Below are 62,932 nucleotides of genomic sequence, written 5' to 3'. Positions count from 1 at the left end.
AGGAGCAGAAACAAGGAAGTAAATAGCCCTGTAATATCAAAACCTTGTCCAAGAGGCTAGCCCTTCCACACGGTCATCACGCCTGACGCCTTCCCTTCCTAGACCCCGGTCCCCCCGGCCTGGCGGAGACTGCTTTCGCCCCTGCCTGTTATCTGGACTCCTCAAAGTCTAGACGGGAGACGGAGAATGGTCCTCCTTGGGCCTGGTGCCTGTACTCTCAGGTCTGGCCTTCTGTGTCCTAACTCACCTCTCCTCTGAGTAATTGGAAGTGATTGACTTTCTCCTCCGGACTTTAATTTCTTTATGGCCTTTCAAAGAACACCACGGCTCCCTCGTCTGAAATCAAGTCTGGACGCTGCCATGAATTAACGGCATAAATTCCATCCAGGAATTTAACCTTTGTGAGCGTCTGTTTTTCTGTTGGCAAAATTAAGGGTTGAAATTAGTGGTTAGCTCAGTCCCATTTCTGGTCTCCCTATGAGTCGAAGGCCCTCTATGGGCATGACTCAAGCTGCTCGTAGCATATGTTTTTCCTCAGCAGTAATACATTAAGGGAAATTTCTTGAACCTGAAAGGTCAGGATCTATGAGGAGGACTCATGTCCCTAAGCTCAAGGTCCCTTTGCTTTTAAGGAACGAGCCTGGGTGAGTAGAAACTGGGCTACTGGATTCTGTCCTCCATATACACAGTATTTAAAGTACATTAGGACTAAAGAAATCCAGGAGCCCTTTCTGTCTCTGGCAAGCTCAGCTGCATGTAAAAATAGCATGGCTGGTAGAAACCCCAAAGGCCCAGTCATCAACTTCTCCCTCAGGCCCCAGCATCCAGTCTCTGAGCCATCAGAAATGGCAGGCAGGATTCAAGCACTCTCCCCGGAGCTACAGACCATGGCCGGGTCACACCCATGGGCCACCAGCACGGGTACACGAACAGCTCTTAGCCAACCACTGGTTCTTACAAGTTCCTCTTGGTACATGAGGATATGCAGTTTTTTAATGTGATGGTGACAATGATAAGGCTTGCTCAGAGAGGAAAAGAAACCCCACTGGAAATAACAAAATGGCTCCAGGTGACCCTGCTGACATCAAGAATACCCATGATTGTGCTGAAGGTCACACTGCTGGCTGGAGGCTTTTCAACAGTAAGGGGCCTAGAACATTAGATGCTTCTCCTTTGGCGGGTGGTCTGGGAGAATCAGACCTGGAAGACGTAGGTATAGAAGAACCAAGATGGAGATGTCTCTCAATAAAAGTACAGGAGGAATAAAAACTAGGAACCCTGCTGCAGTGGGGAATCAAATTTAAGAGATCAAAGGGCGTTCAGACTTGGGTATAGAACCAAGGAATCCAAAGGCAGAGAAAGAGGAGAACTGGGACCATTGAATGGGATGGATGAGCAGAAGGTTGTTCTGAACAAATGCTAGAAAAAAAACTCTACTGTTTGAGGTTGGATATTAAAGTGGCCTTTTAATATCCCAGTGATATGGTACATGGGGCTCATTAAAGGTTTTGTAAGTCAGTTTCACCCACCAAAAAAAGGCAATGAGTGTGTGTCCTCCGGGCCTCATGATATCTTGGCTTCCAACTGAATTTGCTTTCTATTACTTAAGTTTATGGAATATTATTACATATTCCTGAGTAACAATTTACAAGAAACTTAGCAATTTAAAGCAACATGCATCTATCATATCACAGTTTCTGTGGATCAGGAGTCCAGGTCTTGCTTTGCTGGTTTCTCCACTTTAGAGTCTCATCTGAAAGCTGCAGTCAAGGTATTGGCCAGGGCTGCAGTCTCGCTTCAAGTTTCAACTGGGGCAGGTTCCTCTTCTAGGGCCACGTGACTGTTGACAGCATCCATTTCTCTTGCAAGCTGTATGGCAGAAGACCTCAGTTTCCTGCTGGCTGTCAGTTAGAATCTATTCTCAGTTCCTTGCCACATGGCTTCCTCCACAGAACAGCTAACAACATACATGCTTCTTCATAGCCAGCAAGGGACAGTCTCCTAGAAAGACAGTGTTATAATCTCATGTAATATAATTGTGTACATGCGGCCACGTATATCCCAATACCTTTGCCATATTCTAGCTGTTTGAATGAAGTCAGAGGACACATGCACACTCAAGCAGAGGGAATTATGCAAAGGCATGACTCCTACGAGTTGGAGATCATGGGAGCCACTTGGAGTCTGTCACACATAAATAGAGCTGCTTGTTGGTGCTGGATCTCAATATTCTTCCATTCTCCTTGAGAAATTCAGCAAGGACACCACAGGATTGGCAATGAACTCTATCACATAGTTACATACAGTCTGCTGGATCAGACCATGGGACTCTCTAATCATGCCGGAGTTAAAGAGATAAAGTTGTTTCTCCTTTTTATTGGCTAGTAGCTGAGCTCCCATTTCTAGAAGTCAAAGTTTTCCCTTTCCCAGGTAGGCAGAAACCATGAGCCAGATGAAACGAGGAAGAGAACTCAACAAGGATCTACATTTGGATCCCCTAAATCTACTTCACAAGTTGGGGCAGAGCTTGGTAATAAAGACTTGTGAATAAAGCTTAAGGGATCGGTTGACTCAAAATGAGTCAGAAGTGTGATGTGGCTGCCAAGAACAGCAAAGGCTGTCTTAGACTCAGTGCAATTAGTCCTAATGGAGGATTCGTCCAGAGGAGATAACCCTTTCTCACTTTGTGCCGCTCTGAGGGGCTGATGCTAATTCCGGATCTCACATTCTGGAGGGGACATGGGTAAATCTGTGCAAGTACAAAGGAGAGCCCCAAGGCAGTTGAGAAGGTTGAAGGCATGGACGATAACAAAAAGGAAGAGGACTGGGGATATTTAATCTGCAAAGGCGAACCCCTGAAGTGGAGACTGGCACTGCTTTCAGACAACAGAGAGCTGTCTTTTGGAGGAGGTATTCGTTGGTTTTCTGTGAGCCCAAGGGATAGAGCCAATGCCCTTAGTGGAAGTCCTGGACGGTCAGATTTCTGCTCCGGGTGAGAAACATTTTCCAAAAGGCACAGCTGGCATAGAAGAGAGTAGATGCTTATGGCTGGAGGTCTTCCTTGAGTCATTCAGTTATTCAACAAGCTTTTATTGGTTCCTACTGACAGCCAAGCACCAAACTACACAGACACCCAACAACGAAGATGCATTCTCTGTCTTCAAGGAACGCCCTTGAATGAGACCAGTAAATACAGAATCTCAATGACTGGAGGTAACTAACAACCTCCAAGCCTCGGACGTTTATTTCTTGCCCGTGTCCCATGGAGGAGGCTACAACTGGGTTCCTGGGACTCCATGTGCCCCCTCACTCTGGAAGCAGGACGCAGGAACTTGGGAGAGGAGAACAAGAGCGTTGTGATGCCTGCAAAAGCTTCCCCTCAGATGAGGCTGCTCTGCTTGCTTCTCATTGGCTGAAGCATGTCACACTGCCAATGCCAACGTTCATGGACGGAGAAGCACCGTCTTGCCACAGGGGGCGCTGTAAGACAGCAACAGGTGGTGTGTGTTTAACCCTCCACAGGGTCACAGGGGCAAATATCGGGAAAAATAACAGAGTTGACTACAGTGCCCTTGGAGACATTCTGTGGGAGTTGAGAGGACAAGGTTTTGTGGAAGACACAACTCCTTAGAAGGGACTTCAAGAGTAGACACGAGTGTTTTCTTGACAGTCTTGGACCAATAACTCTGCCTTTCCAAAATCACTGTATATTCACACATATACTTATGATGTAGGATGACACATTTCAGTGTGAATGTTCATAAATGAACGTTTGACCTAAGCGGGATGGTTTTCTTGTCTGGGGTGAGAAGTAAAAAAATAAATAAATAAATAAATAAACAAACTTTCCACGTGGGAAAGAAATCTCCAGAAATTTAAATGAGTTAAATGAAATTTAACAGTCGAGAAACTTCAACTAAGAAGAACTAGGTTAATCCAGGAATGAAAGGGAGCGAATCAAGAAAAAAAAAATAAAATATGAGAAGCCGAATTTAATTAAGGGACCTAGAAGGAAGATATTAGTAGCTCTTCTCCGTGAGGAATAATAAATGAAAGATTGTCTGTCATTTTTGGTTGTAAAGTTTGGTCTAAATTATGGCCCTCCACATATTTCTCTCCTTGAAGAAGAATTTATTTAATCTACCTGTGAACATTTCACAGATGGAGGAAGCAAAGGTGGGCTGATTACAATTTGTTTATTTGTTTGTTTATAAGAAATTCTTATTGCCTTGGACACTGGGAGCAAAGTAATTCCCAATAGGGTGGAAAATAAAAATTGTCCCTTTTTTCCTTAGAGTGGCTGCTGAACCAAGGGGAGTTGGATGAGGCAGGAAGAAGCACTTGGCCTAAAATACTTCATTGCTCACTTTGCATGTCCTTCAATTTTTAATACCTTTAATTCTTGTGTTTGAGGAAGGTTTGTTTGTTTGTTTGTTTTTAACCTCCTGGTGCAAAATCCTTGCCGCTGAAACTTTGAGATCAACATGCCAAAAGCCAATTGTACCATGCAGTGGCTGTGGGATTGATGTTTCTTCAATAATTTTCAATTAAAAAACTACCTTGTTCTCAGAGGGAAAGCACAATGTAAATACTTTTCAGAGTATATGGTGACCATAATAAAATGCAACAGCATTCCCCACTAAAGCTCCACTGGGGCCCTGGGTGGGCACAGTTCAGGGTGAATATGGTGGTTTCCAGTCTTTCTGGATGCATACACTTGCGGTTTGCAAGGCAATGTCTGGCGAATGGAAGTTAGAAGGACTCTTTGGAGTTTCGTGTCCACAATCTGCCAGCCCCGTGAACCTGGCTAATAACAAGAGTCAACATTTATGGCACACTGGCTATGTGCCACATAGGGTTCTAAGTTTTACAGGTATTAACTCATATACTCCTTGCAACAGCATCATGTGAGGTAGGTATTATTATTATTCCCATTTTGTAGACAAAAAAAACAGAAGCACAGTAACTTGCCCCAAACATGTAAAGATTTTCTATAAATCAATAATAAAAAGACAAAAACACAATAGAAAAAGGGGTAAAAGACAGGACTAGGCACTTCATAAAAGAAGCTATCCAACTAGTCATTAAACATAGAAAAAGTGCTCAGCTTCATTTGCAATCACACAAGTCCAAATTAAAAGCAAAATGGCTCAGCACTCCATACTCCACAGAGTGCCTGAGAGTAGACAGACTGGTGGTACCAAGTACTGGAGAGGAAGCTGAGCAATGGAAACCCACATGCATGCTCCTGGTGGGGAGTCAGCCCACCTTCCTTGGAAAACAGGGTGTTAACCACTCGAGTTGGGCTTTTGCAAGCCCTGCAATGCGGCAATCCCACCCCCAAGTGTGAAGCCGACATAAAGGCTTGCACTGATGCACCCAGAAAACATGCACTGGAAAGTTCACATATGCATGATTTGGGAAAGTCCTAAGCTGGAAACGACCTGAATACCATCTACAACAGGACTAGAAACATTCAGGATACTCTTACCACACGCTACTGTTCAACAGTAACGATGAACTTCATCTCCAAGCAATGGCATAAGTAAATTTCGTAAATAATGTTGAATGAGAGGACTGAGACACAGAAGAATACTGGATGATTCCATGTACATAACATTCCAGTTTGCAAATGTAATCTCTAATTTTATAAAGTCAGGAGACTGGGTGACTTTGGGGAAGGAGGGAGGGTGTTGTGATGAGGAAGATGCATAGGAGTCTAGTGGAGCTAAACAAAGACCTACCCCTTCCTCTCAAACCCACGTCTTCATTCCTGGTTCAAGAACTGGGTGGAAGCGCAGGCTGTTTGACTACTGGCCCTTCTTCAGATTCTCATGCCTCATCGGACAAGAATGCATTTGTTCTTTTTCTATATAAAGTAAATATTGAAGTATTATATACTAATTGATATTTTTTAGGTCAAAGATCCAGCCCCTGCTTGTCCCTGTTCTTAGGAAATTAGAAACCCAAGCATATAGTATGTGCTATGTTTAATAAAGTTAAACAACTTTATGTGCTACGGATTTAGAAATACTCTGTACGACAAACTGGCAATTTCTATTTTTTTTTTTTTTTTTTAATTTCAGCTATTATCTACACAGTCTTATTTGGGGAATTGCCTTCGGGTAGTGGAATTACTGTCTTTTTTTTTTCCTCTTTCTAATTTTCTGTGATTTTCCAAACTAGCTATCATGAACAAGTATGACTCTATAATAAAACAAATGCAAAAGTAAACTTTAAAATTTAGCTTAGCCCTTAATACTGAGATGCGGAAGTTTAAAAGTAACACATCGCCCTTGCTCTTGCATCACCTGGGGCCGGTAAACGCTTCCTTCTCCGCCTGCGTTTTCAGTAAATTCAGTGGAGAACTTTGCCATTTGAAACTCCTCTGTGGAATCCACGATTTAAGGAAATAACATCTTGTTTACACCGACTTTAAGATTTGTTTTTTACATTTTAATATTTCTGAATCTGGGATTATCCCACAATTGGAGGCATCTTACCATTGTGGTTGACCAAGCATTAGGTCGATGTCGCTGCCTCCTCATGGATGGACTTGCTTGTTGGCACAGGCAGCTTCTAAACTTGCCAAAATCCCTGCCTTCCAGGCTTCACACTTTCCAGTAACCTCGTTCCCTAGAATATGGCTGGACCGAGTGACTTGTTTGTAACAAGCTGCATGCAACACACATGACGGGCTGTCACTTTTGAGGTTGGGTTATAAAAGACTCTGCCTTCCATGTGGGATGAACTTTTGATGTCTCACTGGCTCACTCAGTGGAAGCCCACTGCACTATGGAGCTAGGCCCTCAGTCTGACAACTTGCAGAGAACTAAATCCTGCCAACAGTAGAGTGAGTGAGTTTGGAAGCAGACCCTCTTCCACTGAGCCTTGACAGGACTGCAGTCCAGGCAGACGCCTTGATTAGAACTGGAGCTACTCTGAGGCAGAGGGCCCAGCTTAGCCATGCTTAGATTCCTGATTGACAGAAACTGAAATAGTAAATGTGTGTTATGGGAAGACACTAACTTTAGGATTACTTTGTTACACAGATGTATATAACTAATACACCCAACTGCCATCACTTCAACTGAGATACCAGCATTATTGGAAGTCCATGTGGTGAGTATAATTGTTCTAAAATGTCTTTAAAAAATATAGTAAGAAAAAAAGGATGCAGATGAGCTTTTTACAAAACAGAAACAGCCTCACAGACACCGAAAATAAACTTATGGTTACTAGGGAGGAAAGAGGATGGGGAGGGGTAAATTGGGAGTTCAGGATTAGCAGATACTAATTATTATATATAAAATAGATAAACAGCAAGGTCCTACTGTAGAGCACAGGGAACTATATTCAGTATCTTGTAATTACCTATATTGAAAAAGAATACATATGTATATACATATAGGTACAACTGAATCACTATGTTGTACATCAGAAACTAACACAACATTGAAAACTAACTACCCTTTAATGAAAAAATACACTAAGAATTTTCATTGGAATGAAAAGATAGAAAAGAAGCAAAGAAAACAGAAACAGAGCACTGTGGTATAAACAGAACTTCACGAAGTCAGCACGTTTATTTAGAGTAATAATCAGGAATTCCATATGCTCTTGCAAACCAACAACCGGATATTTATGGGGCTGTATTCATTTTTCAGGGCTGCCATAATTCAATACCACACACTGGATGGCTTAAACAATAGAAACTTGTTTCCTCACAGTTCTGGAGCATAGAAGTCTGGGAACCAGGACTGGAAGGGCTGGAAGGGCCTCTCTCCTGGGCTCAAAGATGATCACCTTCTTCCTGTGACCTCATGTGGCTGCCTCTGTGCGTGACTGTGTCTAGTCTCCACTTCAGATAAAGACACCAGTAATGTGAGACTAGGGCACACTCTAATGACCACATTTTCACTTAATTCCCCCTGGAAAGGCCTGATCTCCAAATGTAGCCACATTCTGAAGTCCTGGGAGCTAGGACTTCAACGTATGAATTTGAGGACGAGACACAATTCAACTCATAACATGATGTAAGATAATGTACTCACAGGTTCTGGTATTGAGATGTGGACCTCTTTGGGGACCATTACTCTGCCAAGATCAAGGATGGATGATGAAGAAGGAAGAATGGAAGGTTTCCTTCATGCTCCAGCATGTCATGCCTGGCAGTAGAGTAGAGCTGGCAAACTTAGAGAGTGACGTGCTCTGTACGAGAATCACCTCCCATCCTCAGTAACGGGGAAGATAGTGGCTCAGCTGTTTCATTTTCCATGGGGCCAAGGGCTCTTCCTCTTGCTCTGCTCTGCCCCTTCCCTGTCACTTACCTTTCAAGTGAATCCAGGTTAACTCAGGCAGTGCCAACAGCTCCGGTTAATGGCACTACACTTCATCAGTGACAGACAGAATAATCTCCATATTGAGTGAAATCAGAATATATTGACCTATTACATGCCGTACACTGTTAGTGGCTGTCAGCTGCATCATCCCCCCTCAATCTCAAAATACCACATTCTGGGCGAGAAACATGGTGTTTATTTTATAAAAGAAGAAATGAAGTTCAGAGGGGATATGTGAATGGACTAGAAGGGCACAGATCCATACTTAGCTTTGTCTGACCCCAACGCTTTTGCTCTTTGAGAACTTGCCTTCCCTTTGCCGCTATGATTTTCAAGCCGCAATGACCTCTGGGGCAGATGCTGTCAGTTCATAAGAAGAACTGTTCCCTTAAAGGATCTGTAACCCAAGAGGTCATTCAGGGTGCTTAAGAAAGTAGACGGATTTTGTTGTACTTTTTTTAAGGAAAGTAGGTCCGTCTGATGTAATTCCCTTTTATAGTAACGATGCACTTGCACTCACCGGGTACCATGTGCAGGATGCTGCACATGCGATAACGTGAGGAGGACATCGTTACTGCTGTCTTCACCAAGAAGAAACTGAGGCTAAGTGACTTGGGTGAAGTCCCAGAACTCATCCTGCAGAGCTGGGATCTGAACCCCCACAGCCTGTCTCTGGAGCCGGCCCTCCTGGGGGCTGTGCTGTCTCCTGAATGTCGGTTTTGGGGGAGTTTACATCATGGTCACAAGAGACTTATAATAGCATAATGAGCGTTAACCGTGGGCTGCTCCACCTGGGGTAAGTGAACAAGGAACCAACCAGGAAAGAAAGAGACCAAGGGAGTGAATCCGTTTGGGGATATTAAGTTGACCAGCAGAAGTGACACCCCTCCTCCCTGCCCATGCAACACAGACTTCATTACAGAGGGAAGCTTGGCTGAAGAACGCAACCACATGAGACAATGTCAGGCCAGGACGGGCCTTTCCCTCACTGGGGAGGCCCCCGGAGAAGCAGCAGAGAAGTCAAGCAAGTTGGATGCTTCCTTCAGGCAGCTTGCTCTAAAGAGGAAGAAAGGCAGAACTGACGGAGCATCTAAAGTTATTCTTCCCAATTTGTTAACACGTAAGTCCATGCACTTCCCAAGGCAGGTGGAGGGTCCTTGCCAACCAGAGCAGCTTCCAGGACGAAGTGACTCCAGAAAGACAGGCTGACTCCAGATAGGAACAGGAGCTGGGAAGGGCATTCAGTCCTCCAAGGGAAGTCCTGACTCCGCTGTGATTTTCAGATCTACCACGACAGGGGGCGCCTTCTCCAGTTCACCCCTGTATCTCCTGGGCCCACCCCTGGGCCTGGCAGAGAGTAAGCTAGAAAACTACCCGACGCTGGAATAAACAAACTGATCACCACTGGACACCAGAGCTGAGGTCTGAAGCCCACGTGAAATCAAGGGCCCCGATGTGAGATAACATTGTCTAGAGACGCATCTCCTTAACAGCTACTGTATTGAAGGGCGGATGGTGTGCGGGGAGAGAAAAACAGCTACCCTGAGAACTGAGCTTTTAAGATGAGCGTTAGTGTACTAAATGCAATTATAACAATATCATGAACATTGGATTTAAGTATCTTGTGGATAAGTCCTAGAGAGTAAGCGAATTTTCAAGGCATGAAGAGAACCCCAGATCTCTTCTCTTCCACTTAGAGGCAGAGCATAAAATCACTGGAGTCCTCTTTCCAGTTTTATAAAATGCATAGAAGCAGTTAAGAAAGAAAGAGAGAATTACATCATGAGACAGGAGAAAAAAAAACATAGAAGGCCTTGATGTTGACCTGGTTCTAAATCCAGCATGGCTAATTGTATGCCCTCCGGAATTTGCTTAACTACTAGTCTATGACCACATGTAAAATGGTAATAAAAGGAACATGTATTCGGGTCTCCTAGCATAAAGCTTATCAAGAAATGCAGTGATTTTTATTTACTTCTACATACCTCCTCTTTGTTTCCCATGCTGTCTAATAGATTTTCCTAACTTTGTACAAGTTAGCCATTTTCACATTAGTTTACAACAAATACTGTTACTAATATACTGAGATATGCCAACTTGATCATCTTAGATATACAATGCTATTTTTTTTTTCATTTAGAGCTAAGTTGTGGAGTTTCAAAGTATTCTGTGAAATACTTGTTACTACTATAAAGGAGACAAATGTGTAGCTAGCTCTTGTGAGCATCACTGTAAACTCTTTCATAAGGAAAGGAGAGCAAAAGTCAGACAGAGACCTCTAGCATCTTTCAAGACTCTCCCCATAGCTTTGGCTGTATTTAATATCTGGAATCAAAACAAGGCTTAGGAGGGCAGTAGCCCTGTTGGTTTTCAGGGCAGTAAGGTCACACTCTGGAGGACTTCAGTGGGGACTCCAAGAGGAGGGAGCTGCTAGAAATATCGGAAGTGCTTGAAGCTGAGAGTTCAGGGTAGGATGTAAGAGGGCAGAATCACAGCCCAAATGCTCCTTTGACCTTCCTCATATACCGAGAACCAGGAGCTCATGAGGATTATCAGATTGAATTGTAATTTTTTCTGTTCTGCACATCTGTGAGCTCCTTCGGGTAAGGGATTACCTTTTATTCTTCTTGGTAAATCTCCGCCCAGGTACCTACCACAGGGCTGCTATGCAAGATGCACGCAGTAAATGTGTCCACTGAGCTGATAGGGCTGGTGAGAGAGGAAAAGGTCTATCTTTCTTCCTGAAGAGTTTGAACCTCCCAGGATCCTTGAATAAAGCCTAAAAGAGAGAATTATCAAGACCTGCTCATCAAAGCATCAGTCAGCTTTGGTCCCAGCTAACCTGAAATCAAAGCTAGTGACACAATTTCCCATTGCCCAGAGGCTTTCCAGTCCTCAGTAGGGTCTAATAATTTGGACAAGAGGACCACTTCAGGCCTGCAATATTGTAAATTTTGCAGCACTGATGGGTGTAATTTGGGGCAAAGTTTGACACAGGATCAGAGATAAAAGCAGCGCGTTGTCTAGAGTTGTTTATCCAACACAACAAATGGGCTCTAAAGTATGAGTATGAAATTGCATTTATCATACACACTTTACCCGAATCAATTAAGCATTGTCCTCTACAAGATCAGCATCTAGCCAGGGCCAACCTCTCCATTAGGAGTCAGGAATGCGCAAGGTAATTTCGGGGCCTCTCAAAAATGTTTTAAATTATTTTCAAATCAAAAGAAGAAAGACTTTTCAGTCTCAGAAAATATTTCAATACCTACAAGTAATATATTTACCTTTACACCAATGTCTTCATGAAATATAATTTTATTTTTAAAGGATGACTTAAGTAATTAATTAATTTTGGTTGAAGGGATAGTTCTTACAAAGGCAGAAGCTAGAACTGAACCCTGTGTAGCCACACATGACTGGTGTCATGAAGGGGATGAAAATCCTGTTTACAGAAAAAAAAAGAAATCGCATCATCTGTTAATCGTAGAGGGGTGGGCTGTTTTCAAGGACGTACAAAGAAAGGTGGGAGATTGGACGGGCTGGCGGGGGAGACGCGTGATGCGCGTGCTGATTGGAAGGACCCACAATCCTACACGTTTTCTGGATGTGACCCTCATTTTCTCTCTCACACGCCGTCTGCTCCAGCTAATTAGCAAATCAAAAGAAACCGAAACAATTCTAGACCTCAGCACCATCAAATTAGAGGAGTTATCTGAGGATACTGCTTTCACACGGTGTAATCATGCACTCTTTGTTTTGGTCAAATGAGTGAAAATTACCTCTCAAACCCAAAGCCCTCTCCTCTACCCAGCCAGCTCTGTGGACAGACACATTTCATATCTGCTCTCATCAGTTTTACACACGAGTCTTTCTACACAGACAGGAAGGCACAATTAAACAATACCCATCAAACTTCCCATACAACAAGGATCCTTTCAAAATACGTTTGAATTTTCAGGTGATCAGCACTTAAGAGCCATTAGTGCACCATCTAAATCAAGACTTGGAAAGTTTATTAAAATTGGATTTTTAACCTGATCTCAATTTCCTCTGCTTATAAGGAATCCCATTGGACTCCTTAATACTTAGGCTATTAACCTGAAAGATTCAAACAGCCATTAAGGGAGGAGAGACTGAAGCTGTACAGTGTAGCCTTACAGATAAAATCCGCTTGAGCCCGGGCAGGTAGAGTGAGAGTGGATCCTGGACATCTTCCGAAGAAGCAGGCTCTCTCTCTTTCTCTCTCCTCATCTCCCTTTCTCCTGACCTCTCTCTTTCATCACATATTTGGGGGAGAGAAAACAACCCAAAATAACAGAAGCAAGCTGTTTAATTACAAAGAGGACTGGATTAGGAATCTAAGGTTTACTGGAAGGGGAACGGCCTTGGATAAAATCACTTCCTCCTCTGGTGCCCTCATTTCTCCCCCTCACTCATGTCACAACTTTAAACTCCTGTGCCTTTGTTTTGTTTTTTGGAAAATGAGGAAATTGTAGTCCCTAAGAAGGTCAGTGCAAGAAGCAAAGGTGCAGCTCATGCCATTCAGGTGGAGGACCTGACACCACAGCCTTGGCTGAGTCTCAGCTGGGGTATTCCTGATGGTTGACCCAATGCACTGGCCAGTGGCTTCTGCTTCCATTTCCTCCTGCAGCCTTTATCCTCTGCAGAACACAGTTTACTGGTGAACTGATGCCAGAGAGTTCTGGTGAAGATGGGTTGTGGGTGTCTGTCTTCTTTCTCCTTGAGATAAGACTGCCTGCTCCCTTAGGGCAGTGGTGATGTCTCACCTTTCCATCTCTTTCTCAGTACCTGGCACAGTGTTGAACACAGAGTAGGTGCTCAAAAAAGACCAGTATCTTAGAATAAGAGCAGATCAGAAATCATCGACTAAAGCCCCTTCATTTTCTATCCCATAACACTGAGTAAGAGAGCCTTAGGCCACACATCTGAGAGTGACACCCACTTTTCTAGCTGGCCATCCTTCTGTCTCCTGTAAGCCTCCGTTCTTACCCTGATGGCTTTGAGATGGAACCATATCTGACCTAAAGCATGACTTCTTCAGGGAAGTTCAGTTTACATACCTTTTTGAGAGTATACTGTTTCAGACACCATGCCAAATTCTGGAAGAGATAACTAAATCGTAGTCCCTGTGCTCAAAGCACCTCTAATCTAATGGGGAAGACAGATCTGTAAGCAGATATTTTCAGTCCACTGTTGGTGTTGTTATAGCAAAGCTGAGTTCTGGTGATATGTAAATGCGTGGATAAAAAACCCAGAGGAGGCCCGGAATAGGTCAGGGAAAGCTGTTAAGAAGAAACAACAACTGTTCTGGCAGAGACAAAATGCTAAATACGAACAAAATGACCAATGAATACTTTCTTATTTATCTAAGAATATTGATCATTGATCAATGAATGTTGGCTAAAATTTTAAAAATTAGAGAAGCTAAAATTCCAATCCTCCAGTTCTTGCCAGTTGCTGGATCTTCCTGGAGTCACTTGGTGCGAGTGAAGCTTGTAAAAGAGACTCAGGGCTGGGGCCACAGGTCCTCATTCCTTCCCTTTTAGGACTTGTTGTGGAGAACAAAGCAGATGGGCTAACCTGCCCATGGCTCCCAGGGTGCAAATGGAATCACTTCCAGCCTCCCTGGGCATCTCACAAATGAGTTGTGAAATTCAGACTACGGGCACAAAAGCACTTTGAACTCTTAAGGAAAAGCAATCATGCCAACTTAGAACATCAAAGCCACTCCCTGTTTCTGAAGAACTCATGATCTGCACTGGGCTTAGCTGCTGGTAGGGGCTCAAGGACACCAGGAATTGGCAGGGGCATATCTTAAACTACCATTTGACCCGCACAACCTCACACATGATTTTACACAGCTTCACAGAATGGGGGAGAAAAAACACTTCTTTTAAAGCGAATGTAAATTTAAATGCTTAGGCTTTTCAAAGAGGGGCTTTAAACTGACTTTGCTTTTCCCAGTATTACTGAGAAATAATTGACATTTATCCCTGTATACGTTTAAGGCATAGAGCATGATGGTTTGATTTACACATACTGTGAAATGATTACCAGGATAGGTTTGGCTAACATCTATCTTCTCATATAGACACAATGCAAAGAAAAGGAAGGAGAAAAGAATGAAGGGAAAAGTTCTCTTTGTTATGAGAACTCTTAGGATTTACTCTACTAACTGCTTCCCTATATACCATACAGCAGTGCCAGCTACAGTCACCATGTTGTACAGCACATCTCTGGGACGTGTAACTGGCAGTTTGTACTTTTGACCACCTTCCTCCAATCCCAACCCCCAACCACAAGTCTGAGTAAAGTGACTTTTTAAAATACAAATATATATGTATTTTTCTTTCTCTCTTTTTCTTTACATATATATATATATATAATTTCCTGTATAATTTGCTTATTTATTTATTTTTACCTAAAATAAGTATGTCAACATTAGTCTAGCTCAGAGAAGCAACCACGATCATTAAAACCCCTAAAAGCTTATTTTCCAAAATAAGACTTGGCCTTGGCCTCTCAGATGCCACTGGCTTTATTAGATAGTCAGAAAATGCTGGTCATGGCTTTGCTTTCTAAAAGAGTAACATTGCATAAGGAGATGGTCAATTTCCTATAAGATCCACTACTTAGATGGGAGAGTATTTGTAATCTAAGAAAAGTTATTTTTTTAATCTTAAAGGACAAACTCGAATTCTTCCAAATATTTATCTTCCAACATTTAAGATGGAAGATCAAGTGAAATCTCATCTAAAATAAATTTCTTTGATGTTCATTTGTCATTTTTCTCTTTTTTCTTTTCTTTCTTTCTTTTTCTTTTTTACGTGTTGGCTGATCTTCCTTTGAAGACGACTTGCTTTGGCTCGAGTAAACAGGCAACCCAGCTTCTCCAAGGAGACTCCAGGCGCCTGGAAATCTTAAATCTGAAATTGAACTACTGATTGCGATCTAGTTCTCACACAAAACTTCCCAGCTATGAGAACGGGGGGAGGCGGCAGGGATACCCTGCTTAATTTCCGAGCTGACGTTTGCAGTTCTGGTGCACTAGCCGTGGCACTCCTGGTGAATCGGCATCCACTCCCGGACTCGAAACCGAAGGGGGGTGGCGCGTTCAATGGCGACACGGAGCGCTCAGGAGCCGGCTCCTCGCGCGCATTCCGACCCAGGCTGCGTGGCCGCTGGCGTCCCAGCCCGGCTCCCCCTGGGCGGTGCAGGGAGCAGCGACGCCTAAGGGGGGCACCTGCCTGGAAGGAAAAAGGCATTGCTGACGCACGTGGGAGGGGCGCAGGTCCCGGGGACCTTGCGAGGCTGGAAAGTGGAAGAAGACGGGGGCTCGAGGTTCGAACCGACCCTTCCCTAGCAAGAGTGAGGGGATAGACGGGACGTGCCAGGTTTGCGGCGACCCCACCCTCCCGGCCGTGCTGGCCCTCTCCCCAATGCCCCTAACCTCCCAGGATTGAAACCCGAGGACCTGCCTCGCCGAGTGGGAGGAACCAACTCTTTCCATACCTGTCAGCGGGAGCCGAGAGCCCAGCCCGGCCGCCTGGAGCGCAGAGAAGCTAGCCGGGCCCCAAGCGGCCCTGCTCGGGGCAGCACCGGAGCGGGCCGGGCAGCAGTGGGCGCTCGCGTTCCTCCACTGCCCCACGCGCTCTCCCTCAGGACCCGGCCTCCTCGGTCCCCTCCTCCTGCTCCTGCTCCTCCTCCTGCTCCTCCCCTTCGCGGGTCTGATCTCCTAGCCTCGCGTCTGCAAAGTCCCCGGCGCGCGGGCAGCCACGAACCGCCGCCACTGCCGGGTCGCAGTGGGTGCCGGCGCCCGTGCCTCACCGCCTGCGCAGGGTCGTGCCGAAGCTCACTCCGCCGGCCGCCGGAGCTCCACGGCGCTGCCCATGGCCCAGCCCGAGAGCCGACTTCGGGCCCCGGACCGGCTAGAAGGTGGCGCGGCTCAGGTGAGTGCGGCGCGCGCGGGGCGGGGGCCGCCAGTCTGGGGAGTGGCAAGGCGAGGGGCGATCGAGGTGCCCCGACTTGGCATACCGGACTTAGGGCCAGCGCAGAGCCCAAGGTGAGCCCGGGCTGGAGCAAGTGGAGTACACGTAGTGGGGAAAAGGAAAGAGAGACCAGGGGTTTCCCCATCCTCCTCACCTCCTGCCTCGGCTCCTCAGCTCTGCAAGTCTTCAGGGACGGGTTTTTACGGCAGGTACCCAGGTTTCTGACTTAGTGGACTGGATTTTTTTTTCTTACTCCCCAGCAGAGTCAGGAGGTTCGCTCCTGCCCAACGCTTCTCCCTAGGATCGTGCGGGGCAGCAGGACCGCAAAGCGCAGCGAAGCCCAGGTACCACTTTGGCTGGGAACTGGAGCGGGGATGCAGTCAGCAAAAAGTCAGTCTGTTGAGGGAGCATCCAGGGTGGGGAAGCCTTGTTCTGGTTTGCTTTTGGAGTAGAGAAGGGATGGGGCATCCCCCGAGGGGTGGGGATGCTCGGAGAGAGATTGAGGCGACAGACTGTAAGTAGCCTCTTTCCCTAATGCCAGTTACTGCACGGTTCTGATTTTTCATGTCACTTTTTACCTTTTTTTTTTTTTTTTTTTTTTTTTGCCTCTGTTTCTATTTCGAGCACCTTGGGTAGTGACGGCAGATGAGGGTGAGGGGAGGCGGGGCTCCAACCCGTGGTGGGAGCGTGTAGACCCCTTGCTCCGAACCAGGGGCACGCTCGCTCGCGGAGCCTGACAGTCTCCAGGTGCGCTCTCCCAGCCAGGGGGCAGACCGTCGCTGCTCCCTCTTTCGGTCCCAGCCTGTCCCGGGAGCCTGAGGACCGCTTCTAGAGCCGGCAAAAAACGGGATGGAGGAGCAGGCGGGAGCAAACCCGGGACGCAGGGCATGGGGTGTTAGGTGTACTGGGCTCTGCAGTTGTTTGCCGGCTCTGTACGTCTTCCATCGCATCCCCTCCGCCGGGTGGGCCTCCACGCTTTCTCGCATACCCAGGCCCCTCTCTCGGGAGAAGACTGCATCTCCTCTTCCTCCGCCCTCCACTTTGCAGGACCAGTCTTATCCTTGCTTTGCCTCGCTCGAGTCTCGCTCCTCCCCCCAGCGTTATCCGCTGGCTATTTTTATCCACTACTTGTACAGAGATGCTTTTGGGGGGGGGGGGTTCTGGGGAGGCGACTCCAAATCTCCTGCCTTCTCGCTGCTCCCCCAGAAGCGGTTCCCTGCTAGCAGGGAGCAGCCGCGAGGAACAGCCAAGGGATGAGGAGGGAGTGCGCCCGCTCCTCCTCTGGCAGCCAGAGCTCTCGAAACCAGGCACCACTTGCCCGGCGGCTCCGCTCTCCGCTCGCTGCGGGAGCAGATCCTCATGAGAGTCCCTCGGCGCCCGGGCGCCGGTCCTCGGCTGCTTTTGTGGCCATCGCACGTTTAGCCGCAGAATCTTTTGGGTCCTACTTGGCGTTCTTGCTTTGCAGCCAAATCTTACCTTATTTTGTTGAAATGCAGTTACCAACTTCCACCCAAGGGTTAATGTCAGGAATTTCATCCAAAAAAAAAAAAAAAAAAAGAGGGGGAGATAACACAATTTCTGCCTCCCTGCATTTCTAAAGCCCATCCTTTGGCGTTCGGAATTTGTCTTGCTTTCTGGTTTCTCAATAATGATTGGGTGTGATGCGAATAAGCCTGACCTAGTGAAATTCCAGGCGGTGGACTCTTCAGCTGCAAATCCCCGACTTACTCTTTGTATTTCCAGTGCTTAGATTTTTTGCCCCTGCCCTTAGGATTGCAGAAATAACATATTGAAACTGGACCATTGTGTTACATAAGATTTTCTCCAGCGCTAGGCAGAGAAAGATGAGCTTCTCAAGGAGCCTCACAGGGCTTCAGTGGGTGCCCTCTAACTCTTTCTGCCAAGTTCAACTGGGATCCACAACTTCGTGACTAAGCACTCTTAAGTCGAAGCAGTTAATTACAACAGACAGTAGTATCCAGTGAGGGTACCTTACTGAGGCATCTTCTGCAGTGTTTCTGGGCTTCAGATCCAGACTGAAGCTGCCTGGTGTACAGAACACTGTAGCTTTAAGATGGGAGATTCGTTGCTTGGGAAACTGGTGAGAAAGTGCTACCTTGAACTTGCAGAGGATCAGGAAAAGCCCAGGGCTCTTAGCTGTGCTGTTATTATGCCCTGTATAAAACTTCAAGTCCTCCGCATTGTAGATGTTCAGGAACCCTTTACTTGGACTCTACAATATTAACGGGGGATGTGCTTTTGTTATCAAAAGAAGAAATTATCTTACTGGAAAAGTCCTTAAGAGCTCCTTGAAGGGAAACACAATGTGGAAGTCTTTATCTTGAATTAAAATTTGATGGGACTAGAAAGGGGCTAGGAATATGGACTGGCTGACATAAAATTGCTCGATTGGTGCACCGTGCCCTTTCCAGAATTCTGCCCAGGGTGGCACAAACCCACACTGAGTACTGAGTCATGCTCTTTTTATTGAGGCCAGTTTGGACAGAGGGACAATGAAAGGTACTGATGTCCTGATGGAACTGAGTCTGTATTTGGGGTCAGGGCTGAGAATCCAGGTTTCAGGGCATGCTACTAAGCCAGGATGTTTGTTTGAAAGGCAGTCTTGGAGAAGTAAAGGCGAGTAGCAGTCTTGGAGAGAAGCAGCCTTCTAGCTGCTCTGTGGGAAATGCCGTGACTTTCCAGCTCTTGTGGAAAGCTGTAACTTTCCAGCTGCTACTGGGAGAGATCTGGGTTGGATGTGAGTATCTTCCTTCAATCCCAGGGATGAATCCCTACTTCCTAGCCAGGCCAACCTTTTCCTACAATCAAGTGGGGAATGAATGGTAAGATGGCTAGCTGGATTTGGAGTTGGATTCTTGCCCCAGGACCCTAAACAAATTATTTTTCCCTCTCTGGGCCTCAGACTCTTCCCTGGCAAAATATAGATTGAAAGATTATTATGAGAAAGTAAAAAAAAAAAAAATGTATGTACAGAGCATTATGGCAGTTCTAAAACACTGGTGAAAAAATGTACAGAATTACTTAACTTGCTTTTCCTGCAAATTTCATTTGGTCTATTTTAATGCTAATTTTGTAGTTTGTGAACAGTCTGTGTGGATTGCATATGCTAAACATTAAATGAGGGAGAGGATTTCATACAATAGGCCAGTATCTCCTTGTGATTATGCTACCTGAAACCCACCAGCATCAGGCTTCACGGCTTCTCAGAGCCATTAGTTTCTTGATTGTAGGATCAGAGTTAAAGTTTTTAAGTTTTTTTTTTCTCTTTTTAGCTTAGTGCATTTCATATGTCTTAAGAAAATATGTTTCGGGAAGGGCCCTAATATTGATTAACCGAAAAGGAGGAAAGTTGCAAATGGGTGTATCAGTTGGGAAAAAGTGATGCATGATCAGTTTCAGGAGATGACCTAGGTCTCCCTTGTCGAAGTCTGTCATCAGCATAAAGCACCGTCTCTCTATTGCATTTCTGTTGTTCCACATCGGTCCCCAGGACCTAGCGAAGGGCCTGACACTTAATAAATGCTTGATAAGTATTTTTGAAATAAGTGAATGAATGACTGAGCTGGATCTTCACAGCAACCCTGTGCTGTGCACAGGCAGATGGCATCATTTCTATTTTAAAGATTTGGAATCTGCCGATTAGAAAAGTTACTTAATTTTCTGAAGGTACAGAGGATTCCAGATTGGAGTTCAGGTCTGTCTGTTCTCATTCCATTCCACTGTACTGCCTGCATGGCCCCCTCCCTTCCACCTCCACTCACAGTTCTCCTACTCCATGCACTTTTGCATTTTAGAAGTTTCCCAGAAACTGAACAGCCTTCGTATTCAGAGGATACCACCCTCCCCTTCTAAGGGGACTTTTCCATAGGAGGCAGGGCTCTTCCTCTGTGTCTGTATCTCCATATCTCCGAGCTCTGAACCAGGGCTCAGGTGGATGATCCTGTCTGAGACTTGGAAACTTGAGGGACTAGCTAAAGGACAAAAGGACAGCTGAGCATTTCTTTACCACCATGGGTCATGAAATAAGTGGCAGCAGCAGCAGCCTCAATGTCCCAGGATGTCCCAGGGGTGCTGTTCCTGTGGCTTGGTCCTGACGCGTTCCCTGGTTCCCTTCGTTCCTTCTTGTTTCCAGGCTGGCATTTCAGCTTATCGTTAATTCCCAGCGGTGACTCATAGTCTTCAAGTAAATTCCTCCTCTATCTGATTTAGCCGAAATTGTAACCAGCTGATGCATACATAGCCTCTCACAATTCATCTTCGGTCCTGCCTCTGGCATGAAGCCTTCTCAGCTTCCTCTATCCCCGGGGAATTAGAGCTCATAGCATAGCTTTATCAGGCCGTTAGAATCACATTTACTGGGCCATAGTTTGTCAATAGTTATGTGATACGACAAGAGTTCTAGAGAAATGAATGCATTATTCTTCCAAGAAATAGCCTGAACATAACAGAAATAGATCCCAGTGGGCATCTTTACTTTTTTTTTTCCCCTCCCATGTTGTATATGCACTTTGGGAACTTTCCAGCAGGGGTCGCTCACTCAAATGCCTTCAGCAGCCTGGCAAGTAATAGCCTGAAGGAAAAGGGACCCGGGACAGGCTGGGTCAGGGGATGCTTCAGCTCCAAACCAGCACACAAGTCGGAACTCAGGCCCTGTCTTGTGGCATCCGATTTTTTCTTTTCCATATAGGCTTTGTGTTCACAATTTTATGTAGATTCTGCTGACTTTTCAGTGCCAGCAGCTAATTCAGTGTTTAAAAAAATTTATTGTGTGGGCCAAAGAAAACACTTCTGTAAGGTCGGCCTCCTCATCTATGTCCCACAGGCCCCAATTCATGGCCCCCAGGTTCTGAGGATAGAAAAGAAATTGGTTGGAATATGAGACTCAGTAAAATCAGTTATTCAGAAAATCTAGGCCGGGGTGTGTCGAGAGTGTGGTGTAGACCCTGTACCAATGAGTTAACCTTCACTTTTACAGAGGGTTTATTTGTGGTCTGCCTCTTCTCTGTCCTGTAAGCAGTTACGCCAATCACATTTACCCCTTTAACCCGTGTTTTATTGAGTTCCAGTCATGTACCAAGTGTTGCTCTACTCCCTGGTGACTCAATAGGGAATAAAACAGATGGAAATCCTTGCCCTTCTGCTTATCTTCCAGTGGAAGAGACAGGAAAAAGCAAGATGGATATGGACAATCCATCCTAGATTAGATAGTGATGTGCTAAAAGGAAAAATAAGTCCAGGGAAAGCCATATGAAATGTTAGGTGCTGGGATAAAACCTTAGGCAAGTGGCCAGGAATCTCCAAGTTCAGTCTCTGACTCAACATAACCAAAGTCAGGTTTCCTTGTCCGACATAAAAGATGTTAGGGTGTTGGGGGTTTGGACCCTTGATTATATTCTGGGAGTTGCTATGGCTGATAAATTTCTAATAACAGACTATACTCTTAATTTTAATGAAATCAACTATCGATCATGTTCACTGCGTGTCCACCTGCTGCCAGGCACTGGATTAGGTGCTTGAATATATGAACCAGTAAAACCAACCAAGGGCCAGTCCTCAGGGAAGCTGTGGACCAGCGTGGAGGACGTTAACAAATGACCACCAAGGAGTCGACGGCGAACATGAGTGAGGAGGGTGGGAAGGATGTTGCAACTACTGAGTTTTGACCCTTGAGCACTTTTTTAATTGGGCATCTGATATGTACCAGGAACTGTTTAGGTCTGTGCTTCTCAACCTCTTTGAAGCCTGTACCCCATCATCAGTGGAGAGTTTTTTAAACTTTAATTTTTTTTTTTTTTACCTAGCCATGACATTTTGTATTATGACCAAATTTCATTAATTTCTTTTTGTATCACAAAAATGAACTATTTAAAAAGTCTGTTCTAAGCATGAAAAGTACTTGTGCCCTTTGAAACTCTCATACCCCCTCTCCCAAGTCAGCCCCACGTTTGATAGTGACTGTTCAGGGCAGTTGTGCAGAAGATTAAAAAATAGTGCTTGTTCTTGATGAACTTAAAGCTTAGTATGGTGATCAGATAAATCAGCGATTTTTTGCATATGAGGTGAGAAACGCATCCTACGTGGGCCTTTGCCGGTCATCAGGTCACATTGTCTTTGAGAAAACCTTCCCTCCAATCACCCTATTTATTTCTTCCATTGCAACAGTCTCTTCCATAGCCGCAGTGATTATCTGGAGTCACCTTGTTACTTGGTTGGCTCACTACCTCTCACTCCCCCGGCAGACTGCGCCCTGGGTGTGCAGGCACCTGCAGGTGCGGGCTTGTTTCTCCCGTCCCGAGCAGCGTGTCTGGTTCCAAGTAGTTGCTCAGAAAAGAAACAAGAGGCAACATTTCTGTCTGGGGAATTAGGAACGGCTTCAAGGGGAAAGAGATACTTGAGGAAGGAGAGAGGCTTGGAGACAAAAAGCCAAAGAATGATCATACAAGGGTCAAAATACGGCCCCACCCCTAGGTGAGACCTCAGTGGTCCATTATAGGGGTTCCCAATGCTGTCAGCCCAGGTGAGTAAGTGACATGTTAAACACAAAACCTTTCCTGACTAGATCCTGTCGGCACAAAAGTATTTGGGCATAAAAAGAATGGAAACAATTAAAAAAGAATTTTAAAATGAAAAAAAAAAGAGAGAGAAGAATGAAAACAATAACTCTATACTTCCACCTAGTACACGAATATCCACTGTCTCGTTTTCCTCCTGTGCCCAGTCCTTCAAGGGAGACAGGGAGCTCTTAGCATCTTCAATTTATATTTAAGGGAACTGAGATCCAGAAGTGAAGCGGTTAGATCTCAGATCCTCAGAGCGAAGGCAGCAGACCCCGGATCCACGGTGGTCGTGACACTCCACCTGCAGTGAGCAGCTGGCTCAAGGTGGAGATGGTTCAATCCCTGGAGGACAGAGCAGCCCACCTTTTCATAAGCTGAGAACTATATTTAGATTCAAAACGTTCATGCCTCCTTTTATCCGTTCAGAACTTCCATTTCAGCACTTTCCGAGATGCGTTTTGTGTCTTGCTGAATTTCCCGGAGAATTCCTGTGAATTAGGCCAGCCTGCAGTAGGGTGTTTTATGTAAATGTCTTCACTCCTTAGGAGAGTAAATCAGAGTCCTGTCTCAGCAGTTCAAATGCAGTGGGAGAAAGGTGTTTGCAGATGCAGCTGGAGTGAAAAGGCACGCTCTTCTTGCTGCGCTCAGAAAAATGAACACTTGAGGGGCCTGGACTGAAAGCAGGCTCGCTCCTGCTCTGGAAAACTCACCTGCACTTGATTTAAATGACATCTGAAACCCAGTTTTTCCCAGTGTCCCGGACAGGAGGGAGGGAGAAGCTGTCAATGACAGATTTCTAGAATTATATGCTGGAGTTATTCTTGGGGTGGAAAGAGCATGGCTTTTGAAGTCACATCTGTTTGAACTTCTGATCTCCTGCCTTACTGATTGTATCATCCTGAGAAATAAAACAGTTTTTCTGGGGCTCGGATTTTTCAACATTCTAATGAGGATTAAAGGAGATTGCTAATTTAAAACACCAAGCATAATGCTCGAGAAAACTTATATTCTTCTTGTGCAGAGTGCCCGGATTTTACAAACAGAAATAAGGACACTCCGTTAAATTTGAACTCCAGATAAATAACACATAATGTGTCAGTCTAGGTGTACATCCCAGATACTCAATATTTAGACATGATTCATTGTTTTTCCTGAGACTTAAATGTAACTGGAAGTCCTATATTTTATTAAAACATCTCTATTCTTGTGATGACAGTTCTGGGTGATGCCTTTGGTGAAAAGGCAGTTAAAGAGGGGAGAGTGTGGTGATTTGGAGGCAAAATGACTTAGCCAGGCTATGGGCCAAGGAGAAAATGTGTCTGGTCTCTGATGAGCTAAGCAACACATCACCCCAAGCAACAGATCAAACCAAAGCATGCTTACTTATTTGCTAAAAGAAGTGTGGACCAAGCCAGATCTCTCAGGGTGTTTAATAAGCAGGTCTGTTCCTCTCCCGTGCACACACAAGATTATTCCCAACACCCGTTGGGAAGAAGGCATTTCAACCCCGTGAGGCCACCTGGGGAGAGCGTCCAGTCCACTAACACAGCACGTCATTCAAACAAATATTGCTCCGAGCTTGTTACTGTAGGGCTGGAATTGAAACAACCAGGCTCATACAAGGGCTCCACTGAGCACGCTGAAGGGACACTTTGTGCTTTGAGGACTCACACGTGTAATTTCTCCCTCATCAGAAGAATCCAAAGCTAATAAAACAGTGAGAGGCCCTTTCAGACTCACTCCTCCCGAGTAGGTGACCTCGGGTTATAAACTGAGCCAAGCTCTCCCCAGGACTGCTGGAATGAATATATTGTTCTGAGGATGGCTATGAAAACGTTGTGTTTCCATGTCAGATAATACCCTGGTGGGGAGCTAACGAAGCAAGACTCTGGTCGCGGGCCGGCTTTCTCAAGCAGAGCTTTATGCTTTCTTCAGCAGTGAAATATTACTCACGCCAAAAGAATCCCTTTCTGTTGCATCTAACTCCTCACTTAACCTGGGCTGCTTCCTAGCAGTGTGTTTATGTGGAATGTGGACCAGAAAGGGAAAACAGGGTGGTGGTTGAGCATGTAGCCTTAATTAACCAGAGAGATCCGGTTAGATCCGCTGTGTTTCTTCTCAGCCACGCAATAGGAGGCGAGTTAGTTCTCATCTTTAAGCCTCAGTCTCCACCTCTTCAAAATGGGTGTAATTAAAATTTATAGCAGAGGATTGCTTAGTGCACATCAAACCAAGTAAGCATTTACACAGTGTTTGGCTCATAGTCAGCATTTTTTTTTTAAAGTGCTTAATAGCTCCACTGAGTTCACTGAAGAGATACTTTGTGCTTTGAAAACTTCTTAATATGAGATGACAAAAGAAAGCAGTGTAGACCTCTAGATTGCAAAGTCGGTGTCATGTCACAGAGACCATGGACTGAGTCTTTGCATCATATTCATGGGAGACTGTCTAAGTCCTTTGCCCTTTGTTTCTCTAGTCTTAATTTATAGAATTCAAGCAAACCTTATTCTTAGTATTTCATTTTTTGGATCAACAGATTAGAAGCATCAGTGCGGACAAGGTATGGCAGGAGTGTTAGGGGAAGACAGGGACAAAGTACAGAGAGAAAGGGAGGGCGAGAGAGAACCAGAGAAGAGAGAGGACAGAGGAGAAGACAGGACAGGAAACCATTAGAAGCAGCGGAGGATTCAAAGAACGGGCAAGAGTCCCTGACTAAATCTGGACTGGGTCATTTAAGTAAATGGCATGCCCTCTCCCCCTCCCAAGGCTTCTCAGGACCCTGACTTAATGCCCATGGCCCTGAGGGAAGAATGCAAAAACTGTTATGGTGAAACTGGAAAGAATACGGAATGTAATAGAAACAGGGAGCTCCGGCCTTTCTCCCTGTCCTATGACAGCACAAAGTCCTGGATGAAAACTGGAGACAAGAGAACCCAGTGCCATCTGGTGATGGCACCAGCCATGGTGCCCCTCTTGCCATGAAGGGGCTTGTTATTTGTGTTGGGTTTTATATTTCCATTCATTAAATGAGGGGCCTTCTTAAAGATGAGTTTCAGGGTGGCACCTCTCCTGCCCCAATTTCTCTCTGGGAAGGTCCCCTCCCTCCTGCTCTCTCAGCCCCATCTACACACGCATCACAGGAACTGACCTTTTCTGGGGGGACGGGTGCCTCCTCCTCAGACCTTCGGCGAGTGGGGAGCCCCTTCAGGGCCAGAGCACTTCGGAGTTCACAGCACAGGAGAATGGCTCCAGCTCCAGAAGGCAGTGTATTACTTGAGGTATCTGACTTGAGGCGGGGAAATGAGTTTGTTTTTCTGAATCTCAATTGCCTCACTTGCTAAGTGGAGTTATACTTCCCCACGGAAATTTTGTTTCAAAAAATCACATTTTTTTAATTTTAACTTTTTTTAAACTTTAAATGTTCTTTATTATGAAGGTATAGTTGATTCACAATGTTGTGTTAATTTCTGGTGTACATTATAATAATTCCATTATACATACATCCTTTCATATGATTTTTTATTATAGGCTATTGTAAGATATTGAATATAGTTCCCTGCGCTATACAGTTGGACCTGTTGTTTATTTTATATATAGTAGTTAGAATCTGCAAATCCTGAACTCCCAATTTATCCTTCCACCTCCCTTTCCCCTCTGGGTAACCATAAGTTTGTTTTCCGTGTCTGTGAGTCTGTCTCTGTTTTGTAAATAAGTTCACTTGTGCCTTTTTTTAGATTCCACATATAAATGTTATCATATGGTATTTCTCTTTCTCTTGCTGGCTTACTTCACTTAGTGTGACGATCTCCAGGTCCGTCTCTGTTGCTGCAAATGGTGTTATTTAATTATTTTTGTATCACATTTGATAACACATGTAAAACACTGATTTGAGGATCTGTTACTAAGTATCTCTAATGCCGCACTCTGTAGTGATTGTTAGCTTTTCTTGCTGGCTAGCCTGACTTTGTGAGAGAAGCAGATAAAAGGTGTCATTAAGGGTCTAGCTGTGTGTCGCCTTCCAGTCCACCTCCTCCTTCTGCCGATCCCCGTCCCCCTGGTAAGAGGACCACGGTGCCCCCAGCAGCCTCCTTCATCACCCTGCTCTAACACAGGAAGAGAGCAATGCTAGGAAACCGTCTTCTTTTAATCAGGGGAGGAAACCCTTCTCAAAAGCCTACAGAGAATTCCTCTGTAGGTCCCATCAGCCAAAAACATGGTCACATGCCCACAGGCCAGAATTCCAGAAGAAACTGAGGCCACCCGTGGAAGAGGACCATTAACTGAATACGCTAATCCTGAGCAGGTCCCTCTTGTCTTTGAACAACTATTACGTTTATGTTTGTATCTTGCAGTTGGTGATGGGTTCTGCCAAGATTTATAATGCCTCTTTCATTGCTGTCTTCAGCTAAAATGCGAATCTTGTCTTCTTCTGGCTTTGCTTTTCTTTCCATCCCCAGCTCCATAACTTTTACAACCATTTGCCGTCTGCAGTATTTCTCTATGTTGATTTCTCTAGCTCTGACCTGAGCAGTCTTTGCAAAAGAGAAACATCATCAGGTCCCTGCCCTGTCCCCTGATGCAAATGTCCTATAGACCCCTATTATTTGCAATGTTAGTGTTTACGTGCAGGACTCCTAAATGCAGAAGCGATCTGGGCCCAGCCACATCTGTTCATCACGGTATCCCTTTGGGCAAGGTAACCAACTCCCTAAACCTTACATACTCGTTGTAATTTTTAATTATGTATTTTTTCATACACTTATTTATTTAATGTTTAATCTGTTCTAGTAGATGGAATTGTAGAAAGATGGAGGCTGTGTCTGGACCCCTCAGACCTGGATCAATTCTGAACCAGTGCCTGGCAGGCAGTTGGCACCCAAGAAATAATTGTTGAATTAAGAAAACTAAGGACCGCAACATATTCTGTTTTATAGATTTGTCAGGATTAAATGTGGTGATGCAGACAGAGCATTTAATGCACATGGCGGTTGCACAGAACCTAGCTTTTCTTTTGCTGTTTTTTTTTTTTTTAATATAGTACAAGTGACGATGCAATTCAAGTCCTGATCTTTCACGACTCATCCTTCGCCATCCTTTGTTCTGTACACACACCTTGTGTTCCAACTGTAGGGCTGCCCACTGTCCCCCAGATAAATCAGGAACCTGGACGCTCCCACCCTCAGCCCATGCTGTTTCCTCCGCCAGCCTCCTCGCTTTCTCATTAGGCCCAGATTCTGTCTTTCCCTCAGGTCTGTACTGGATGCTCTCCCATCCCCCCACTGCATGGGGGCAGCCCGGTGGCTCTCTCTCTTCCAGGCACGTAGTAGGGTTGCACTTTTCCTATCTGTAGGTCAGTGTGGCCCTGTGACTCGCTGCAGGCAGTGGATGTGAGGGGAAACGAAGGGCCAGCCCAGGCTCCGCATTTTCTCCTCCATCTGCACGGTGCCCTCACCGTCCAAGGCAGCCGGTGTCCTGTCTTTCTGAGTCTCCAAGAGCCTTGAGTGGATAGAGTCCTGCCACCCACCTGGGTGTACACACGCATCCGAGGGGAGGAAGCACTGAGATGTGGGGTCTATCTGAGCCTCCCTAGCCAGCGGGGCAGGGTTTGCTCAGTCCTCCTGGAGTGCTCCGTTTGGCACAGAGACGTTGCTCTAATTGCTTGTGGTCTTGGCTGCATCCCTCAGGAAACAGCTGCCCCAGGAGAGCGGGATAAACTGCTGCTTTTAGAGATTTGCACCCACTGGTGCCTGGTCCACGGTCTCAGTGCGTGATTGCTCTGTGGAATGTGGATGTGCGTGGGGAGAAGGAAGGAAAACAGCCTCGGGTCACAGTGGCTGGGAGGGGAAGCACCATTATCTTACACAGAAATATCCATGTTTGAGAGAAGCCTGATGTGTCAGTTCAGATTTCTTGAGCTCTGATGGGCAGCCATCCATGGTGGCCCACTAAGGAGTGAAAGTGACCCCAAAAAATGTCCTCTGGGTAAAGTCAGTGCCAGCCGGCTCTCTGTCCTTTCCTGATCGCAGGCCACCCTGCGCGTGTCAGCCTTTCCCCGGCCTGGCAGGCCCCTGTTCCAGGGGTGGCTTTGCACTGTTTAGTCTTGAACGTGGCAGCTGCCTTGGCCTTGCTCTGATCGCAGCCACGCGTCCCCCTCCGCACAGATCCCAGCAGAAGTGGCAGAGGGCTCTGGATTGGCAGCGAGCCGTTGGTCAGGATGCGGGTTACATCGGCTGCGGCTCTGCTGATTTAAACAATCGCACATGTTCAGAATTGCCTTCACCTGCTGCCTTCTCTTCCTTAAGGAGGCCTTACTGTCCTTTGCAAAAGATGGGGCAAAGGCTAATTGTCTTACAATAGTTGTCCTTCAAACACATTAGACTAAGAGCCACTTGGCGTTTTTCATTCTGCTGTTTTTTGTCATCTCTCTCTCTCCACATCGCTCTCAATGCTCAAAACGTTCCACTTTCCCTGAAGAATGGTTTTTCTTGTCAATTTTTGGAAGTCATTTAGGAAGCCTAGTTGTTATAAAATCTACATTTTAATTGTGATTATTGTTCTTCTATTTTTCTCTTCTCTAACATCATCACGCTACTATTGATCGCATGACTATTCTCCAGCTCCTATGTTTGGAGGGTCTACCCTGTGTCAGGTGGGCCAAGGCGTTTTTCTTTAATATTACGTTTAATTTTCAAATTGGTAGGAAGCATCCCCTTTCTTTGGATGAGAAAAATTACAACCCAGAGAGGCGCGTCGCTTTTCTGCGATCAAATAACTAAGCCAGGACTGAAACCCCAGCAGACGTCAACTCACTTGCTTTGATCGTCCCACATTATTCTGTTTATTTCTCTATTTTTCTGTTTATATACTTTAGCCTGGAAGTCACTTAAAAAGTGTTAAACTTGGTTTTTGTCCTCATCAGACCTCTGAATGTTTCTCGGGTGTTTTCCATGAAGCATGTCCCAAGCTTTCTCTTCCTGGCTCCCTTTAAGTTGCCAAAAGTGTCCATCCCAGAGCCTCCGCCATCTCACTCGGCTGGAAGTATTTATTTCCACACCCATCTTGCCCCTTTGACAGTGGGCTTCTGGGGGCTGAGGAGAGACCTAGCTCCTCCCCGTATCCCTGGGTGACGCCCGGAAGGGACCTGCTCTCAGGAGGCCTGGTGTCTGCGTCCCGAGCGAATGACATACACTCCTGAGTGGTGCCTGATGGAAGAGCAGGGGTAATACGTGGAAGGAGAAATCTTGAAATCTAATTTAGTGACTCGCATTATGAAATGTCTTGCCCCCTGTGACCCTAAACATTGGAAGAAGACTTGTCGAAAGCCAGAGCAGAAATTGCAGCTAAAAACACTTCATTTGAACCCTTGTTCTTTGGCCAAGCCCCTCCTTTCCCGTGGGACGGTGGCCCCGAGCGCTGGTTTGGGTCTGCTGCCTGCCTGGAGTACAAAGCCAGGCCTGTGTTTTCCCAGCAGCTGATGGGGAAGGAAAGTGGTGGTCAAAGGAGGAAAGCCAGGTGGCCCAGTGCCCACGGGGGCTACAGTCAGCTTTATTCTTTTGACACCTTTGGAAACTCGTCATCAAGGAAGCATCGCGTGGCAGGACCTCAAGGTGCGTGTTGGCCTCGCTAGTGTGTCAATGGCTTTCAGAGGGTGAGAGTCGCAGGACGTCTTGAAAACTTAGTTCACCATTGGAGCTTTCTCTCACACACACACACACACACACACACAGATTTTATTCAGCAAATTCCTTTCAGAGTAGAGTAGGGAATCTCATGGGGAAACCCTACTGAAGTCCCATCCAATCCCACTGACCCCACCAGAGACGGAGCAGTGTAGAGAGCCACATGCAGACGCCTGTGTCCCCCTCCCTCTTCCTTTGCTTCTTCCTTCTTGTTCACTAAGAGTTGGGGGAAGAAATACAGTATGGGGACATGATCATTCATTCCCACACCATTTTTCCTCTTTGATTTTGAGTCACACACACATTAAAAAAAAAAAAAAAGAACTATTTCTAAATGTAGCTCTGTTACAACTTTTCTCGCATCTTGACATGTGAATATGACCAAAATAACTTGGTGTGTGATGTATGTGTACCCGTGATTCTGTTGTCTACGAATCTCTCCACACTGCTAATGGGCAGGGTACCCTTAGCCCTCTCTCAGTCCTAACCTTAGCACAATCATCACATAGTTTTGCCTCCTCTCCCTGCATTTGCCCCACAACACACCCTGCACCCCTGCATGCACCCTTTTTCGAGGGAAGAAACAGGATGCCAACTGTAGCTCCAATCTTCTAGTGCTGGATACACAGCCAGTGTATCTAGGTCTTGACTGAATGGTGGGTCCGCTGGGCAGGCTGATCTTTGGGTTTTCACTCATCCTACTACTCATCAAGCTCTTTGAAGAATAACCATATTATATTAATAGTAATTAATTATGCATCTCCATTAATAAATGCATCTTCATTTCTTTAGGAAGAGGATGAATGTGATGTGTGGTGAGAACCAAGAGGCTGGACCCCTGTGGCAAGACTCTGTCCTTTTCTGTTGTCTTCAGCAATTCTGCTCACTTCCAAGCTTACATACCGCACTCACACAAGCAAAAGCTGTAGAGTCAACTGCCTCCATCCAGCCTCAGAGGTCGTGAAGCAGACCCTTTGGGGCTGAGTGCAGGAAAGTCTTATCCCACCACACGCAACCCCTCTGCCCCCACCCCAACCTGAAGGGCTTGGTCTAATTGTATATTTTCTTATCACTGAGAAGCCTTTTATACAATGCTGCTTTTCTTCATTTGTAGTTTGGCCCAGCGATGACGAAGCATCCTTTATAGATGGTCCTCTAATCTAGCTGATCCATCTCTTAATCAGGTCCTAGTTCAGTGAATGTTTGGTAAACGAACACTGAATATGATTTGAATAGAACCAGAGTGGCAGGTAGGGGAGACCCTACCCAAGAGTCAGTCTTTCCTGCTAGAAGCTGTCTTATTTTCCCTTATTAACAGAATCTCAGGAGTGTGGAAATTCCACATATGTTGCCGGCTTTAACCCGTGAAATGTTAGATTGATGCCGGCCCAAATGGTAAAACTTTATTTTTAAGTGATTGCTTTGTTCAGAATTTTGGATAATAGTATCTTGCCATGTTTCTTAATTCTCTAAAGCCTTCACTTTTTAGCTATAAGAAGGCAGATGGTCTTAGAATTTATGGTCTGATTATTTCCTTTTGTAAACGAGGCTTAGAATATTTCTGCGTCTTGATCGAGGTCATACAAAAGTCAGGGCAGAATCTGGGACTAGACTCCGGGTCCCAACTCCCAGCCCAGCACCCTGTTCACTCTTGTGCATTGGTCCCTTCAAGCAAAGACGACTTGGTGGAGATGCACTTTATATGCCTGAAGTCATGGCATTGGCAGTTTTGATTACCTGAATACGACCTTTCTCAGTCACTGCAGTGGAAAACAGGGATCCGACAGTGTTGATGATAATATTCAGTGAGGGTGTCCTATTTGCCAGGCCCTCTTCTTAGTGCTTCGTGGAGTAATACCTCCTTTAATACTCATGACAATCCTACAGAATTAATACTGTTACCATCCCTACATTTCAGGTTAAAAAAAAACAAAAAAACAATGAAGCACATAGGGGTCACATGACTTGCTCTTGGTCCCAAAGAGGAAGTAAGGGATAGAGTGCAATTCAAACTCACCCCTTTAACCACCCGCCTCCCACCTCTGAGCTCTTGTAATAATTCATCCTGAGGATTCCTGAATGTCTCCCCCAGATGCCAGATTGTTTCAAATATGTTATTTAAGCAATAATAATTAACAACATTTTAAAAATATGCAATATAAATCACTTTGCATCAACATTCAGAAAGAATAAATGATCAGTCTGGTGATGATTGAATGTCCTGTATAGAATTATATTTCATCTAATGATAATTGAATTTGTAACAAGGTAACATGAGATCACAGAGAAGGCTGTGTTGAGTGCAAGATCTAGGTGCTGTTCTGGACAGATTAAAGATTTCAAGATGACTGAGATAATAAGGCAGGTGTTTCCTACTTAAGGTAAATGCATTATAGATAAGTTAAAGCTTGAATCAGAGGCAAATGAGACACTAATTCATTTTGTAAAGCCTATAGCTTAAGAAAAAGGGAATACTGAACTTGAACAGTGTTTCAAAAATTTTGTTAAAGTAAGGGATGAACAGAAATCACAGCCGTGTGTGTATGTGTGAGGGATGAAGGAAAGTCATTCACTGTTGCTTTATTTAGTGCTATCACAGGAGCAGCAGCAATTTAATTCGGAAAAGGGAAAAAAAATACAGACAGTACAAACTCAAACCCAGCCGTGGTGCCGTGCTTTACCTCCGTCCACGCCTGCCTCCGCCTCAGGGGCTTGCAGGCAGGGATGCCAGTCCTCGCTCCGCCCCGGTATGTTTCACAGTGCAGGTCAGTCCTAAGCGCTCACGTTACTGTCTGCTTTTTTAATTTAACTACAGTTAATTTACAATGTTGTGTTAGTTTCTAGTGTATAACATATTGATTCAGCTATGCATATATATTCTTTTCCACATTCTATAGAATTATAGGTTATTGCAAGATATTCAATAGTTTCCTGTGCTAGAGAGTAGGACCTTGTAGACGGTTGGATAAAGATGTGATGTATATATATAAATACATATATATACACACACATACATACATACATATATATGTGTGTTTGTATGTATACAATGAAATACTACTCAGCCATAAAAAGAATGAAATGATACCATTTGTAGCAACATGGGTGAATCTTGAGATTATCCTACTAAGTGAAATTAAGTCAGACAAAGACAGATATCATATGATATCACTTACGTGTGGAATCTAAAAAAAAAATGGCACAAGTGAACTTATTTACAAAACAGAAACAGACTCATAGACAGAAAACAAACTTATGGTTTGGGGGAAAAAGGGAGGGGAGAGGAATAAATTAGGAGTTTGGGATTTGCAGATACTAACTACTATATAAAAAATAGGTTAACTGTTTTTAAATGATTACCTTAAACCAAGAACACTCATATCCAAAAGAAAAGACAAAACCAAGCTCTTGGACCAAAAGTGAGCAGTAGTTTCCAAGATTTTCCATGAGCTTATCCCGCTTGGAGTCTGCAGGTGGCGTTACTGGGATTCAAGCTCGGGACCTTATGCTTTGTCCCCTTTGTCCCACTGCCATAGAGCTTTCCCTTCCGCTGTGTTTCTGAATCTCAGGTTGTGGCCCCTGCCAGCTCCTGCAGCCTCCTAGCTGCCACCTTCCCCTACAGACTGTACCTCCATACCACCGCCAGCACCAGCAGCCCCCATGCCACACCTCCAGCCCTGATGCTGCTGCAAACTCTACCTGGGGTGATTGCCCCTGGGGGACTTCCTGCCAAGCCACTCCCAAGCCTCCTCCCAGATTATGCCTGGCCATTGATTGCTTTTCAGTGGGATGAACAGGGCCCTCCCCTGTCTTCCGCCTGTGCAACCTCTCTCCTCTGGGCTCTGGTGCAGTTGTGCCTGATCCCTGCTCACACTGAGCATGGTTAATAGGTTTTCTTGCACGAGTATCTCCGACTTTACAGGGTGCTCTAAGGACAGTGACTGGGCTATTTCTGTGTCCCGGGGAGCTCAGCACAAACTTAGAAACATGGTAGGTGCCTTGTCCAAGTCTGAGTGATCACCTGTGGGCGAAGAATGGACCTGACACGTCAGTCTTTGCAGATTTGCCTTCCAGTCTTTTCTCTTTTTCTCACTTCACTTGGCAACTAATATCCATTTATTACACTCATAAAATAAAAATCAGGAGTTTTCACAGAAGTCTCCATAGTTGAATCTGGAAAATGCAAAGATCAGACAGCCCCGGTCCCTCGTCTCCGGCAGCACCTGCCGGAGTTGGCAGCAGCTGGCTTTTTAGACAGACCACATATGCACAGGGCTGCTCACTGTGGTCCCAGCCGGCCGTCCGGCTTCCTAGGCTGATGTCACCTGCCTGGATCCAGGAGACCGTTGTGTGCTACCCCTGGGAAGACTTACAGCAGTGGAAGCAATTCCAGGCAGGTTCTTTTTCTTTACTGTTTCTTCTGAGGGCTGTGTATTGGTCTACTGGGGCAGCTGTACAAAATGCCATAGACAGGGTGACTTAATCAACAGCAAATATTCATTTTTCTCAACTCTTGAGCCTGGGGTGTCCAAGATCAAGATGCCAGTGGATTCACTTCCTGGTGAGAGTTCTCTCCTGATTGTAGATGGTTGCCATCTCCTCGTGTGTTCACGTGGCAGAAGAGAGTTCTAATCTCTCTTCCTCTCTTCCTAAGGACACTAATCCATTGTCAGTCTTATCCTCATGACTTCATCTAAATCTGATTACCTTCCAAAGGCCCCATCTCCAAATATCCACCCACTGAGGATAAGGGCTTCAGCATATGGAATCTGCGGGCGGGGGTGGCGGACAAAATTCAGTCCATCCAGTCTGGTTCAAGAAATGAGACACATCCTCCTTCTAACAGGGGGAGAATTTACTCTGGTTTGTATATTTATTTTCAGCTGCAAACTATTCTAATGTTCCCTGCCCCCAACAAAAACAAGTGCTGATCTCCATGCGTTTGGGGTCCAGGGTTGTGGGGTCCAGGGGACCTCGGTTGCTGACTCAGTTCAGCCCCTGCACGCTTGACCTGGGATTCCCGTTCTCTGCCTGCCTGTTTCCCCATCGACAGGGATAAGGACAGGACAAGATGATGGCACAGGGTTCTTTGGCTTCTGATGTTCTGTGGGTCTTTCCTGGCCATTTCTGGGGAAATGCAGGGACTTTCTGCGTGCTCGCCACCTGGGGGGAGATGATGACTGTCCCCTTAACCAGGGAGGCTCCCATCACCTGTCAGAAGACTGGGTCACACCCGAGCAGGGAGTGAGCCGTGCACATCCAAGTGCGCAGAGGCAGCCTGGCTCCTGCCCACCCCCGTCTGCGAGCACGGCCCCCCTTTCCCACTCAGCTGCTCTGAGTAATAAGAGGGCCCGTCCGCCCTCCTGTCACGGAGCTCTGCTGTGCTCTGCCTCTGCCAGTGTGTTTCTGCTTCTAATGAAGGATTTATTTAGGTCACCGCTGCCTTCTGTGCACAGCACCGCAGATTAAACGTGGCTCCCCTCCCGGGAGCCTCGCTCGGGGCCGCGCACACCTGGCAGCCGCGACTCGGGCAGGTGGGAAGGGCCCTCGGAGCGCCCCTTCCCAGACAGACAGCCTGGATCGTTTCCGTGTGTCACTGTCCTTTCTTCCGTGAGCCTCTTTCTGGTTGAGTCACCGCAGGACTTCAGATCGTGAACAAATGCGTTTGACTAATTATCATTCTTGAACCCATTTATACCACACGGCCCTCTTTTATTTTTAGGGATAAAAGTAGCTACCACAGTTGAAGGAAGGGCTCGCCACGGGCCAGGCAACACGGCATTGCTGTAAGCATCCACGTGGACTGTTTTATTTAATCCTCACAATTGATATATTGGCCAACGCACTGGCTCTCTGGCACTGAGTTTTCATTGCTGTCTGGTGGGTTTTAAGTTGTAGAGCTGAGATTGGAGCCTGGGGTTTTGCTTCTAAATCCTCTGAATTCCAACATCTCCCCTCTGCCCTTCTCCACAGATAATACCGCCCCTGTGGCCAGCCGGATCCCCCTCTATTTTGCCTACCGCAATCGTTTACAGTCCTGGAATTGAAAACAAACTTCCCCGACAACCATAAGAAACAAAGCCCAAAGGAGCATGAGCCATCCCAGCCCAGGGCAAAGGAGAGGGTCAGACTCTGGCTCTGAATTGGCACAGAGGTTCTAAGCTCACGGGTTCTTGCCGTCCCCAGGGCTGTGTGTGGGCAGACCAGTTCCTGTGGAAGCTTGTTAGAAACACAGACTCGGGCCTCTCCCCAGACCTCTGGGATCAGAATCTGCATTTTTCAAAAAAATTTTTTGGGGGGTGAGGTAATTAAGGTTTTTTAAAATGCATTTTTTATTTTGTGGAGGTACTGGGAATTGAACCCAGGACCTCGTTCATGCTAAGCGTGCACTGTACTGCTGAGCTATACCCTCCCCCCAGAATCTGCATTTTCAGCTCCATCCCCAGGGGACTGGAGTGCAGGCGTGAGTTTGGAAAGCCCTGTGCCTGGCGACTCTAATGGGGAAGCCAGAGCTCTGGGAAAAAGCAGGCTTTAGGGATGGTCCTCAGAAATTTAGTTATCATGCTTCCTGGTCTGTGACCTTGAAAAGGTCACTTAAACTTCAAAGCATATTTCCGTATCTGCCTTGAGGAGAAAGACAGGCCGTTAACATTTGCTGACTGCCTACCGAGTGTCAGGCCGTGTGCTGTCTCTTTGGCCTGGGTAATCTTATTTAATCATGAAGGCATTCATGTGAGATTGGTTTGAGCCCATTTTGCAGAATGGCACACTGAGCCCCAGAGAGATGATAAACTTCTCTGAGGTCAGTTAGCTCTAAGAATTCTAGCCTGGATCTGTCCAGCTGCAAAAGCTTCTTTGCTTTTTGACAATTACACACTGCCTTTTCACTGTTTAAAAATTATCAAATAAAATGAGAAGAAGTATTTCTTCATATTGCTACAAATATGACGGGGGATAATTCATACATGAGTGTTTACCTCCTGACACACAATGGGGGCTCAGGAGTAATCTCTCCCTCTCCAATACTCTTGTCAAATCCTTTATATGACTCGTGTGTCCGTGTTTTCATCACCCTGGTTATCCGAGGGGAGATTCTTGCCTGTGTCTGCTGTGTCTCCTGCTTTGGCTGAGAGGCTGGGGAGGCTTTCCTGCAGATGGAGGGTTCACGGGCATCCTTGTTCCGATGCACTGAATGTCCCTCTTGTGAAATATTCTGGTCATTTCATTTCATCCATGAATATATTCCAGTGGTGGGACCGAGAGAATTGTATTAATTACATTTGAAATTTAGGTCACGATGTGCATTATTGTAATGAGAAGACTTAAGGAGAAAATTAAAATATTGTTGAAGGGTTATCTCACTGCTTCCCCTCCTTTTTTCATTCAAATATTTTCTAGATTCTCAGGTCATCTTGGTCAATCAGCATGAGAGGTTTTGAGGCTCCCTTTCAACATCTTGTGTCTGCTTGACCTTCTAGGGAGAAAAAACTCACTCCCGTTTGATGTAATCATTTTCAGAAATGGACAAACTGTTACGCTTTTCTCTTTTTTTAATGTTTTTTTTTTATTGAGGTGTAGTTGATTTACAATATTAGTTTCAGGTGTATAGTTAAGTGATCAGTTGTACATATACATACATATATATGTATTTTTTTTTCTTTACAGATTCTTTTCCATTATATGTTATTACAAGAAATTGAATATAGTTCCTTGTGCTCTACATTAGGTCTTTGTTGTTTACCTATTTTATATATACTGTAACATGTGTCTGTTAATCCCCAACCCCTAATTTATCTCTCCCCACCCTTTCCCCTTTGGTAACCATAGTTTGTTTTCTATGTCCCTGAATCTGTTTTTGGTTTGTAAATAGAATTTGTATTTATTTTTTAGTTTCCACATATAAGTGATATTATATGATATTTGTCTTTCTCTGTCTGATTTACTTCACTTAATATGGTAATCTCTAGGTCCATCCATGTTGCTGCAAATACATTATTTCATTCTTTTTGTGGCAGAGTAATATTCCATTATGTATGTACAGATACCACATCCTCTTTATCCAGTCATCTGTCGATAGACATTTAGGTTGCTTCCATGTCTTGGCTATTGTAACTAGTGCTGCTATGAACATTGGGGTGCATGTGCCTTTTCGAATTATAGTTTCCTCCAGATATATGCCCAGGAGTATTGAATAGAAGGCCTTTCTCAGTGCCTTCAGCCATTTGCCTAACTTTCCACCACATTTGACGTGTTCATTCAGCAAATAGGCTCTCTAGCACCTGCTGTGTCCCGGTGATCATGCCAGCCCCAGAGGATGCCACAGAGAGAGACAGGACACCAATAGAGGAGCTCTGAACTGATACTGTCTGGTGCAGAGGCAGACAATCAACAAGCAAATATAATTTTGGAGTGTATATGAGGAGTATAAAACAGGATGATAGGGAAGAACGTGATGAAAGGAGAGCAGGTGGGCTGATGTGGCGGCGGGGAAAGCCAGCATTTGAAATAAAACCTGACAAGAGAAAGCCAGCCTCAGAAAGCCTGGGGCCAGCATCCTGGAAAGAGAGAGCTGCAAATGCCAGGCCCCAGAGCTGGCATGAACTTGGTGTGTTCAAACGAACAGAAAGGTCAGGGCTTGGCTTAAATGAGCAGCTGAGACGGGCGGGGCAGGCGGGTCCCATCCTAGGTTCCTCCGAAGGCCTGGAAAGGAATTTGGATTTAATCCCTAGTGCAAGGGACCTCCACCTGGAAAAGCCTGTGCCCTCTCCCGTGTGCTCCCCATGCCTGGCACGTGGTCAGCATCTTCGGAGAGGGGCCCAAGGAAGCCTGCTGCTGCTGATGGGAAAGACTCTCAAATTCTTGACACTCAGGGCTTGGTTTATCATTGCAGGATGAAGAAAATGGTCTCCCTGATAAAAGGGACTGAACAGAGAGGGGCTGGATCTCTCTGTGGGACCTTTTAATCCATCTCCAAAGGGAGGGACAAGGTTCATTTTATGCTCCAGCCAGTCTGTTCCCTTCTGAGGAATCTTGTTCCTCATCAGAGAATCAGTGCCCAGCATGAAGGTTCACCAGGACCAGAGACTCGCACCAAGGAGCCCAGCACCTGCATGTAGACTAACTGTGGGTATTTCCACCCGGGGTAAGGAGCAGCGAGATCTCTGACTTTGCCTGTTCAGACTGAGTTTGAATCCTAGTTCATCCGTAACTTTGTGGACAAACCACTTAATGTCCGTGAGCCTCACTTCGCTGTAATGATATCAGTTCTCTTGAGGACCTGCGGTGAGCATCACAGGGGTCCGGTGTGCAGAGCTGCTAGCCCAGGGTCTGCTCAGTAGCAAGTGTGGCAGGTGGCAGCCATCTTCATTGCTTTTGGGAGGAATGTGGCCCCGGGCTCCAGGTGCTCCTGAACCGTCTGTGTCTGTTCCCATGTTGGCTCAGGGCTCCAGACTTCCAGAAGATTCCCTTTGTTTAGCATTGCCTAGTTTAATTCTGGAAGGAGACAAATTAATTTATCTTTATGCTGCTTACAAGTTCAAACTTGCCTTCCTGGTCTTTTTCTTGTTTGGGAAGCTCCGATTTTGTGAGCAGGGTAAGAGGTCTTACTATTAAGAGAGTACTTTCCACAATCAAAGAGCTTTCAAGTAAGAAATGCAACTCTTTGCAGTGTTGTCCATCTCTGTGTTCTGTGCTCTGTTCACCTCAGTTGCCAACAGCCACCTGTGGCCTTGAGATGTGCTGTAGAAGTAAATATATACACCCTGGAGTTTGAAGACGTAAAACACAAAGAAATGCAAAATATCCCCTTGATTATATATAGTGATGGTATGTTGGAGTGATGACATTTTGGATACACTGGGTTATGTGAGGCAAATATTTCTTTCTAATGGGGCTCCTGGAAAATGTACCAGTACATAGGTGGGTCATTTTAACATCTCTAATAAAAGCAATAATAAGATATGACCTGTCATAGGATGAGCTATGACTAAGTGTCGGGGACATAAATAGCAGTTACTATCACCTTTGAGACGGGCTGCTGTTACCTTCCTGAGCATCTCTCAGTTGCCTCTGGAGATCTGAGTTTTTCTGAGAATGTGGTAAAGCTGTGTGCTATACTTTTATTTACACAACTCATCTGCTGCAGTGACTCTGATGGGGAAGGTGCTGTGGTTGGCGTGATGGAGGGGGGCAGGTACTGGGGAATTCATCTCCTCGCTTAGCCAAAATGCTAGGGATGTAGCATGCATTCAATAAATATTTGTGTAATAAATGAAAAAAGGTCATATGTGATTCCCGTTGCTTTTCTGTTGGACAGCACTGACAACTCATCTCGTTTCAGTCCCAAAGTAACCAGTTGAGGCAGGTGGAATCATTACCACATCACAGATGAGAAACTGAGGCTAAGAGAGGTTAAGTCACTTCGATGAAAGTCAAAACTAGAGTCAGGATCCCTGTGTAATTCCTTTAGACCCTCCTCCTGAGCAGAACAAATGAAGGAGTTTGACTCCGTTCTGTATGCGTGTGCTTGTGTATCCACTGATTCTGGAGTTGGTGGCTGGGGCTTGCCACTGCTGGGATTTTGGGGGGGATTCTTCTTCAGGACCCCTAAAACGTTGCCATGATTTTATGCTAAGATCACGTGCCAAGGAGATGGCAGTTACTCGCAGAGAGAGTACCAAACTGGGATGCAGGAGCCACACCCTCCAGGCTCCAATTTTCCATGTGACCTTGGGCCCATCACCTCAGGGCCTCCTTAACCATAGATGAAAAGCAGGGACTCAATAGCACCCTTCTGCTCTGATGCTCACCACTCCATTGTCAAGATCAGCGTGGCCCAGATGTCCTGGCTTACAGATTCACCTGAGCTTGGACATCTTTCCTTTTCTGAGAGTGTTACTTAAAGGCACAGAAATTCTGGCTGTGCCACTGAGACACACACTGTCACCCTACAGCAGGAGGCACTTGGTTCTCAGTGGCCACTATGTGTGTGTGATATATTTTATATATATATTTAGATGTACAAATATATGTGTGTATATATACATAATATATATGTATGTATATACATCAAACTTAGCTAAAGTTTCATACATAAGACACATATACATATACGACTTCAACTAAATTTTTTTCCATATACCTCAAATATTTTTTAAGTGTAATGTAGAAGGGTTAGAACAAGTAAATATACACTTTTAGAAACTATACGCAAATGAGGAGCTTTTAAGGTACTAAGTACACAGGCTTTTTTGTTTGTTTTTTTGTTTTGCTTTTGTAAAGAACAAACTGTATTTAGTTTCTTCTCCCCACTGTCTGCTGGTAATTCCCCTTTAGGAAGAAGAGCTCAGATGTGCACTGGACTCACCAGGATGCCTTATAAAAGAGTAGAGAGAGCAGGAATGGTCAGACAATATCAATTTCAGATCTGGGCTCCGACTCTGTCCCTCAGGCGTTGCATGATTGGGTTGCTTCCTGAGTCTGGACGCAGAGCTGTGATGTGGGGATAACACTGCCCACCACTAAGAGTACAGCTGTCCAGCGTGGAGAAGCTACCCTCGCTCCCTCCACCCCACCCCCTGCACAGGCCACACCTGCACACACACACCGGCATACGCGTGCATTCGATGCACAGACACAAGCCCCCGAGTGCACCCACACATACCCCAAACATGTAAAAGCAAGCACAGTCGGTCTGTCGGGTCGACCCACATGGGCTGTTGAAAAGGAAATGGAATTTCACTGAGACATACTAAAATGTTCAGTTCACTAAAGCAAGTGGTCCCTTAAATTGAGCTCATCCAGTCAGTAAGACCAACCTTGAACCTATCTTGTTTGGCCAGCCCTCTTTAAACTTTTTTTTTTTTTTCGTTTTTTCCCCTGAATAATCATGTCAGGTGATTTTGCAAGTCCCATTTCCAGTGTTCTGTGATGTTCTGAAGGTTTCCAGCTTTTCGATTGCTTGGTCTTTTATGTACATCTTTCCAACCAGCTCATGCAGTTAGTGTCTGAGGGAGGCGGAGCAAGTAGTCTGATCATAAACACGGAAGCCCTGAGTGTTGTTCCTCATTTGTATATTTTAGACACGTTTTAAACTAAAAAGGGTATTTTAAACTTGGCATAAAGAAGATGATGGGCCCTCTTGATAGAGAACATTTGTCTGGCTCTGTAAATCCCACAGTCCCCAAACTGGGCCCGTCTCCAGCTCTTCCTGAACGGTGTTTAGACAGAGATTACTTAAAAGAGACTTTCCAATCTCCTCTTTCCGGGAGAGGGTCAAACACAGAGTGCTGCTTATCAGCCCCCTAAAAACATCAACCATGGCTCATTTGTCTTTGGGAACTCCATGCCAACTAGCCCAGAAGGGCCTGCATCCACGGGGAAATTTCATGCCTACATGTGATGAATCTCAGACAGGTAAAGAGGAGAAGGAATGAAGGAGGCAGTTCATAGGAAGAGCCCTGCATGTAGAGTTTTAAATGTGGGCCTTGAATTTTGAAATGGACTAAATTTTTGTGTCCTTGGGGAAGACTCTCGTCCAAAACTGTCCTGCCTTCCTCCCTTACCCATCCTTGTTATGCTGACGATCCACCAAGCCGACTGCAAGACCACTTTATAAACAGTAAAACTTTGCATGTGTGAAGGTTTTTTTGTTCTTTCTGGTACCCTCACCTGTTTATCCCTCTAGGCCCACTTCAAACACTTCCTCTGCTAGGAAGCCATACTTCATTGTTTAGGGCAAAATGAATGAATGTAGACACTCACACTAGCCTGCCTACGCTAGAATCGTAGCATGTATCTCACTGATGCCTGCAGTCAGGTTGTATCAGTTAACCTTTGCCAAAGTTGTGCTGGAATATAAACCACCACAAATCTCAACAGCTACCACCACAGGCAGGCACTCCCATTCATGAGGGCAATGGCCGTGCTGCCCGCAGTGGACTTCTGTCCCCTGGGTTGGATCAGGAGCCCCCGGTGGGTGGGGGAGCTGGAACAATGCCGGCTTCTAATCACTGGCCGCTCTGCCGGGGGCTGGCAGCTAGTAGTTATTTCACGGATGTTGACTGAGGGCCAAAAGACCTGTTCAACTGTTTCCTTTATCGCACGGGGTGGCAAACTGTGACTGCAGGCCAAACCGGGCCTTGCTTTTGTGCCCACAAAGCGCTGCACATGTAAATGTTTGAAAAAGAATCAAAAGAAGAGTAATAGTTAATGACCCGTGGAAATTATATGACGTTCAAATGTCAGTGTCCAACCATAAAGTTTTACTGGGACACAACCACAGCCATTCCTCTGTGCATTTTCTCTGGGTGCTTTAGAGCCAAACAGCATAGTTGGAGTTGCCATAGATACTGCATGTCCCCAAAAGCCTAAAACATTTATTATCTTGCCTTCTACAGAAACTGCCACTCCTGCTTCACAGGACACAGAAACTGAGAACACCCCAAGGTGGTGAACAACCATGCCCAAGACAGCAGAGTGGGCAGCTTGACTAAGCCGAGCATTTATTTGGGGTTAATAATTTCCCCTTTGTTTCCTAGTAATCGGAGGCCTGCGACACCCATGTGTCACTGATCTGGAAGCATCCCCCTGCGGCAGCGCTTCATGATCCAGCGGCGCCCGGCCCAGTGAAGCCACCGTGGTGTCCAGCATGGCCGCGCTGCTCCTGGGCGCGGTGATGCTGGCGGTCCAGCTCCAGCCAGTGCCTTCCCGCCCCGCCGTGTACGGGTCGGAGCCGGGCCAGCAGGAGCTCGTGGGGAAAGCAGCCACCCTCCAGGGCGAGGTCCCTGGAGGGCGCGGCCCCCAACGGCTCTGCCCAGCAGCTCCCGCAGACCATCATCATCGGCGTGCGCAAGGGCGGCACCCGCGCGCTGCTGGAAATGCTCAGCCTGCACCCCGACGTGGCGGCCGCGGAGAACGAGGTGCACTTCTTCGACTGGGAGGAGCATTACAGCCAAGGCCTGGGCTGGTACCTCCGCCAGATGCCCTTCTCCTCCCCGCACCAGCTCACGGTGGAAAAGACCCCCGCGTACTTCACGTCGCCCAAAGTGCCTGAGCGGGTGCACAGCATGAACCCGTCCATCCGGCTGCTGCTCATCCTGCGGGACCCGTCGGAGCGCGTGCTGTCCGACTACACCCAAGTGTTCTACAACCACGTGCAGAAGCACAAGCCCTACCCGTCCATCGAGGAGTTCCTGGTGCGCGACGGCCGGCTCAACGTGGACTACAAGGCCCTCAACCGCAGCCTGTACCACGTGCACATGCACAACTGGCTGCGCTTCTTCCCGCTGCGCCGCATCCACATCGTCGACGGCGACCGCCTCATCAGGGACCCTTTCCCCGAGATCCAGAAGGTCGAGAGGTTCCTGAAGCTGTCGCCGCAGATCAACGCCTCGAACTTCTACTTTAACAAAACCAAGGGGTTTTACTGCCTGCGGGACGGCGGCCGGGACCGCTGCTTACACGAGTCCAAAGGCCGGGCGCACCCCCAAATCGACCCCAAACTCCTCAATAAACTGCACGAATATTTCCACGAGCCAAATAAGAAATTCTTCGAGCTTGTCGGCAGAACATTTGACTGGCACTGATTTGCAATAAGCTAGGCTCGGAACATTTCCTGTTGTAAGTTCTGATGTACATCTGGGGAGGGGGGAAACAAAGAATTTTAAAAGGGCGTTTAAGCTATAATTTATTTGTAAAATCCATAAATTACTTCTGTACAGTATTAGATTCACAATTGCCATATATACTAGTTATATTTTTCTACTTGTTAAATCGAGGGCATTTTGTATTGTTTTTCATGGATGTTAACATTGTGTAATATGTCTCTATATGAAGGAACTAAAATATTTCACTGCTAAAAAAAAATCTGGAGATGCTCCCTTTTTTTTTTGATGGTAATTAACTTGCCCCCAACTCAAAATAGCTTGTCGGTGTTCACTTATGAAGCAATCTATAGAACAATCTATATTCCTTTGTTACTCAAAAAAAAAAATGTTTTTCACAGCTATTGTGTAATTCTCTCCTCTCCTTTCTTCATTGCCTTCTAAATTTTTAATCCCTCGCTGTGGTCATCAGATTTATTTTTTACTGGCATTGTGAGATTTAGCTTCCCTGAGGTCCCCTCTTATTCTTGGGAGGTGCCAGTTTCACCCATTCCCAACTTCAGCAGGTAGTGTGGATTTTAATCCCGTGTAAACTCAAAGTGGACAAAGTAGTTAAGGCTGGGAAAGTTGTTAATAACTAACGAAAGACTTGCCTCAAAGAAGGCTTAGACTTATGTCTGATTGCAGCCATCGGTGAAACTCCCAACAGTGGTTACCGGCCTTCAGAATGATCTCTGGGCTGCCAGCTGGCAGTGGGTCTCCAGAAAGCCACATAGAATAAAATCAACTCCAAATTTGGAGTCCTGAAGGTGAAAAGACATTTAAACTCTCAAGGGTTAAAATGGAAAAGAGAAAAATGCAAAGCAGGGTGTAGAGGACTGGCAATGCCTTGCACCTGCTCCAAGAGGCGAGGCGAGAGGCCTGATTTCAGTTTCACTTCTGCCTCGAGCAACTAGGTTGTTGGAAGTGGTCACAGAAGACCCTCGGAGCCTCAGTTTTTTCATGCATTCTCCATTCTGCCAGCCTTTTACAGAATTAAATAAACTGGGAGTTCTTCTTATTGTGAATGCAAAATATATTCATGACAGTAAAACCAAAAATATAGGCAAGCAAAATAAACCCTTTTCCTGACATAGTTTACACTGAAGGCAGAGGAGTGAAATGGGCCTCATACATGAGGACTCACTGAAATTTCCCCAAGCCATTCCAGGAAGTAGGGGTTATCTTGGCAAGTTCAAAGAGGAAGAAATAGGCACAAAGAGGGTAAGGAACTTGCCCAAGGTCGCATTTATTGTGAGCCAGGGCTCAGAGCTCACTTAGAGCCAAAGCACAGGTCTTTTGTATTTTTTGTTTTTTCTACCTGACTCTTTCTAAACTCAAAAGGAGCAAGCGTGAGGCTGAGGGTTTCTCAGAAGTGCTCTGTGGGAGGTGAGTCCCCTTGGTTGGAGTCCAGCAGCTGCAGCAGGCTTGACCTTAGCCTGGCCCGTGCCCCGTGCCTGGCCTTGCCCAGACAGCAGAGAGAATGCCTTCTTCAACCCTCTTTGAGGTTGTCAATAAACACCCAACTTACCAGAGGGTGCGGCGGAAATAAAGCAGGCGTCCAGCAGGGTATTTTTCAGCCTGCAAAGCACATCCCCCCGTTACACATCATTGGATCTTGTTTTTATCACCCTCACTTAAGAATAAAAAAATGGGAGGCCCCAAAAGGGGAAATCGAGTTATCACAGATGCCCAGGAATTTGGAGACTGAGTGGAGACCCTGATATGAATTTTCTGATTCCTAAGAGGATGCTCATTGCAAAGCACTTATGAATGCCTGTACCTAACAGGATGGAGGGCTTGAAGCCCACCTTGTCGGGGCAAGAGGTGGTGTGTAGGGATGGAGGAGGGGAGGACCAAGCACTGGAGACATGATCAAGCTGCTGCGGCTGACCCAGCTGATAACAGGGGATGATCCACTTTAAATATTGGTAGGTATACATTCAGTCATTGTTGATTTGGGGGTGTGGGTCTTGACTGAAAATGTGTTCATGGAGGTCCACAATGGGCAAGGGGGCAGGGGGGTCCTAGTGGCTATTTCTGTTCATCTACTTAGGGTACCACCTGAGCCAGCCATTTGGAAGGTACAAGCAGTGTGAAGCCATTGCTCCAGACAGAGCACTGAGGTCTCACCCGAGCACTGTCAGGTGCCGGGAGATCCTGCAGTAGACCAAGGCCCACCTTCACGGATGCCCAGAGGCAATGGCTCCGGAGCCAGATGGGCACCTGATCCCTCTCCAAACATGCCTGACACTAAGTCTATTTACAATGAGAGAATGATGTTGATGGGAAGTAGTGAGGTTGCCGCCCTGACTGGCCCAGGCTCGGGGGCTGCCTGGGGGCCTTTGGGTGATGACCTTCCAGATAGGAAGCTGGGAGCAGCTGAGCAGAGCCTCAGCTATGCATGTGGAGTCTTCACCTCACTGGATGCTTCTGAGTCAGGACAGCCCCCTCCCTTCTCCCAGGGATCAGATAGTGCTGAAATCCTGTTAATGCTACTTGGTTATCAGCTCACAGCTTGAAAATTTGCTACTTTAGCAAAAATGGTGATGTGCCTCTGAGCACCAGTGCCTTGCTCTCTCTCCCCCGGGAGACTGTGCTCAGCGGGAGAGAGATGAGGGCAGAAGGGACCAACCCTCGGCGCGCCTGCTACTTACAGGGTTGGGATCAGAGGTCACTGCCAAGAGTTCCAGTATTCACTAAAATTGTATATTTCTTTTGAGGCCCTACTATGTGCTTAGCATGGTATTAAGCTCTCAAGAGTGTGAAAGAGAATGTTAATGCAGGAACAAATAGCCATTAGCTAGTCTGTGTTTAAATTTAAAACAACAACAATAGAATATGGAAGGAATAGGGAGGCTGTTCCGTGTTTAAATTTAAAAAAAAAAAAAAAAAAAAAGGAAGGGCTTGAAAAGCAGAGGAAAGGCCTTTAGCTCCACCTGTGTGCTGCTGGCCAGTGCTGTGTGTTTGGTACTTTCTCATTTAATACAAGAACATCCCTGAGAGAAATCAACTGGTCCCCTTAGAGAGAAGAGGAAACTGGGGCATGAGAACAGCACCTCCCCTCACTGTTTTAGAAGAAAGGGGGAGGGGTCGTCACGTATCATCGACAATCAAGGTGAGAGATGACAGGCACCTTCTGCCATACCATTGCTAAGGAGGCACAAGAGATGAGGCATCTTCCCAAAGGTCATGGGGCAGAGCTGTGACCCGGATCACTTAACCTGTGGGCCACACGACCCTGTTCTCTCCACAGGAGGGCTTCTTGGAGGAATTGCCAGGGAGCTGGAGCACAGGAGGCAATGGATGTAACCAGAGCAGGGCACTCTGGACCAGGGCAGCTTGAGGAATCAAGACATCCATCATCCCTGGGTGATGGGGAGGGGAAGGGCGGCAGGAAGAAGCAGGCAAGAGACTTGTCTACAGGGCATGGAGACGGGTTAAACACACTGAAAACTCACTCTGGGTCAGACACTGTGGCCTTGACATCCACTTTTCCAAGTGGTGGAAGCTTACTTAGCAGGCACCGCTGTGTCTCTGTCTCCTGTGCAGATGTATCTGTCATATAAAAATAACTACCACTTATTGCATACCTGCGACGTGCTTGGCATTTTAAATATGTCGCTTCTAATCTATGTGACAATTCTGAGACATAGGAAATGGCATAGCACTAATTTTACAGAAGAGGAAACTCAAAGTCAGAGACTAAAGGGCTTGCCCACGATGCCAGAGCCGTTGACTGCTACAACCAGAATTTAGTGTCCAATGTCCACGCTCCGCTACTTTTCAGTCTATGCAATTGTGGATCGGGGAGGGTGAAATAAAGCGCAAGTGTGTGTCAGGCAGCTCCTGGAAAAGTGATGGGCGTGTAGAACGCCAGGATGCACAGAGAGGTGTATCAGATTGTCTTCAAGCAAAGAGGGGCTGGGATTTGATACAAAGGGCACAAGATAAAGCCCATTCCTTCCTGGCAGACGTTCATTTAGGAAGTCTGAGCTTAAGCTAAAGATCAGAGCACAACAAAGGAGCTCTCCAAATGGCAGACAAGGGGTGAGGACCAAAGCTACAGACTCTCCTGACTGAGATGCTTGACTGCAATATTTTCATGTAAGACATGGCCTCGGTCCTTCAGGTCACCCTGATACCAAGATCTTCACTCCATTTTCCCCAGTTTTCCCAGTTAGGTAACCGGAGAGGAAAAAAAACAGAACCAGAAGACAGGTACAAATCCCAACTCTACCAATTATTGACCATGTGGTCTTAGGTTCCAGTTCTCACAACCTGTTCCATTCTTGATATAAATGGGCTGACACTGACTTAACTTTCTTCTGGGGAGAATTCAATGAGATGAAGTAAAACTAAACTCTGTGGGTATGGGGCTTGGTGGTTAAGAGCATTTAGGACTTTGAGAAATACACCCAGACTGGTTTTGAAACAGTCAGAGGCACCCATGGCCTTGGTTTCCTCATCCACTTCCCAGTTTCGGGACTGGAGCCCTGGCTGCTGGTGCCCCATCCAGGTTCTGTGTACCAGGGAAGTGCTCCCATCCCCACCACCAGAGGAGCTGGCTGCTGATTGCTCAGTCTGTACTGTTTCCTGGAGCATTTCTCTTAGCTGTCAGAAGCCACCTTACCTGGAGGTACCTGGGAAGTTATGTCCGCCCTGCTTTCCTGCTTCCCTCGGGGTTGCCTGTGACTAAAGACGGACCGATGTGGGGCAAGAAGTCAAGCTGTCGGGTAGCAGCCCGGCCCCCTGGTCTCCAGGCAGGACAGCCTCGATGGTACAGCTCATGCCCCAGAACTCCTCCTTGGATTGGGTTGAGGTTAGACTTCTCCTGAAATTACACTTTTGCTTAATTTCTTCCATTTTATCCCATGTTCCGCATGGCCTTATTCATGACTTCTGTAACCCCACTCCTAGGGAATGACTTGCCCCAGAATACAGGAATCCCCAACTCAGGCTTTGCTTCTAGGGCATCCAATCTAAGATAGTAAACTTGCCTAAATGTCTTATTCTGTTTGTATTTCACATGAATAATAATGACCAGCCCACAGAGTTATAGCAATTTTTCCAGTTAAATAACAGACCATAGGGGATGAGTCCATTGTATTCTCTGACACATACAAATGCTAAATACAAGAAGAGACACAATTGTTACCAAGGAGTAGTCTCTTCTTTGGTTTACCAGACTATCAATGTAGTGTCAATGCATCAACGTCAAACTCCACCTTCAGGAGAGCATCCTGGTTCCCACAAATGAGGGCATCACTCCATCTTACTTGTGCTACAGGATGTTGCCTGTCTATTGCTTGATAAGTATTTCACTTAGAGCTAGTGCACGAATGTCTCTTCCTCTTGACCACAACACCCTGGCACCTGGGACAGTGCCTGGCACATGGCAGACAGGAAGTTCTTGTTTGTAGATTGAATTGTAATTCTAGCCTGGCTGTCAGTCTGAAGTGAAAACCCTTGTACCACATCCCAGCCTCGTGATCTGACTGACCTCCTGGGAACACCTCTTCTGGGCCAGGCACGGACAGCATTTCACAGTATACTGTCTTAGTTAATTCTTACAAAAGCCGGGAAGAAATAATTAATCCAAGCTCATTGGTTTTTCTTACCGTCATATCCTCAGCAAATAGAACAGTGCTTGAGATAGGAATTACAAATATTTATTAACTAAGTGAATCATCCTAATGCCCAAGCCCTTTCCACTGTGCCACACTACACAGCTGCTTCCTGAAACTGCACTAGGGGAGAATCCAGTATTCTCCAGGGAAACCCATTACATCTCCAAATTGGCCACTGACATTCACACTTCCTGTAACTAAATCTCTGTTCCCCTAGCTTCCTCCAGTGGATATGAGTTCTACCACATGATGTCATGAAGAACAAGTCTCAGACCGCTTTCGCATGTCGGCATACTGCAAAGAATACTGCCTGTCGATTCTGAAGAACAGGGAGATTTTTCACAGCTATGTGACCTTGGGCAATTTCTCTAACTTCTGAACTTCTGGTACCTTTCTGTAAAACAGGATGAATGATGTCTTCTTCACAGAGATTCTGTGGGCATTGCATGGTTAGTGGCCAATGTACAAATATAAGAGATCGTATTTGTATAAAACCTCTTCTAATATGGAAAAGTAATTCAGTTCTTATGACCAGTGACATCCCCTACAGAGGGTAATGAGATAATGGCTGAATACTAACTAAAAGCTGGGTGTGTAATTATCTCATTTAATCTTCACATCAACCTCTGAGACAGGTACTATTAACCTCATTTTATGGATGGATGGGGGATCCAAGGCACAAAGATACTAAGTAATTTTCCCAGTCACATGGCTAGTAAATAGCAGAGCCAGACTTGCTCCCTGGGTTGCCTGTCTTCATGGCTGGCATATCTGACCTCCAGGCTTCCCTACCTTTCTGTACAAAAGAGAATCCTTTCCCCAACATACCTGCCCATGAAGAGTGTAGAGCACCAAGAAGGAAAAAAATAGATATTAGGAACTTATGATAAATATCAGTAAAAAAAGACATAGTAGTCAGAAGTCAAGAATGTCCCCTTCCAAGATTCCCCTCCCCGGTGCACACATTCTATGTAATTTTCTCCTCTTGAATGTGGGCAGGACTTGTAAATAAGATGGGATATTTACTCTGCAGAACAGGTTACATTATATGGCAAGGTTGTTGGGATGTGACTCTGTTACATTATCTAAGACTCCAACTTAGCAGCTGGAGAGACAAATTCTCTTACTGGTTTTGAAGAAATCACCTGCCATGTGAGAGGCTTAGGAGTGGGGGAACATAGCAAGGGACTGTAGTGGCCAGCAATACTGAAAGTGTCCCCAGCCAACAATGAGCAAGAAAACAAAGGTGGCATTCCTCCCGTAGCAAAGAACTCAGATTTTCCAACAACCTGTGAGCTTGGAAGAGGGCCCCAAGCTCCAGATGAGAATGCTTCTGGCTGAGAGCTTGACTCCTGCCTCGTGGAAACTGAGATGCATGTTGATTTAAGCTGCTAGGTTTGTAGTAACTTGTTATGTAATAAGAAACTAACACAAAGACTTAAATCTACTTTCTAGCCATTTTTCTCAGCTTAAACTCACTTTACTCTCTCTTAAAAACAAACAAAATGCATGACTTTTTGCTGCCCAAGGAATACATGTCCGTTGTAGGAAAACTAGATACTTCAAGTAAGATTTTTCAGAAATAATCACTGTCAACATTTTGGTTTGTATTGTTCCAGATTTTTCCAACACATGAATGTGTGTGTATGTATGTGTCTTAAAAATAAATTACATCTTTTTTGAAACCCACTCAACAACCTCAAGATAAATATCAGCTGATACCTATCCACTGATAGAATTGAAAGGGGTCTTAGAAGTCATTTAAGCTAATTTTCTTGTTTTATGAGAAAAAAGTTTGCGAGCCCTGGAGGAGCTAAATCACTGTCGGTGCTCATGTAGTTAGCTACAGCCTAATGCAGGTGAGAACTCAGAGCTACTTCCTAACACCTTCGACACTGTATGTATGATGTCTAATCACTTGTCTAACTCTCCGCCGTCCCCAGGTGAAGCCAGTGTCTCACACAGGTTTTTGCAGGTAGCAGATATCCAGTTGTTAGTGGCTGATTAAAGCTATAGTCCTCATTTAGCAGTGTTTTGGGTGCAATGGGAAAAACAATAAAAGCTAGGTAGACCTGATACTCCAGTTACTCACAGCTGCATAACAAACTACCCCAAAATTTAGTGGCCTAATGCAGCAAGGTATTATCCCTTATAGTTCTGTGGGTGGGATGGAAACAGGTCAGTTCTTCCTTGAGCGCTCACCCAGTTGTAGTCAGATGGTGGTTAGGACTGAAGTTACCTGAAGGCCGGACTTGACTGGGAATCCAAGATGGCTTCTTTAATTACATATTTGATGCCTCAGTTGGAATGACTGCAATTCTTGGGGGCTGGCTGGACATTATCCTCTCTTTCTCTCTTTCTCTCTCTCTCTCCCTCTCTCTCTTTGTCTCTCTCTGTCTCTCCATGTGGCCAACTTGGGCTTCCTTACAATTTGGCAGACTTATGGTCATTGGTGGAACTTCTTCTATGATAGCCGACTTTCCCCAGAGTGAGTGTTCCAAGAGAGTGAAGCCAAAGTTGCAAGTGTTGCATAGTGAAACTGCCCCCACAGGGTACTGTTTCAATAGGGCCAGCCCAGATTCAGTGGGCAGGACTCCATAGGAGGTGAATAATAGGAGGTGTGGTTCCCTGGGGGACCTCTTTGGAGACAAGCTGCCATACTTGGTTGTTCCTTGACAATAAAATGGGCAGACACCTACTTAATGGATTTTTGGTCATATTTTAAAGGGAGATTAATATAGGTGTGAGCTTTCATGGACCTTAGAGTCCATTATACAAATGTAAGTTATCATTATTATGAGTCCTCGAGCCTCCTATGTAATTTCAACCATTTTGACCTAAGGCATTTGCCTATTTTCGTTCCAACCTTTTGATGGTATGTGACAGTGATTAAGTGATTTTGCATAAATCATCTGTTGCGTAAGTAGAGTGGAGGCACGTACACTGTGTTGCTTATGCTGTATTTTATTATAGCCCCATCAAACTATATGAGAAAGAGAAACACTTAGAACAGACTGTGGACTGGAATCAGCTGGGAAAACTCTGTCCTCTATGTAGGCAGACCTACAGGATCTCTTAGATAATTTGTCAAACACAAAAGAAAGCTGCAAAGACATTTAACACTGTGTGTTAGAAGCTGTGCACAGCATTCAGGAGAGAATGCATGGCCAACTCCATTTCTACTTCCTTTAATTTGGAAGTTCTATCTTTAGTAGCAATCTTACATTTTCCACACAATTAAAGACTATACTAGTTCTGATTTGCACTTCAAGTACCCAACTCAGCTGTGATTTACTTTTTTTCCCTTCTATTTAACTGTTTACCTGCTTCCTAGTAAGCAAACTAGGTTTTAAATCTTGATATTAATTGTGGGTGATGCTGGACAAATGTGATTAACTATTTTAAGGATCAGTTTGCTTCCATGTTAAATAGGAATATGATTTTATTTAAGGAATTGTGCATCTTAAAGGCTGCTGTGCGCACAGCCAAGCACATAGTAGGCATTCAACACATGTGAATTCATTGTTCTTTTAATACACTTCCTGTGTCTCCCACCAAAGGGTCTGTGAATAAAGAACTGACTGCTGGAAATAGAACAACACCCTTCAGGTATCACTGCTCATTATGAACATCAAGGTCAACACATCCAAAATCAGTGAGATCTTCTTGTGCCTCTAATTATAAACATAAATCCAGGCCATTGACAAGCAAACACAATTTTTCAGACAGTTCTCTAGGTAATAAAGTTCTATTTGTTTTTTCTGAAATATTCAAATAATGAAGAAGATGCATTTGAATGGCCTCGCTGCTTCTTTCTTCTCTACACATGACAGATACAAATTAAAGGTAATTTAGAAAGAAAAATTTTCTTTCACTAAATAGTTTGGAAACTTACCTGTTTTGGTAGGGAAGGCACCTAACAATTTCCCAAGGACATAAAATGACTATTTTTCTATTAGCTGTCATTTATTTCATTTGTACCAATATCACTCCTTTAAATTCAGTTTCCCTCCTCTCTCAATGTACAATGACCTGCTTAATTCTCAACCGCCATGCCCCAGACTAGGGGGTATGGCAACTTTGAAAAAGAGACATGAAAATGTTTTAAATTTCAAAGGATATTTTTAGCCATGCCTATCTGTTTATTAAAATTCAATCTGCCCCTCATTCACAGTCACTAGATGGTAGAAGCAACTCAAGTGTCTGTATACAGATAATTAGATAAACAAATGTGGTCTAGCCATACAATGAAATATTACCCAGCCATGAAAAGGAATGAAGTTTTGATGTTTGCTACAACATGGAGGAACCTGAAAGCTTTATGCTGATTGAAATAAACCAGGCACAAAAGAGCAAATATTGAATGATTTCATCAAATGGGCAAATTCGTAGAGACAGGAGGTAAATTAGAAGTTATTAAGGGGCTGGAGAGGGAGGAGCAAATAAACAATTATTATTAAATAAGTACAGAGTTTCTGCTGGGGTAATTACAAAGTTTTGGAAATAGTGGTGATTGATGTACAATTCGAATGTAATTAATGCTCCTAAATTGTACATTTAAAAATGGTTAAAATGTCAAATTATGTTGTATTTCTTACCACAGATACAAAAATATGCGTATACATAAGAAAAGACATAAATCCAATCTTAGGCCCTCTGGTAACTTTTTACTTAACTGCAAGCAGGGCAGTCACGTTCCTGACTCATTTGCGGCCTATGCAAAAGGACTTCCACAGAAGTGCTGACTCTGGGTGACTTCACTGCGTGAACATTCCAGTTTCCAATTGCTGCATTATTTATCAGTTTATAGATGGGAAATAAGTATGATATTTAATGTAAAGTAGCCTAATTGCACTCACTTTTTGCGTGCCTAACTGGTGACTTAGCTTCAAACCAAATAAATCATTTATATTTAGAATTTCAGCTACTGTACACAGTTTTCAATGTCATCCATTCCTGAGAAGTACATTATCGGCTCTCCAAATCATGTTGTTCCCAACCTACCTGCAAAATGCTCAGCCTCACAACCTCAGTGGGTGTGATCATCAGTCAGAGCTCACCAGGATGAACATTCACCCACGGCTCTGTCAGTTCTGGTTGACAAAAAATTCCCATCACGAGCTGAGCTTAGCTGACCAAACGATTGGAAATAAAATATATATAAAAAAAAAAAGATTAGCTCCTTACTAAACAAAAGCAGATGATACACATAATCTCTCTTTAAAAAAAAAAACAGAAAGAACAAATAAATAAGGGGGACCTTAAACTATATTTTTTGTTGACAACCATGAGGCATGTAGGCGCACTGATTGAAGGTGTAACACTGTCTCATGTAACAATTCCCTCTAGACAGCAAGTGAAAAAAAGTGATATAATTGGACACGAGTTTGCTCTGTATTTAACTTTCTACGTATATTTTACATATACATGTATGGTTTACAAATACGTTAGTCTTATGCAGAGAGAGAAGTTTACACCTTAGGGTTTAGTTTGATTCCTACAAAAGTCAGTAGTTTAAAAGCAGTCTTGGACATGGGGCCATTTCTCCTAAGAGAAGCTTGTGAGTATAGGCTATCAAAGGAAAATATATATATGACCATGAGAGGCAAAAACATAACATGCTTTACTGAGTGCTGCTTGGATGGGGTGGTGTGAGAGGGGACTGTCTGCATAGCATGAGACGATCCAGAGGCTTAGGGCAAGGGGTCCACCACTCAGAAGGGGAGAAAAGCCAGAGAACTCTTGGGGGAGACGGGGGGCCGAAAGGGGCTGAAGTATCCAGGGAACATGACCAGCAGCATAGCTGGGAGTCCCCGGGTCAGAGAACTCCGACGGGCCACCACTGCTTGGGGACTCGTAACTACGAGGCCCTCCCTTATGAGTGGTTAACAGTTTCTGGGTGAGGTTACCCAGAGTACAAAAACCAGGGAGGCTCCAAATGACTCAAAATCTGTTTGTTTGAGCTTCGTTTAAAATAATTGGGTGAGCGAAAGTTTAAGTTTGGGGCCAGCAGGCTTTTGAGCTAACAGGTCTCAGCCTGCCAGGAAGAAATAAACAACCTAGAAACCAATACACGAAAATCCTCTTTGGCTTATTTTTATAACAATAAGGACCCAGAGTGTCTGCCTTGTAGAGGAGTGGTTGTTCACCTACAGGTGGGTTTTGGTTAACCCAGAAGGTCCACCAAGGTGTTTGTGTTTGTTTCCTATGGGTGCTCTAATGAATTATCATAAACTTAATTAATGGTTTAAGACAATACAGATTTATTATCTCAAAGCTCTGGAACTCAGAAGCCCAAAATCAGACTCAGTGAGCTAAAGTCAAAGTGCTGGCAAGGATCTGTTCTCTCTGGAGGTTCAAGGAGAGAATCCCTTTCGTTGTCTTTTCCAGCTCCTAGAAACTGTCTCCATTCCATGGTGAGCAGGCCCCCATCCCACCCTTTTTCAGGTCTGCCCTCTGCTACCCTCGTATGAGGGCCCTTGTGATGTGATGACATTGGGTCCGCCCCGATAACCCAGGACAGTCTCCTTATCTCAGATGTTTACCTTAATCGCATCCACGAAGTCCCTCTGCCACATAATGTGATGTATTCAAGGATTCCGGAGGATTAGGACGTGGACATGTTTGGGGACCATTATTCGTTAAACACAGGGCTCTGGACCAGAGCTCTGATGTGCTCCAAGATGCCGACTCTTGGTCTTTGAAGAGCCTAGGGTTGAGGACACAAGATAAAAGGAAGATCAACAAACTCCTTTCAAGCAGCCCCTCAGGCACACCCAGGGGCCTCTGGAAGGGAGTGCAGCTGTTTAAGAAGTGGAGGTGGTAAGGATGGAAATTTTGGTTTTAACAGCTCTGAGGCTTAAGTTTCTTTCTGCCTTCCAACCTTAAGGGCCATTTGAGGTTTGTGATTTGTCCTTGTCATCAGCTGTGGAAAGTGAGAATCAGAGACAACCAATAACTTCCTCAAAGACACACAGCTACACAGCTACACAGCTAGACAGGGACAGAGTCTATTTGATCCCCAGCTCTGTGTTCTATACACTTTATCCATTCAGGGCAGCATATGCTTCCTGATTAGTGACCAGAAGGAACAGTGAAGGATTGCAAAGACCTCAGTTATGTACAAGGTCTCTCTCTACACCATGGGTACCACCACGCACTCCATGTAAATTAGATGCTAGGATGTCTAAATCACTAGGGTTTAGATACCTGAAAGTGTGAATCACCTCAGTGTTTATGAAAGAAGGAGAAAAAGAAGGAGGGGGAGGGAGAGGAGGAAGAAAAACAAGAGTAACAAAGTAGGGAGCTTGATGGACTGTTTGTGCACATCAGTGTCTCACCCTGGCCTGCAATTCCGCACTTGATGTTCATCATCCTAGAGGGATTTCTCAACAGTTTCTTGTTGAGGATTCCTACGCAATCCTCAGTGGAGAGCCAAGATTCTCCTCCCAGCTGGGCATCTCCCTCCCATTCACTGCAGTCCCCCTGATGCCTTTCCAGACCCCAGCATCTCTGGCTGGTGGCCAGGAGCTCGAACAAGCATGGTTCTCTCAGTACAAGATAGCAAGTACCTCTATACCAATGGGTGGGCGGCTAGATTCTCCAGTTCAAATTTGGGTAAGAAAATCCCAGAGCGAGTCTTTCTCTCACCTAACCTGTTGTTTATCTAGACAACAGGGGGTTGCAAAAAGTGCTACACAAAGTTTTAGTTCATCTGTTTGCTGGCTCTGTGAATTTAGACAAATATCTTTACATCTCTGAGTCTCAGATTTCCTTCTCTGAAAAAGGTCATAGAACTAGATGATCTCTAAGTCCCTGGCAAGTTCTAAAATGTTGTAACTTCTCCTAGTTACGGAAAAGAAGAAAGTTTTGTCTTCTCTCCTTATCTTCCTTCATTTCCTTTTTTTTTTTTTCTTTTTCTTTCTTTTCTTCTCCTTTTTCTTTGTGCCAAGATTTTAAGTAACAATCTGCTCTGCCTGAAATTAGGACTTTAAATTTTTGAAATTGTCCTGGGTAGAAGCCAAAAAAAAAAAAAAAAAAAAAAAACCTTCTTAAAAGCTGTAACCATTTTGTTATGCTCTTAGACAGGGAAACTGAAGGATTCCTTTGCTGCCTTCATCCTGAGAACCTCTACATACAGATGTTATTCCTCGAAGTCATCCTTCCATCCTGGCAGGATTTAGCGACAAGAGTTCAGCATGGATTTGGAAATGCAAACTTATTTTCTGTTTCACATGTCACATTGGTCAGTCACTGGTGTGGTGTGAATGGCTAAGTCAGAACTGTCTTGGTCTAGAGATGGGGTCTGGCAAGGGACTAGTGAAAGGAAATGGATTCAGAATGTTCTGCAAATCACACCTCATCATTGTAGAAATGGAGGTGTTGTTTGAAAGTTTGTTTTCTGAGACTTGCATGCAGAAGAGGGGATGTGAAAGAGGGTAGCTAAAGGAGCTGCTTTCATGGGAGAGTTTGTGGAATTCTGAGTTTCCTTAGGGTCCAGTGAAAAAGGTAGCTCCATATGGGGGAGTGAGCCAGTGTCCACATCCCAGCACTTTCAGCCCCAGCCAAACAGACTGCGGATGTCAAGCTTTGAGATTCAGGGGTCTTGCTATTGTAGAAAGCTTACATTGTATGACACAACTTAAGCTTAACCAGACAAACAATGCACAGGGCAGTGACAATGAGCTGATAATTGTAAGCACATAATATACTCCTTTTGGGGATCCAAGAAAGAATTGGAAGATACTGAGAAGAAATGAGACCCTGTAATTAAGGCAGGAGGGTTCGATGGCACCATCATTTGGATTATATGTGTAAATACCTTACTTGGACATAGAGTTAATATCTTCGATACATTCTGTCTCCTTGAAACGTGGCAGTGATTCCTAAAAGGAGAGGACACTGAGGCTGGAGTTTGATCCAGGACTGTCTCATGCTACAGCCAACTTTCCCCATCATACAACACAGAATCTGTCTCCCCTTTTTCCCTGCTCTCACCCTTGTCTTGCATATGCATCACTTTAATATATGCATAATCATATCACATTATGTATTTTACTATCACTACACTAGAGACAATGGACCTTTCCTGTTGAAGACCTTGGCATATTCATAGCATATAAAACAACAGCAACTGATGTTTGCAGTGCTTCATGCTTGGTTCCTCTTCCTATGAAAAATGCTTGGAGTTTCATCTCTGGTTCCGACGCCATGGGGGCTGATAGAATTGAGAAGATTTCAAATGTGGAGGAATTTGTAGTTTCTTTGGCAATCTCATACTTCAAGTAACTTCTCGTTTTTAAATATCACACTTGTCATATAGTATAGACAGTCATTAATAAGCATGAATGAGTTTCTGAGTTTAGATAAAAGGCAGTAAATAAATGGCTGGAACATCTATGCAGAAAGCAGGTGGATGGCGTCGGGAGCTCCGTTTCCCTGGCTGGCTGGCTTTTGCGTGGAGTTCACGTTTTCTGCGTTGGCTGTGACCTCACAGGGGAGTTAGTCCTACTTTACATGCCTTGACGGCTTCCCGTTGATGGAAGGTAAGTTTGCTTTTTGGTTTTTAAATGTGGCATTCAAAGCCTTTTGTAAGATTGTTCCAATTTACCTTCCTGTCCTCTTTCTCTGCTCGTCTATGTACTTGGTCACATTTTAAGACAGAAGAGTGCCAGACACACTAGCCTAGATTCCCAAACAGGACTCAATTTTTTATACCTCTTTGCCTTGCTCAAAACATGATCCTCCCTTTGCTACCCAGCAGTGGCCCGCATGGTGTTCACAGCCCTGCTGATATACCACCTCTTAGATATAAATTCCCCTGGTCCTCAAAGTGGAAGGACGTAGCACCTCCATAGCATCCCCAAAGCAGTTTATAAAAATATCACCGGTGGGACAGGCCTGACCATTCAGTGTCATGGTCACTCATGGGCCCAAGTCCCCAACCAGGTGCAAAGCCCGTCAGGAGGCCTGTGTCCCCTTGTCTCCCTTGCACCTCACACAGCACTGGCCTCACACCAGGTGCTCAAGAAAGGTTTGTTGAAGGAATATTTAGGTAGTTAGTAGGCAGTTGATAGATATTGGTGTTCCCCCACATGCCTTCATTTAGCATTTTCTTTCTCCACATTGAGAGGATGACTTACTTTTGAATCCAGGGGCATTTCAAGGGCAGGGCAGAGGGAGAATTCTGCCCTCGATGATCACACCGAGGGGCACATTGTACATCCAGAGTTTAAAAGCAGTCATGAAAAGCAGGTTTGCTTCTTATCACTGCCGTGCACTGGTGATGTTAAATGATGTTGGTGATAAAATATTCCTCCTCCTGCCCTCCCATGATTTCCTCCCTTATGCAGAATGCATCTGCCCATGTCCTGCCTGAGGGGTTCCTCCCAGGATTCGTTTGTCGATTCATTCATTTATCTATTTGGCAAATATTTATACAGCTACTGTATATGGCAGACATCAGTACACAATGGTGAACAAGAAAGAGGTGTTCCTTTTCTCTTGGAGCTTGAAATCTAGTTGAAGAGACAGAAAATGAAATGAGCACATGCACACGGGGGTGGTAATTGCTTTGAGGACAACATCCTGGGATGATGAGATTGTGATGACAGATGTGTGTCTTTAGACAGGGCTGCCAGTGACAGGGGAGTGGGCTGAAGCAAGAGAGCTGAGATCTGAGGGATGAGAAAGGGCCAGACCTGTGGAGGGTGGGGAAGAGGGCTCTCAGCAGAGAGAAGGGCAAGCGTGCAGCCCTGCGGTGGGAAAATACATTATTTGGCGTCACATGAAAGTTCCCAGTGAGGACCATGCGTGTGATTTTTCTGAAGTCTCCCGGATTTCTTCAGCTCAGCTGTACTCTACATACACTCCTGGTTGTTTACTCTGGGCACAGAGTAAAGCCTGGCAAAGAAATAGGGTATGTTTTGTCCCAGTGCAATTTCTCTTTGGCAAATTCTTGTGGGTGGTAGAGCTGGGCACGTGAACCCAGGCAGAGGGTCCAGCATCTCCCCTCTTGGGCATCATCTCTTGCTCTCCATCACATGGAGACTAACAAATGATGTTGGTCCAATAGCTCCCTTCCCCTCTAGGCTGTATTGCATCCCTGGAGTTTTGGATCATATTCTTTGGCTCCATTTGATCACAGAGCTCTCTGACACCGTCTCATCTGGCATCTGAATCCAGCAGATAAAATGCTAATACTCAGAGAGACTGAGTTACTTGCTTGTGGTCACACCGCTATTCAGTGGCAATGCTTAAGCTAATAGAGGCGGTACCCTCTCCTAAGGACGAAGCAGATGTGGAACACTGTGAAAGGCACTTTGCATAGACTGCCTTTTCTCAACTGTCCCAGATGTTAGAGAGAAGGAAATGAGGGGAGGGAACTTAAGTGGCTGTTTACTGAGATTTTAAGAAGAAAATATCTCTCCTTTTTGCCTCTCATAGTATTTCTAGATGCTTATGCCTTTCAAAATACCCAGGCCGACTTTCCATAGACACTTTTGGGGACCCTTAGTGATCGATGTCAAATTATGCTTGCATTTGTTGCAAGAATCAGACCCGTCTACATAATACATGGTGTGGTGGGATACACTTCAAAACTTGCCACCCCGAGTCTCTGAGTCAGTAACCCTTTGTGTAAGTGCCCCAACGTTGGCCCAGACCCCAAACAGCGCCAGAGAGGGTGGAGCTGGGATGGCAGCAGGACCTGCACTGATAACCTCCAGTCACCTGTGAGCTGGACATTCTCCTTCTGTGACTCCTATGCTATTCAGTCTCTTCATTTTGGAAAGTGAGAAACTGAGGGGCTGTGCGGCCAAATTTAAGAAATGTGTGTGCCGATCAAGGAAGATTTTATATCGAGGCCCACCCGCAGTTCTGGGAGCAGGAGGGAAAAATGTATCCTTCCCAAAGCCAAAATAATTACTAAGCAAAATCCAGATAATTGCTCAGACCCTCCAGGAATATTTTTAAATTAATTGTAATAAAAGTGAATGACTATTTCCCCTCTCAAATTTGTAAATATTTAAATATATATAATGTATATGTA

The 62,932-nt window shown here is 45.2% G+C and overlaps 1 protein-coding gene and 1 long non-coding RNA gene across 2 annotated transcripts; one reads left to right on the top strand and one right to left on the bottom strand.

Moving 5' to 3' along the window:
* Positions 1-11,642: 11,642 nt before the first annotated feature.
* LOC116667961 lies at positions 11,643-16,020 on the bottom strand. Its single transcript, XR_004324965.1, has 2 exons — positions 15,879-16,020; positions 11,643-15,613 (listed from the first exon to the last, which is right to left on the bottom strand). It is a non-coding gene; the product is annotated as an uncharacterized LOC116667961 (long non-coding RNA).
* On the top strand, positions 15,641-45,476 carry HS3ST1 (heparan sulfate-glucosamine 3-sulfotransferase 1). The gene is given in 4 exon segments (XM_032494012.1): positions 15,641-16,315; positions 16,618-16,698; positions 44,150-44,394; positions 44,396-45,476. Coding segments are annotated over 2 exon segments (936 nt in total). The 5' UTR covers positions 15,641-16,315; positions 16,618-16,698; positions 44,150-44,259; the 3' UTR covers positions 45,197-45,476.
* Positions 45,477-62,932: the final 17,456 nt, after the last annotated feature.

This window comes from Camelus ferus, chromosome 2 (genome assembly GCF_009834535.1).
Source record: "Camelus ferus isolate YT-003-E chromosome 2, BCGSAC_Cfer_1.0, whole genome shotgun sequence".
Lineage (NCBI taxonomy): Eukaryota > Metazoa > Chordata > Mammalia > Artiodactyla > Camelidae > Camelus > Camelus ferus.
This window is presented reverse-complemented; position numbering and strand designations above follow the sequence as displayed.